The 72,089-nt window shown below is 41.8% G+C and overlaps 2 protein-coding genes across 4 annotated transcripts; both read right to left on the bottom strand.

Annotated features, from left to right (window-relative positions):
• Positions 1-23,794: 23,794 nt before the first annotated feature.
• LOC139013194 (adhesion G protein-coupled receptor F4-like) lies at positions 23,795-44,357 on the bottom strand. 3 transcript variants are annotated; one of them, XM_070419362.1, is made up of 9 exons: positions 44,277-44,357; positions 36,406-36,514; positions 35,234-35,288; positions 31,766-31,917; positions 30,169-30,420; positions 27,974-29,353; positions 25,595-25,636; positions 25,110-25,169; positions 23,795-24,119 (listed from the first exon to the last, which is right to left on the bottom strand). In XM_070419362.1, exons 2-9 carry the CDS (start codon positions 36,490-36,492, stop codon positions 24,072-24,074), a joined length of 2,076 nt encoding a protein of 691 aa, XP_070275463.1. In that variant the 5' UTR covers positions 36,493-36,514; positions 44,277-44,357; the 3' UTR covers positions 23,795-24,071. The 3 variants fall into 3 exon arrangements, with proteins under 3 accessions (XP_070275463.1, XP_070275464.1, XP_070275465.1); XM_070419363.1 differs by lacking the exon at positions 25,595-25,636; XM_070419364.1 differs by lacking the exons at positions 31,766-31,917; positions 44,277-44,357 and having other exon boundaries at positions 36,406-36,493.
• Positions 44,358-45,239: 882 nt separating this feature from the next.
• Positions 45,240-70,904, bottom strand: LOC139013193 (putative adhesion G protein-coupled receptor F2P). Its single transcript, XM_070419361.1, has 9 exons — positions 70,833-70,904; positions 66,459-66,501; positions 65,274-65,425; positions 62,922-63,155; positions 60,007-61,368; positions 55,999-56,040; positions 52,062-52,121; positions 49,020-49,096; positions 45,240-47,890 (listed from the first exon to the last, which is right to left on the bottom strand). Exons 1-8 carry the CDS (start codon positions 70,902-70,904, stop codon positions 49,049-49,051), a joined length of 2,013 nt encoding a protein of 670 aa, XP_070275462.1. The 3' UTR covers positions 45,240-47,890; positions 49,020-49,048.
• Positions 70,905-72,089: the final 1,185 nt, after the last annotated feature.

Raw genomic sequence — 72,089 nt, 5'->3', positions numbered from 1 at the left:
ATCCAAGGCTGTTATTGTAAATATAAATGTTTGTTGGATGCTGGAATAAATGGTGTCTTGTAAATTGTCTAATTGCTCAGTGTCACCTGATCTTCACTTCATATGCCATGCTTTTATGAGTTCTGGAGTCTTCTTCTTTTTTTTTAAATATATATTTTATTGATTTTTTACAGAGAGGAAGGGAGAGGGATAGAGAGCCAGAAACATCGATGAGAGAGAAACATCGATCAGCTGCCTCTTGCACACCACCCACTGAGGATGTGCCTGCAACCAAGGTACATGCCCTTGACCGGAATGGAACCTGGGACCCTTCAGTCCACAGGCCAACGCTCTATCCACTGAGCCAAACCAGCTAGGGCTGGAGTCTTCTTTTTAGAATCTAGGCTGTGGTAATTTAATAAATAATAATGGAACAAAGGGAATCTTAGCCATAAACAGTAGATTAGTCTTACTCGTTTCATCAAGAATTACTAAAGCCATTGGACACTGGGGAATGGTTGAGACCCAGAGAGTAGGGGATGGGTGGCATATAGGAGCTGAAAATAGAGGATTAAAGTGTGTGTGTGTGTGTGTGTGTATGTGTGTGTGTGTATATACATACCTCATTTTATTGTGCTTTTCTTTATTGAACTTCAGGTGTTTTTTTTAATAGTTTGATGACTTATATAGAGAGAGGAAGGTAGAGGGAGAGAGAGAAATATAGATGTGAGAGTGTAACAACGATTGCCTACCTCCTGCAAGCCCCCTACCAGGGATTGAGCCCAAAACCCAGGTGTGAGCCCTGGCCTGGAACTGAATGGGAAACCTTTCCATGCACAGGAAAACGCCCAACCAACTGAGCCACACTGGTCAGGACTATTGAACTTCAGCTTTTATAAACTGAAGCTGTGTAGCAACCCTGTGCTGAGCAAGTCTATCATCATTTGCTGAAAGCTTTAATGACAGCATTTTTTAGTAATAAAGTACTTTTTAATTAAGGTATGTACAGGTTTTTTTTTAGACAGAATGCCATTGCACACTTAACAGACTACAGTATAAGGTAAACATAACCTTTACGTGCTTTGGGAAACCAAAACAATGCATGTGACTCATTTTATTGTGATATTTGTTTTATTGCAGTGGTCTCAAACCTAACCCACAATATCACCGAGGCATGCCTATACACATATCTACACCCTCTATTTCTGTTTACTATCAATATTTTAATTACACTAAAAGGGCACCAATTCTCTCTTCTTTTAAAAGAATCGATAGTCTATTTTTTGTATAATTAAAACTTTGACCATCCATTTTAAAGCAGCCAACGCTGTATCCTCAAGTCAGAGAAATATGTGAGATCTGATTTCTTGTCCTGCGGGACTTTCTTCTTCCCCTTGCCACCCAAATTCAGTGCTTGAGTCCTGGTGTCTCTTCTGCACATGTGGGCTCAGTTCTGAGAAGAGGCGCTATAAGAAAACTGAAACAGACACTGCCTTCTCGAGAATATTGTGTTTGCACTTTCTGAGTCATTTTGATCCACACAGGTGAGAGTCGGGGTTTAAATTAGGCAGTTTCTGGCTGGGCCAGTTATCCTGTTCCTAAAATGGAACAAGGAGAAAGAAGGTGTGCCAATAGTGTAAAATGACTCATCATCAGCCACAATTAGACGTTCTCCGTCGCCTGCCAAGGGCTTGACAGGCCTGGCTCAGAGCTGCACGGCCCCTGGTCCAGCTCCCCTGACTTCTGGTAATCTTCCTCAGTGACTGAAAACTATCGATCCTGCTTCCACACATCTCAGTGCTAATCAGCTTGTCCTCAAGCATCCCCGCGGACATCACAGACCAACTCAACCTGTTAAATAGGCAGGGTTGAGTCCTATTAATATTTTCTTTCTTCTAAGTTAAAGAGTTAGACACCATCAACTGAGGCAAGTTTTAATTTGTTCTTAAAATAGGACAAAGGTTTCTAGATGACCCACTCATATGAGTCCCTATAGTTGACAGTGATTCAGCAATATAATTGATAACAAGAGAGATGGTGGTACAGGGCAAGATCTAGATGGAAGAGAAAAAAAAAATCACAGGAGAGACAAACTAGGCAATATGAACTTAGAAATCAGTTAATTGAACTTCCTGATCTACCACTTTTTAGCTATTTGTGATGATCAGATAGAAATATAAAATAAAGATACTCAGTTCTTAATATTTTAATCTTAAGAATACAGAAAAAAAACTTGGTTTGTGGTACATCAGCATTTCTGGCTGCAGTTTATATGTAATTTGCGTAATAATAAATTTAAAATTCCAAAATGCTTACAGGAAAACAATACAAGGAAACAGAAATCAATCTCTGGTGTTTTTGCTTTTGCTTTGCTGATACTTCATGAAAGTCAAACTCTAGATAAAGAATGAAGATAAATGCCAACAATTTTCATTGTATGGCTTGTGTCCCTCAGAACGTCAATGGCTGTATATATAATGCTTTCCATTGTTTTCTAACTCAGTCACCTCAAGGGCAGGCTGTGTTTCACTCCTTTGTTGCATGCCCTGCAGCACCCCGCACAATGCTAGGTGAGGAGCGGACACCCACTATCAATTGATGAGAAAGAGCTCTGGATTCTATTGTTCTCAGTGCCTCTGCCTGCTTCCTGTGACAGTGATGTAAACTTTCATCACTTTTGCAGGGACTCTCAGTTAGGTTTTCCCTCTCTTTAAGGGAACTTAACTCTGTTTCCTGGCCCATTTCTCTTGGAAATTCATACTCTATTGTAGAAACAAGAGGAAATTTTCAACCTTTATTATTATGGGTGAAGAGAGGTGTGATTGGCATTGCACTTGCATCTACAGAAATCTTCCAGGATATTTGGAAGGGGGTCAGATAGATAGACACTCTTGGGGTAATGCCACCCCTTCAGTGGAGAAAAGGAGAGCTGACATACTTTGTCTAAGAACAAGTCTACCCCCACCATGGAGGATAGAGATGGGGCTCCAGGAACCCACCCTGTCCAACCCTCTACTCAAAGCCTTCCCTGCACTCCCTCCCTTGGTTACATTCACTTTATCCCCGATTATTAGAATTTCCTCAAAAGCCCCAAACCTCAGGTCATCCCTCAGCTCTCATACTGTAGTTTCAGAGTCTGTCCATAGCCCCAGTTCTGTTCATGCCTTCCACCTCCTCCCAGATCCTGAGATTGTTGCCCTGTGCTGTCCATATAGGACAACCCTTCCATTATCATCCTTTTTTCCAAATGTTTCCTCACTGTTTGTTCCAACAGAAACCTGGCCCTCAGGGGGACATTGTGTATCCTGCATCTGTCTCTAGCTGTGGTCATTTCCCCTGGACCTGGAAGGGAGTTAGTGTTCTCCTTGCCCGCCCCCCCCCCCCCCCCCCCCCGCACCCTCCGTTGATTTCAGGCCATTTTCTCCTCCCCTTAATTCTGAACCACATTTTAACTGCCATCTATTGACCCCAAGCCATTCCTCCTCATTTTCCAAGGGGACTCTGGTTCACTGCTGCTCATTCACTTTGGTCCTAATCCTCAGTAATTTCAGCACACTTGTAGTTGAGCATTCCATCCCCTGAGCTACTCCTTTGGTCAGAGCCTTAGACCTCAACCATTACCATCGTTTACAGAGCTGTACCCCTCATGACCTCAGGTATGTGCATCCCACGCTTTACTCTCTAGTGCCTTGAACCAAAGATCTTCCTACCCAGCTGACATCTACAATCATTGATTCTTCATTCTCAGCCTCTTTACTGTTCCTCACCTTCTTGATGGTTTCACTGCCCTCCTTATCAGGCTGAAATCTGATCGTAATCCTTGTCATTCACTCTTTGCTCTCTCATCCTTCTCTCACTTGTTCCTACATGTCTGGCAACTCATAATTAGGTTAAAGCCAATTCACAGACTTCTCTGCTTACATCCTCTTTACTTTATGACCATCAATCGAGTGGCCCCTTTATGTTGTCCAGAGTCAAAGGATACCCCACTCTCTAAAATGACACATTCCTTCCTCCACAATTCCCACACCTGCTCCCTCATTCTCACTCCCCCACTCTGGTCTTCCTATTTCTCTGAGAAAACTGAAGCAGCCAGTAAGGAACCTTCACAGACTCTCACCATTGATGCTGCCCACCCATCAGCTCTATTATCATTGACTCTTGCTTTCCACCTGCTACCAGAGCTGCTATTATCTAAAACCAGATCGGTCCCTAGTTAGCAGATCACAGCTATGAGAGCTTTACATGTGCAACTCATACTAACACTTCTAAAAGAATATCGAAAGGACACTTCCTAATTTGTCAGTGATGGAGATTTTACTATTCTCTTAATATAAACAAGAGATTGAAGAGAAGAAAGACTTGTGTGCTGACCATGGGCAGCAATGAAAACAGAAAGATCATTAGTTTGAGTTTTAAATGCTAGTTGAATTAAAAAACCTTGAGAAATATTCTAGAGTCATGAAAACTTGAGTTTGAATCACAGTTCTGCCATCAACTGGCTTTATAATTTTAGTAAATTAATAAATAGCAAAGGTATTCAGTTACCTATACATGATAACACCACCTCCTATATTTTATGGAAGATTAGATACAAGGGCAGATTGTATCATGAAAAAATGTACCTGGTACATATTCTTTTCATGTTTACTCTTTACATTTTGTGGGGTTTTTTTTAATTTGTGTTTTTTTAGTATGAAAAAATTTACATATTTGCAAAGTTAAAACATTATAATATCATTTGTATACTCTGAGAGGCAGAAAAGTGCTCATCCCCACCTCCCACATACACACCAAAAGGTGTCATATCAGAGCCCCCAGAACCTGTGAATATGTTGCTTACATGCAAAAAAGGACATTGCCGATGAAGTTAAGGATTTTGATATGGACGGATTATCTTGTATTATCTGGATGGGCCCAATACAATCACACGTTTCCTTAAAAGTAGAAAAGGGAGTTAGAAGAGTGAAGCACAGGGAGTGTTGACTATAGAAGACAATGTCAAAGTGAACCGATGGGTGAAGGACGCAACCCATCATGCTGGCTTTGAAAATGGAAGAAGAGTGTCTAGGAATGTGGACAGCCTTAGGAAAAGGCCAGGAGTTCTATTCTGCCCTAGAGCCTCCAGAAAAATACCAGCCCTGCTGACATTTTGATTTTAACTCAGTGAGACCCATTTGAGAACTCTGACCCCAGAACTATCTTGAAATAGACTTGTGTTGTTTTAAACCACTGAATTTGTGACCATTTGTTACAGCAGCCATAACTAACACACATGCCTACCAAGCCCAAGCATTTCCCATCTCATCCTGGCCTGCTGCTATCGGTAGCCATATTTTCCACTTTCTGCTTTATCCTTCCTGTGGATGTATAATTTTAAATAAACAAATACATGAGTTTACTCTAGCTTTTTTTTTTCTTACACAAAAGATTCAGTATTATATATGTATGAACACTGCTCCTTGCTCTTTTTTTTTTTTTTTACTTAACAATATTCATTCTTGTTCTTTTCACTCCCTAGCCTGGTCTCACTAGCTGCTTATTTTCTATCACCTGTCATTGCAATAAGATGCTGTATTTCTGAATGTTTACAAGTTGAGTTTCTTTTTACAATGTATTATTTTTAACTTAAATGAATCATTTCAACGTTTTAAAAATCATTTGATCACAGACAGTCAACATAGTGTCATGCTTGGAGTATAGTACTTCTTCTTACTGTATAGCTATAAACTGATGTCATTGCAAATTAATCACTATAGGATTTCAGCCACCAGATGACACTTAAGTGGTTAATTTATTCAAATAAAGTGCCTGCATTATTGGTTTGCTAAATTTTAAATTAATTTGCCAGTAAATTACTTATGACTTTATAGTTACAGCTACTATATTTGTTTCTATCACTGCTGTAACAAATTACTACAAATTTATGGTCTTAAAACAACACAATGTATTATCATATAAATCTGCAGGTCAGAAGTGCAAAATGGGTCTCACTGCATTAAAATCAAGTTATCAGCAGGGCTGCATTTCCCCTAGGATGTAAGGGAGAATACGTTTCCTTGAGTTTTCCTGCTTTTAAAGGTTGCCTATATTCCTTTGCTTGTAGCCCCTTCCTCCATCTTCAAAGTCAGCAGCATAGCATCTTCAAATCTCTGCTTCTGACTTTTCTCTTCCATTTATAGGAACTCTTGTGATTGCATTGCCCTTCCTGGATTATCCAAGATAATCTTCCTATCTCAGCTCAGCTGGTTAGCAAATTTAGATCTGCCTACAACCTTAATTCCCTAACATAACTCAGGTTTCAGGGACAGGACATATATATCCTCTGGGCCATTATACAATGCTACCTACCATATGTTCTGGAACTTCTAACATGCTTCAATTTTTAATACTTTTTCCTGTCATTTCCAAGTCAAGAGAATTCAGATGATCAGTGGATAAGGTGATGGATGGATGGATGGAAGGATGGATATTTAGATAGGTGTGAATCATTAATCAATGTTTTTCACACATAAAAACTCCTTTTAATTTCATGACTTTTTTCTTCATTCCATTTGGGCTTACAGACATGAAGTGGACATCAGTTAGAGCTAGAATCATTGCCAGGGAATCAAATATCACATCCCTAGCACTTTAGTTTTGAAAAAAACTTCTTTTGTGGATAAAATAGAAAGACTTAAAATAGTACTTGAAGAATCTTTTTTTAAAATACTTTATTACATATAGTACTACATATGTCTTGTTTTACCCCCATTGACCTCTCCCTGGCCACCCCCACCCCCAGCACATGCCTTAACCCCCTAGTGTCTGTGTTAATTGGTTGTGCTTATATGCATGCATACTAGTCCTTTGGTTGATCCCTTAACCCCCACCCCTACCGTCCCCTGCCTTCCCTCTGAAGTTTGTCGGTCTGTTCATGCTTCTCTGTCTCTGGATTTATTTTTGTTCATCAGTTTATGTTGTTCATTATATTCCACAAATGAGTGAGATCATGTGATATTTATCTTTCTCTGACTGGCTTTTTTCGCTTAGTATAATGCTCTCCATGTCCATATATGCTGTTGCAAATGGTAAGAATTCTTTCTTTTTTAGAGTAGTATTCCATTGCATAGATGTACCACAGCTTTTTAATCCACTCATTTGAAGAGTCTTTTTTTCCCAATTTCAGAATGGGTTTTTCCATCCACAGAATAGATTGGGATCCTGGTTGTGGGAGAGAGAGGAGGAAGCAGGAAGATCATTTCATATGTTGAAGGTGTCTCAGACAGGTCCGTTGTCCTCAGGTTAGACAGACTGGCAGAGAGTGTAAGGAAAAAGAAGATGATGAGTTTGGGTCCAAGAAAAGGAAGATTTTGTTCACACCCTTGCCTGGAATTTTGGAAAGTAGAAAATTATAAACATTCTTCATTCAATATTGACAAGGAGTATAGAGTGGAAATAGCTATGTTTTGCATGATTTCAAAGAGTCATGGAATGACAGCTGAATCCTCTCTACACATACGAGAAAAGGGCCTGGAAGTTAGGAGAAAGAAAGTGGGACAAACCATATTGGCCAAGGACCAAATATATTCACAGAAATCTCAGCACATGCCAGCATGGAGGGATAATTGTGCCCAAGGACTTGATGGAACACAGTAGATGTCAATATGTGATAGGCATGCCCAAGTTTCAGCATCTCCTTTCTGTTGATGTATGACTCCTGTGGAAGTTCTTAGAACATAAATGCAATCTCAGCAAGATTGGAGTGGGAATGGGATAAGGGGGATAGATTCTGAACTGATTGAAATTGACCTAAAGGATATAAGTTTACTTTGAATGAAAAAAATATATATGTACCACACACACATACATATAATATGTAGAATATGTGATATATAATATGTATGAAATACATACATATATAATGGATAATAAATTTATTATATATTATTTATATAATACATAAAGCACTATAATTGTATATTATTTATATAAGATATAAATTATATATAGTACATAATTTCTTTTGCTTAAGATAGAACAAAGGCTAAAAATGAAGACTGAGTTTCAATATTTTAAAGAAATTATTTCTCATATATTTGAGTATGTAACTTCAAGCAATACATCTATTAGCTATAGATATAAAATAGACAGACATCCATATAAATAGAAAGAACTATCAAACCGTACACTGTCACAATTTGTTATTCAAAGCTATGCAGTAACATTAGCATACTAGGTGAAAATGATACACAGGAGAAAGCTTTCTACTATTTAAAAAATCTGATTTTTTGAACTTTGGTCACTAACTAGCCCTGATTTTCTTCTATAGAGTTTACGCTCTTCTTCATGGGAAGAAATGTTTATGTCTACGTGCATTTTTTCCATGTTCCTACTGGTCAATAAATATCAGCCACACAGTCAAAAGGTTTTTTGGAGAGTATCTGATAATGCCCATAAACTCAAAAATCTGAAGTATACAGCCTTATACAACATGAGAGTCTTAATCCTATGTATTCCATTATTACTCCACTAATACTAATTAAGAAGTAAAGACTGAAATGTGAATATCAGAATTATCATTTGGGGTGAGGTATCAGCATTTGATGCCAAAGATAAGCTCAAGAAAAGTACAGTAGTGCCTCCTTATCTGCAGAGGATACTTTCTATACTTCCAGTGGATCCCTGAAACCTCAGATGATACCAAAACCTATATACACTATGTTTTCTTCTTATGCACACACTAGAGGCCTGGTGCACGAAATCCGTGCAGTGGGGGGGGGGGGGGGGGTGTCCCTCAGCCCAGCCTGAACCCTCTCCAATCTGGGACCCCTCGAGGGATGTCCGACTGCCTGTTTAGGCCTCTCACAATCCAAAACTGCTGGCTCCCAACTGCTCACCTGCCTGCCTGCCTGCCTGCCTGATTGCCCCTAACCACTTCTGCCTGCCAGCCTTATCACCCCCTAACCACTCCCCTGCCAGCCTGATCGATGCCTAACTGCTCTCATGCCAGCCCGATTGCCCCAAACTGCCCTCCCCTGCTGGCCTGGTCACCCCTAACTACCCTCCCCTGCTGACCTGGTTCCCCCCCCAACTGCCATCTCCTGCAGGCTTGCCCCCTGCCCCAACTGCCCTACCTTGCAGGCCTGGTCCCTCCCAACTGCCCTCCTCTGCTGGCCTGGTCACCCTTAACTTCCCTCTCTTTCCAGCCCGGTCACTCCTAACTGCTTTCCCCTGCAGGCCTGGTCACCCCCAACTGCTGTCCTCTGCCAGCCCAGTCACCCCTAACTGCCCTCCCCTTCAGGCCTTCCCCCCTGCCCCAACTGCCCTCCCCTGTAGGCCTGGTCCCTCCCAACTGCCCTCCCCTGCCAGCCATCTTGTGTCCACATGGGGGCAGCCATCTTTGACCACATGGGGATGGCCATCTTGTGTGTTGGAGTGATGGTAAATTTGCATATTACTCTTTTATTAGATAGGATATCTTTTCACTTAAAGGAAGCACTTCCTGGCTTTTCTTTGGCATATCCAAATCACCAGCATCACTGCTCTTGCACCTTGGGGGAATTAGTAAGTACAATAAGGGCTACTTGAACACAAATACTTAGCTGCCATGACAATCAATCTAATAACAGACAAGGCTACTAAGAAACTAATTTCCAAGCATCATATATAGTGTGGGTATGCTGGACAAAAGGATGATTCACACCCATGTAAGACAGCATGATCTTTCATCACTACAACAGCACTTTAAAACTTATGAATTGATTATTTCTGGAATTTTTTGTTTAATATTTTCAGACCATAGTTAATCATGGTTAACTGAAACTATAGAAAGCAAAGTCATGGATAAGGGGGAATACTGTATATCCTGAGATTAATGATGGTGTGCTCTCTGAGTTGGGGGCTAGGTGCTACATTGTGAGCCCCCTGTAACACTGGCCTCTTCAATATAGGAATAAAGTAAGCATTAGATTTAACCAAAGTTAACCATGACTTGATTCTCCAGCCCCTACAGGGAATTTATAGATCACATAGCAGTATAAGAGGATGTTAAAGAGGTTCTGAACGTTTATGGCTACAACACAGGACAAAGTTTGGGACAGCTTTTTAACAAATGCAGTCTCTCTCCCTCCCTCTCTCTTTCTCTCTCACTTCTGAGGTGTTGTCTGTGTGCAAAAAGTAAATACAAACAGTTCTAACAAGTCTTCTGTGCATTATGTAGAATAGGATGAAACCCTTACTAATAGATGAGTCATAGAGAGGAGCTCTCACACAGCTACACAGATTCAACTCATAGCAACCCTGGGTGACAGCCACTCCTAACTCTGGCTACTTAAGGGCCACTGCTAAACAAGCCTCAGTATGGTAAAGACAACAGAAACTTGTGAAATTACTCAAAGAAAAATGTATCCTATAACACCTTAATTATTCAGATAATGAAATGATATAAGAACAGTAAAGCAAGCCCAGCCAACATGGCTTAGTGGTTGAACATCAACCTATGAACCAGGACGTCATAGTTCAATTTCCCGTCAGGGCACATGCCTGAGTTGCGGGCTCACTCCCAGTGTGAGGTGCGCAGGAAGCTGTCAATCAATGATTCTCTTTCATCATTGATGTTTCTATCTCTCTCTCCCACTTACTTCCTCTCTGAAATCAATTACAATATATTTAAAAAAAGAATAGTTGTACAAGAAAGAAATAAAAAATGCAAGAATTAGAAAAGAAGGAGCCGTCTTCATTTGCATATAACTAGTATGTATACACAGAAAAAAATCTACAAATTAGCTATTAGAAATACTAGAGGCCCGGTGCACAAAAATTTGTGCACTCAGGGGAGGACGGGGGTCCCACAGCCCGGCCAGTGCCCTCTCGCAGTCTGGGACCCCTCGGGAGATAATGACCTGCTGGCTTAGGCCTGCTCCCGGGTGGCAGAGGGCACACCCAATCCCTAGGTGCAGCCTCTGGTCGGGCTCAGAGCAGGGCCAATTGGGGAGTTGGGGCGCTGCCCCGTCATGCACAGAGCAGGGCGGATTGGGAGGTTGCGATGCCACCCTTAGTCACGCTCAGGGTAGGGCCGATTGGGGGGTTGGGGCACAGCCCCCTGTCACACTCAAGGCAGGGTCGATAGGGAGGTTGAGGTGCCACCCCCTGTCACGCACAGAGCAGGGCCCATCAGGGGGGTTGGGGCTCCGTACCCTGTCATACACAGAGCCGCAGGGCGATCAGGGGGTTGGGGAGCTCCCCCCTGTCACTCACACAACAGGGCCGATAAGGGAGTTGGAGCACCGCCCTCTATCACCCACAGAGCAGGGTGGATCAGGGGGTTGGGGCGCCACCACTGTCACACTCAGGGCAGGGCCGATGGGGGTTGGGCGGTTGGGATGCCGCACCCTGTCTCACACAGAGCTGCAGGGCGATCAGGGGGTTGGGGAGGTCCCCCCTGTCATGCACAGAGCAGGACCAATCAGGGGGTTGAGGAGCTCCCCCCTGTCACTCATAGAGCAGGGCCAATAGGGGGTTGGGGTGCCGCACCCTGTCACACACAGAGCCGCAGGGCGATCAGGGGGTTGGGGAGCTCCCCCCTGTCACTCAAAGAGTAGGGCCGATAGGGGAGTTGGGGCACCGCCCCCTGTCACACACAGAGCAGAGCAGATCAGGGGGTTGGGGCGCCGCCCTCTATCACCCACAGAGCAGGGCCAATCAGGGGGTTGGGGCACTGCCACTGTCACACTCAGGGCAGGGCCGATGGGGAGGTTATGGCTCTACCCCATCACACACAGAGCAGGGGGGGGGGGGGCGGGTTGGGGCGCCGCACCCTGTCACACTCACAGCCACAGGTCGATCAGTGGGTTGGGGAGCTCCTCCTTATCAGGCACAGAGCAGGGCTGATCAGGGGGTTGGTGTGCCTTCTCCTGTCACAAACAGAGCAGGGCGGATAGGGAGGTTGTGGCCCCACCCTCTGTCACAAACAGAGCCGCAGTGTGATCAGGGGGTTTTGTCGCTGCCCTCTGTCACGCTGATACCAGTGCCCGCAGGCCTCGAGGCTCCACTGATCCCGGTGCTGGGAGGCATATTACCCTTTTACTATATAGGATAGAGGCCTGGTGCACTGGTGGGGGCTGGCTGGTTTGCCCTGAAGGGTGTCCTGGATCAGGGTGGGAGTCCCCACTGGGGTGCCTGGTCAGTCTGGGTGAGGGGCTGAGGGCCGTTTTCAGGGTGGCAGGTGACTGAAGCTCCCAACCTGTCCTTTTTTCCTTTTTTTTTTATTCTGGGCCAGCTTTAGCTCTGAGGCTCAGCTCCAGCTATGAGACCTCCGCTGCTGAAAGCAGGTTTCTGGCCTTTGTTTACCTTCTGTATTTGAAACAATGTTGCGGTCCGGCTGTCTGAAGCCTGGCTGACTAAAGCAGGTTTCTGGGGGTTTGGTTAGCTTCTATATTTGTTACAATGTTTCTTAGAGTTGCAGCTCAGAGGCCGGCAAGGCAGGCGGGGAAGCTTGGCTTCCTCCGTCACTGAAGCAAGCAAGCCTCCCTGTTCGCGTCAGCTGCCTGGCTGCCGGCCGCCATCTTGGCTGGCAGTTAATTTGCATATCTTCCTGATTAGCCAATGGGAAGGGTAGCTGCCATACGGCTAATTACCATGATTCTCTTTTATTAGATAGGATTATATAGGATATTTTGAACTGATATTTTGATGCAAATGCTTCAGTATAAATTTTATGCAAATGTTTCTGAATAGCTCTGGGCAGTATGGGTTAGTTGGTTGGAGCATCATCCCACACACCAAAAGGTGGCAGGTTCAATTCCTGGTCAGGGCACATACCCAGGTTGTGGGTTCCATCTCTGGTCTCTGTGGGTGTGCACAGGAGGTAACTGATCGATGTTTCTCTCTTGCATCAATGTTTCTCATGTTTCTCTCTCTGTCTTTATCCCTTTCTCTCTCTAATATCAATGGAAAATATATCCTTGGGTGAGGACTAAAAAAAAAAAAAAAGTTACCTGAGCAAAGACAATAGTATTCTGAGATGAAACAAATGCTAAATACATAATTGAATCTTCTTCCTTTGTCATTCCCTATCAGATGTCTATGACATTGGTGCTTTAGTGTACAACTCTCCTCTTATACCAAACTCCACTGGAGTGAAGGTAAACTTTGAGCAAAGTATGTATTTCCTCTTAACATAGCAATTAAAAATTTTTACTTTGGTCTAAACACATGACATATTCCATCCATCTTGGGTCTTTTTTAAGTCCGAGCTTGAATCTAGCATGTAAACAAATATTTTTAATGATTGGGCCACTTTTAATGATGATTATAATTTTCCTAAGTAATTTTTTTCTTTCCTTGCAATTTTATGTAGCATACCAAATTCATTTTCCTCAAAAAGAGCCTTTATTATCTTAACTGGAGGCCCAGTGCACGAAACTTGGGCACTCGGCAGGGAGGATGGTCCCTCAGCCTGGCCTGCATCCTCTCGTAGTCTGGGAGCCCTTGGGGGATGTCCAATTGATGGCTTAGGCTGGCTCACTGACCACCAGGAAGCAGCTCCTTCATTGAGCGTCTGCCCCCTGGTGGTCAGTGCATATCACAGCAACCAGGCGTTTCACCGTTTGGATGATTTACATATTAGCCTTTTATTATATAGGATACATAAATACAGCAATGTTGCTGGATGTAGGTGTAATACACAAAGATTATTTTTTTACTTCTAGATAACATCAATAAACAATTAGAAATTATTTTTTTAAAAATAATCCCCAAAATATTTTTTTAAAGTTCCATAAGAATAAATCTAATGAAAAAGATGCAAGACTCCTACACAGAAAACTAAAAAAACATGTTAGGAATTTAAAGAATCATGGATCAAAAGACTAACATGGGAGGATCAACTATGTTAATGAATTAGAAGACACAATCTGGCAAAGCTATTAATTCTCTGTAAAGTTAAGATAATTCCAACCAAAATTCACAGGGTTTTTTTTTGGTGTGTGTCAATGGACGAAATGTATTTCGACCCATCATTACACAAGGAGAGGATTAATAGTACAGCAAAGTCAGGCTAACCTGTGTTCTAAACCCAAACTTCCTGTCTATGTGATCTGGCCCAAGCTACTTAATGTCTTAGCCTCACTTTTATGTCTGTAAAATGGAGATAATAGGCTTCCTATAAGGATAAAATGGGCTTACTTAGATAATATTGTTTACAGTTATCAGCTACTAATATTTCCCATTTAATCATTTTTCTCTTTGGGCAAACTGTAAGCTCCTTGAAGACAGGGACTAGTTGTGTGTGTGTGTGTGTGTGTGTATTTTGACAATTATAAGCTCAGGGTAGGTGCTCAACAAATATTAAATCAATAAATGTATTTGTAAATATTGAAATAGAAAAACAGATGGCATCTCAAGCAAGTATTAGGCAAGAGGAAGTCCCAGAAGATAAGAAGGTTTTCTAAGTACGTTGGCAGAATGTGGTACAAGGCATCTGGGAGCAGATACTGGCTAAGATCAGGGAGGGTCTGGGAATCAGTCCCAGAGAAAATAGAGGGATTGGAGCAAGGTGCAGACCCAGGCTTGTGTGGACCTAAAATCAGAGAAGGCTGGTGCAATATGGAGGGAAGGTGGAGCCTCCAGGGGAGAAGTGGAAGCCAGCTACTACAGCTGAAGCACATGATAAAAAAAAAATAAAAAAAGATGAATTAGCTATTGAATTATCTAGCTCACACCAAATAAGGTTTTTTATATTTCCTCTTGACTAAGTTCAAAATCAGTCCTAAAGCCCAAGGCAGGGCTGATCCTGAAGTTTAAGATCAAGTTTAAGGTCCATTACGTATTGAAGACCTTTGCTATATACACTGATTAAGAGATAAGATAATATATTTTTTTCTGTTTAACAAAACTCTTTGGAAAGAACTTGTTATTTTTTATATATATACTAGAGGCCCAGTGCATGAAATTCATGTGGGGGTGGAGGGGGTACTTTAGCCCGGCCTGCACCCTCTCCAATCCAGGGCCCCTCATGGGATGTCCGATTGCCAGTCAAGTGGCAGTCAGACATGCCTCTTGCAATCTGGGACCACTGGCTCCTAACTGTTCACTTGCCTGCCTGCCTGATTGTCCCTATCCCCTCTGCCTGCCTGCCTGATCACCCCTAACTGCTCCCCTGCTGACCTGATTGCCCCTAAGCACCTCTGCCTCGGCCCCGCATCCAGGACCCAGAATTCCCTCCCTCTAGCCAGCCACAGGCACCCAGGTCCCGGGCCAGCTTCGCCTGGGCCGGTTGCAGCCGCAGGGGACTGTGGGAGGGTAGCTTCATCTGGGCCGCAGCTGCAGGTGCTTTGGATCGCGGGGTGGGTGGCTTTTCTCCCTCTCCCAGGCCGTAGCTGCAGGCGCAGGGACCCGGGACCTTGGGCAGGTGGCTTCTCCCAGGCCCGCCTTTGTCAGGAAGGCCATTCAGAAGGTCGTCTAAAAGACATCTGATCTAATTAGCATATTACCCTTTTATTAGTATAGATATATTTTTATTGATTTCAGAGAGGAAGGAAGAGGGAGAAATAAAAATATGAATGATGAGAAAGAACCATTGATTGGCCAATCCTTCCACACCCCTCACTGGGGATTGAACCTGCAACCCAGGCATGTGCCCTGACTGAGAATCAAACAGTGACCTAGTTCATAGAATGGTGCTCAACCACTGAGCAACACTGGCCAGGTATAGAACTTGTTATTTTTGAGACCTTCTCTACTGCACTCCCATCAGTGGTAGGGCTGGATAGCAACAGTAGGATGTGGGATGGTAAAGATGCCGGTTCAAAGTAAGAATCTCTTCCTGAAGTATTCTGAGACCTCAGCAGAAGAAGTCAATGGGGCAGGAGAAGAAGCAAGGCTGGGCTGGGCACCTGGTGCCTGACCTGGGCCAGGAGCACTGTCTAAGGGGTTTAGTATATGGCACAGGGTCAGCAGCCTAAATATGAATGAGCAGTGACAATCCATCCCAAGGGGCTGACCAATGGAACAGGGCTCTAGCCAGGACACGGGATGGCTTCTGAGGATGAAACTGTCCAGAGGGGGAGTCAGGAATCTAGTCCTGTAAGGTGGACCTGAGAACAGAGTACTAGTTGCAGCACAACAGGCGTTCAGTAAGCCTGACCCTACCAATATAGGCAATAGCAACCAGCTAAAGACACCCAGGACTCAGGTCTCACCCTCAGCACACCTAAACTAGATTGATGGCCGCAAATCCCATGCCCTAATCCTGGGTGCATATGAAGTTCTTAGTGTGCTTTTCAAAATGATTGCAATTAGCTCGGAAGTAGGAAGAGCTGAGCTGATAAGTATCATAGCGACAAAGACTGGGATGTGAGGGCTAAAGTGGAGCATGGGTCAAAGGTGACTGCACTGCCAAAACCGGTTTGGCTCAGTGGATAGAGCGTCGGCCTGCGGACTGAAGGGTCCCAGGTTCGATTCCGCTCAAGGGCATGTACCTGGGTTGCGGGCACATCCCCGGTGGGAGATGTGCAGGAGGCAGCTGATCGATGTTTCTCTCTCATCAATGTTTCTAACTCTCTATCTCTCTCCCTTCCTCTCTGTAAAAAAATCAATAAAATATATTTAAAAAAAAAAAAAAAGGTGACTGCACTGACCACAGTAATAGCTTAGGTAGGAAACCTGGAGCCTGTACTTTGGGCCATTGCTCCAAGATCTAAAAAGACGTATTTGCTTATATCTGAAGCATGTTTCTTTTATTTCATTTTGGACTTTAAAAGGCAAGACTAGAGAGGAAAGAAACCAAACGGGACATGTGGCCTTAAGCCAGAAGGACAAAAGGTGTCTGTCCTTGTAGATCCCAGGCATACCGTCCAGCCCAGCTCACACTCTGTGAGTGTGTTTGCACATAAAGATGTCGTGAGAAAGAGGAATGGCTGAAGCAGCCCTCTGAGTTCTGCTTTGTAAGCTTCTGCCAACAGTAGGTCAAACAGTTAGAGATACGGGATTGCAGCCAACTTCTTTCCTCTTGATCCACAGGGACAAGGAAGGAAGAGGATGGACAGAATGGTTATTACTTTCCTTAGGTCACATGACTAGTAGTACTCAGGTGCTCTCAGAGTTCATAGAAGTTTCTAGAGCCTGAGCTTTTCCTTGTTTTCCTTTACTATATAACAATTTGTTTTTCTTTACTATATAAACCACTCTAAAACAAGAGCACTGGACTGCTTTCCCACGGGTCTATGTGCTCCTTCAGAAACTGGTTGCTCATCCCTCAAGTAAAAATCACGTCTCAAAAGGTAATCAGCTTGTGTGGCAACACTTAAGTTCAAGGGCTGTGCTTTCTCTTCACAAAGTCTTAGCAGCCTGCAAGGTAATTGATTGGCAGGTCTCTAATAATGGTTGAGTAACTTGAAATATTTAGATACCAGATTACTTTGGCATATATATATATATCTTACTTTTATAGTGCACAACACATCATTAAGTGTTAGAAAATTTTCACCAACATTCCCTCAGTCCACCATGCAGAACATTCAGACTGTCAATCACTTAACTTATTCTGAACAAGAACAACATTGGTTTATCAATAACAATAGCCGCATCATTGGTCACATGCCCTAGAAAACAGACTGAGATGGAGGTTTGCCTGTAAGAAGTTCATTGGGTAGTACTCCTGAGGACACCTGTGAGGGACAGAGAGAAACAGGAGAGGGTAGAGGAGGATTGAACTGCGATGCATTTGCAACATAGGCCTCCGTCAATCCCACAGGAAGCTCAGGAGCTTAGATGGTCCTTCAAAAATGTTCCAAATGTAGACAAGGGAGCTGGGCCTACATAGAGCACCACACAATCTTTAGATGCATGCGGACTCTGGCATGACCTGGGGAGAGGCAGCTTCCTTCAGGCCTTGGAGAGCAACTCTTTGGGAGGAATTCGACTGTGAGCCATCAGCCAGCACATTCTTGGCAGCTGGAGGAGTGCGTGCCTTGGTCCTGAAAAGAGAGTCACAGCCGTGTATCCCAACAGCCACTACAAATGGCTTCTTTAAGAAGGCTGACTTGAGAATAGAAATGGGTGACCCATGTTCACAGCAACCTCTTTGTAGAGTGACATCACATCTTATTTGCCTATATCTACTCTACAAGCTGCTCTGATACTCTGCAAAGAGTCAGCTTCCATGGATATTTGGTTTAGGTTTACCCTATTATTGGTATAATGTTATATTATTATTTCAGACTGTGGACAATACTATGATGATACATGCCATTGTACATTTGTCCAAACCTGTTGAATGTACAACACCTAGTGAACCCTAATGTAAACTATGGACTTTGGGTGATCGTGATGTGTCAATGTAGGTTCAACAATTGCAACAAATGTCCCACTCTGGTGGGGATGTTGATAATGGGGGAGGCTGTGCATGTGTGGAGGCAGGGCGTTTATGAGACATCTCTGTATCTTCTCATATTTGCTGTGAATTTTAGAATGTCCTTTAAAAAATGTCATGGGGGGAGGGGTTAGAGAGCAACCAAAGAACTTATATGCGTGCATATTAGCATAACCAATGGACACAGACACTGGGGCAGTGGGGGCTTGCCCAGTGTGGGAATGGCTTGGGGGAGGAGGCGGGGCTCAAGCAGGCAAAAAGGAGACATATGTAGAAATTTAGGCAATAAGTACATTTTTTAAAAAATGTCATCTTTTTAAAAAAAAAAAAAAATCTGTGGGCATAGGTATTAGTTTGTAATGGCTGCCATAACAAAACATCTCAGACTTGGTGGCTTAAACAACAGAAGTTTATTCTCACTACTCTGGAGGCTGGAAGTCTGAGATCAAGGTGTCACAGGGGATGGTCTCTTCTGAATCCCCTCTCCTGGGTTGACAGAGGACTGTTTCTCCCTCTGACTTCACTGAAGGATCTTAAATCTTACCAGACAGCCTCTCAGAGGAAGTTGTGGGAAAGGGGTAGGACATGAGTTTTTTCTCTGTTGCCTCATTTAGTGGTGCCACTCCTTGACTGACTGTTTCCCAAGGATCCCATATCTCTTTGGAAACCAATTTTCCACTCCCTGAGCAGATTGTTACTTCTTGGAGAGCTGGTTTTGGAAACCAAACACTAAATAAAAGCCACCCCTTCTGTTTGTAATGCAAACTTTCATCCACACCTCTTAATGGAATGAATTGGATGTGGGAGGGTGGAAAGAGATGATAAATATCACCTGGCCATATAATGCAGGTGAAAAATGGATTCCTCAGTGGGAGTACAACCATTGAGTCACTGAGTTGTATCCAAGATGAGAATTACCAAGAGGAAAGATTCCTAGAAGAAAATTTATCTTTAAGCTGAGTTCCTAAGGGCTAACATATTTTTGCTTAAGGTTCATGCCTGGCATGTTATATCTCTAATCCGATCGATCCCATAAATTCTATGTTGTTGTTGTTGTTTGCCAATTTTGTATCACATGATAATTTTTGGAAATGTATATGTCCTAATATTGCAGAAGTGATTAAAGGTAGCAGCATATTCTTGTTAATATGCACAGAAAAGATGAGGAGCTTAGAAAAATGTGAAAAAGAATGGGGACTAAATGTAATCAATTTAAGGGAATTATTCATTTAACCTTATTGTAGTACCAAATAGATCTACTGAACTAAAGGCAATAATTTGGCTTGGAATTGCATGATGCGTTGGAATTGCTAGATCTTTGGATTGAAAGAAATAAAAATTGTTTTATAGTCAGGAAGAAAATGTGGGTCAATAAATTAATGCTTGAGAAATTTTATAAATCTGGAAATTAGATTGATTTCTCTCACTATGAACAATTTATTTTAATTTTATGAAAGGAGCATAATTTTTAATTGACTGGAAAATTTTATCACTTGAATAATTACTATTTGAAACCAATCCCTGTCTTGTTTCTCAACTATCAGTACTAACAGTTTTGAAAGTAGCCCTGCAAAGAGGAACATACTTGTTTTATGTGTGTTTTGTGAAAAGGGGTGACTAAATGGCTTTTGTGACTTCTGTTTGATCAAAGTGCTCTACCCACACCCACATGGCCATTTTCAGCCCCCCTGAGTGGCGAGCTGTTTTATATCAAACTGCTGATAGAAATTTCACTGAGCATCTTTGAAAAACAGTAGTGCTGTTTGCCAAGTATTTCCAGGTTCTCACTTTAGCAGTACACAGTAGGACTGCATTCCTGGACCTCCTGTGGTCTGGTCAATGAATTCAGGTAGATTGATAACAGGGTTGATACCCAAGAATGTCATGGTACCAAAGGGGATGTCCACCTTGAATGAACTCACACATGAGCATCTTGTGAAAGGTAAATCTTTCCATTTTTATTTCTAAAATAATAACCAGACTCTTTTATGTACAGTGGTTTAAACAGACACACACACAAACATAATAATAATACCTAAAATAATATTTTTCTTGTTTCACAAATGATAAAACTAATGTTCTAAGAACTGAATTAATTTTACTCAAGGTCTAAAATAGACTACAATAATAAACAAGTTAAAAAGTCCTCTTATTTTTCTTCTGTTCCCTATCTTTAAGAAAGCTGCATGATTTAATTTTCTCCAAAGTAGATTCAATGTTTCTCTTGCCACCTCACCTTCCACTCCCCCCTCAACCCTAACAATGAAACCAGATCTAACACAGTCCCTCAACATGTGCAGAATCTATTCAGAGTGGTGGATGGCTGAGCCCAGGGAGGCAGAGAGTAGGCCTCAGGAACAAAAGTTGATCAAGTCCTGCGGGGCCTCGATAGCCCCAGGCTTTTACAGAGTTTATAAAACAGCTTGCATATTGAGTCTTAATCTTGCCAAGGTTGACCAAGAAGCCAGACTCTTTCAGGTCAATGGTAGGTCAAAAGGTTGGTCAGTAGATAGCTTCCTTAAAGCCCAGTCACCAAATGTTAGCCGAAATGTTTCCTCAGCAAACATTAACACGCTGAGATTTTAGGTGTTGCTCCAGGCAAGAAGAGAAGTCTCCCAAGGAAGCCGACCTATCTCATCTCATGCCATCCCTTCTCCTGAAACTCAACTCTCAGTCCAGGGCAGGGAGCATCCGTGAGAAATGGGGAAGCCTAGGCAAAACGGTGGAAGCTCTAGTTAACAGAAAGAATATGGCTGTTGTTTATTGATCACTTAATTTGAACCAGGCACGACTCTACTAGTTTTTAACGTATTAACTCACGGACTCCACAAACCATCCTGGGCTATGCGTGCACTATCACTAGACTTATTTTACAGAGGAGTGGATGGAGGCACAGGGGTATTCTGCAATTCTTCTGAGCTCACATAGTAGACAGGCTAGCCTCCCAGCTTTACTGGTCTGTGCCTTAGGCATTCTCCATGCTTCTCCCTCAGCCTTAAACTCAGCGCTCAGTGCCTACTCACCCTTCTCTGTTACCTAAGCTTGGTCTCTGAAATAACTCTGCAGCTCTGAACTTACAACTTTACATAGAAAACAGCATTGCTTCTCTCCAGGTTATTTGTCCAATGTCTCCTTTCTCACAGTGGAATGAAGAGTTCTGTAATCTTTTAGGTGAATTTCAGGCATAAGCAAATATGTGGGAGAGATTTTAGAGGAACAGAACCTCAACCCTGAAATCACACTGGGTGAAACCAGCTGTGTTCAGGTCACATTAAAGAACTACCCTTTATATAGATGGCAGAGGGTTCCAAGTGGCTGTCGCCTCATCATAAAAATGCCATCCAGTCACCTCCCAGGATGGGGCCCCCCACTTAGAATCTACACCTGAAGCAAACCCTGGTTTTCACACCTCTGCAGTCCATCCCTGACCCTGGGACCTCCTGTCCCAACCATGCTTCTAAGAGCAATCTAACCTGAGGTCACTGGGATCTGAAGAGCTTCCACTCATGTTCAGGGGCCTCAGTTCTCTGCAAGTTCACTTCTGACCTCCCTCCCCATTTCCTATCACTGGAATTCTGCTCGCCTTCTGAGAACCCCATCCATCAATCTTTGATTTTTTATTCTGAATTAAGGACTGAAATACGACCTTTTCCCTGTGGTTTAGCCTTGTCCTGGACTGCGATTCTGCCTTGAGCTTACCATACACCCCATGTCACTGAGCTGTAACTCCACTCTAAACACCGTGGATGAGCCCTAATCTCTCATTTCTGCTGAAAGACCTCCCTCATGCTGCCAGCTCTCCATTCTGGACTTGCAAGGATCACTTAGTATGAATTTGCTATCCCTGGCCTCTAATGCTTGTTGGGCCCCAGCATGGTCTGCCACGGTGCCAGCGTTGTTCCTGAACCCTACTGATATCACATGCATCCAGATGTGAAAGCATAGTCCCAATTACAATTCATTAGGCCCTGGGCCATGAGAGGAGGATATGCCGAAAGAATGGAATCTTTAATTCATCCCCCACCTCATAGGTTCAAAAATAGACGTTGAAAAATTATGTGGATTTCTTTGGGAGAATTGTTAGTGCATTTCTACTTCTTTCCTACACTTCCTCCTAATATGGGTCTAAGCCTTGTGTACATTCCCAGTTCTACTAAGCAGTGTAGTTCCTGATTTTAGCTTTTACTGTTTTTTTTTCCCAACTTTACTACCACCATTAGCTGGGTGTAAGACCGCAACCATGCTCCTCTTCTCTAGAATGGCTGGATATTATACGCTGCCCAGAAGGAAGGGCCTCCAGCTGAGACAGTCTAATGAACTCCCTAACAGCTCAAACTGGGACCTTAATGGAAAGGTCAACTTTAAAAGATCGTCTGAACTAACTCTCAGTGAATGGCTAATCAATAAATGTGATAATAATATTCCACCATGGAGGAACCCTAGAGGCTAGAAAATGGGCAGAGGTGGGGAGAGTTAAACTTTGTGAAGTTCTACTAAATCCTCCCTCCTCCCTTTTAAAGTGCTCAGATAAAAACCCAAATGTAAAGATGCTTAATTAAGAATAATATGCCAGTGTTTCCCTCTGGTTTCCCAGCACCCACATATGCCAGTCAATGTGTGTATCAAAACCCTTCTTACTCTCCCTCCCTTTCTCTGAACACCAGCACATCAGCTTTTTAGAAGCTGTAACAGAGGAAGTCCCTTTAGGGTTCTTTAGTTCCCTAAGATTTGCCTTTGCCTTGCCCCATTGCTGAATATATGGGCCATGACTCAGAACGGAAAGGAATGTAAAAGAGGATGTGCCCTGACCGGTTTGGCTCAGTGGATGGGCGTCGGTCTGCGGACTGAAGGTCCCGGGTTCGATTCTGGTCAGGGGCATGTGCCTTGGTTGTGGGCACATCCCCAGTGGGGGTTGTGCAGGAGGCAGCTGATTGATGTTTCTCTCTCATTGATGTTTCTAACTCTCTATCCCTCTCCCTTCCTCTCTGTAAAAAATCAATAAAATATATTTTTTTAAAAAGAGGGTGTGCTTGTTGCCAGGTGGTTCTTAAAAACAAAACCTGAGACCCATCAACATCCATGAAGAAAGGCCATAAACTCTCCAAGACGAAACCTTACCAAGACTGATCATTCCTGCCCACATTCCCCTATTACTGCTCAGGCTTTAGCCTGCCATTTTGTGACTTGTTCTTCCTTCATGGATGCCTAATATTTGTTTTCCCTTGGGCAGAAATGTCTCATAGGTTGGCTGTGAGTAGACAGCTAGTTTGCTGCAACTCCACCCACGCCCCCTTAGGAATGATTCTGGGCCTAACTTCATTATGGAGAGACAGGCTTGCTGCTTTGTGATTTTAATCAGTGAAGTCTTCCTTCTGGACAATCGGTCTATTGTAAGGGTCACCACTCACTGCCAAGATGGAATTAGGTGTGTGAGCGCTGTGGACAGCAAGGGTGTATCCTGTATCAGTGCAGGTGTGATGGCAGCATCTGCTCATTGAGGACAGAAACAAGTGTGCTTTGACTTGGTTCTGTAGGTTTTAAAGAAGATGTGCATATTTTTATTTATGTGCTGGTCGATCAAGACGTTTCTGTTCTCTGAAGGGTACGTCCATCTATTCCCTTCCCACCTCACTCCAGCATCACTGAGTAGGGAAGAGCGTGCTCACAAGAGGCACTGAGTGGTCTGTCACAACTTGCAGGTGAAGGTTCTCCTTGAGTTTTTAATACTCACATCTCATCTTCAATGATTCATTAATTTAGATCCATTGGTTGGGCTTAATGATGCATTCTAAATAGGAACAATAATAACAGTGATATCAATGAGTAATTGCATTGACACAAATACACATATATTTATATGTCTATGTGTGCATGCCTAGACATAAACATGTAAAAATGAAGACACGCAGAGAAGGGCCTACATGACACAGTATTAAGTTACCATTTTTCACTGAATATAACTTTGGAAGCTACATCATTATTTTTATGTTCCACCAAGAAAGAAAAAGAAATTGCCAATTAAACTATAACAGGCCACTAATTATAATACACATTCCAATTTCAGAAATGTTAAAAGGTGAAGAGAATGTCTATCATAGAATTGGTGAACTATGTTAAAAGTTATACTCAATACTAGCTAACCATTAATGCTGGTTCCTAATGTGTCCAGAAACTTGTTTATTTGTTTGTTTTTAAGGAAGCAGTTCTTGTTGAGAAACTGTTAGTTGAATGAATGACTTCTTTCTAATTAATATAGCAATGGTAGCAATTGTAGTTGGTATCTTAAAAGACAGGTAGCTTGGACAAAAGTCATCTTCAAGATCTATAAGAACACAGACACATCAATCCAAGGGAGTATGGTTTACTAAGAGTCCTGAGCAAGCAGAATGTTAATTTCCATGGTTTGCTGGGTGGCTTTGGGCAAGTCTCAAGTACTCTGAGCCTTGGTTTCCTTACCTATAAAATGAGTAAGCTGACTTATTTCTCATTTCCACCCACTAGCTTTTTATGAATCTATGATACTGGGTCCATGTTGTCCCAACTTAGTGGTCCAAATGTCAGGTTGAAATACATCCAATGTGGACAATTGTCTTGAGTATATTCTGCTTCACTTAAGCTTTAGCAGGATACTGCAATATTTGTTGAATGAAGAAATGAATGAATGAAGGTAGGCCTAATGATTTTCTTTGCTGAAAAATCATGAATACTAACCTATAATATTTGTCTCTGCAGGAGGACACTGACCCTCCAGTATTGAGACCAAAAGGGAGAGGCTTACCTCTGCTACTCTTGTTGGTCCCTTCAGTGAAGACATCTTCATCTTCAAAGCATCTCTTATCTGAAGAAGCAACGACAGTGAAGAAATGACAATATCCCCAATGCCTAGTTCATGTCCTGCAACTGGGAGACCAGCCACACTGGCAGAAGCAGCATCAGATGGCTTAGCACAGTGGTTGGCAAATAATAATGCTTAGACAATTGTTAAGGTGTGGTGTAATGAGATTTACTATTAAGATTTAAATTGTAGGTATGGTTTTAATTGTTTTCATCAACTGTACTCACATAGAGCCTCCTGTTGACTTGATGATGTGCTGGGAATGAGAGAATAGAGTTCTTTCCTTTCCCGCTCACTGCTGATGCCCTGAACCCCACCCCTTAACTCAACTCCCCTGAACCATGCTCTCTAATCAAACCTGCTTCTTCCTCCTGCTTCCCTCAGCCACATGAAAATCATTTACAATGAGTGAAACAAATTCAAATTACCTTGTGATCCATAATGGTTCCAAACAGCAAGATGAAGAACCCCTGTGGCAAAATTCAACAGAAGTATGAGGGAAAGATTTGCAGGCAACATATCAGCTGTTATGTTACTACCACTCTTTTAGATACCTTCTAGGACTGTTATCAGACATTCAAAACTTCACTTACCACTGATTCAGAGAAAAAATGCATTGATGTGTATTTTCTTGAGTGCACCTCAAAGAAAGAGGATCACTTTCATGTCTGTGCATGATGATGATTGACATTTATTAAATGGCTATAGATGTAGGATAGAGTTTTCAACCTTATTAAATCTGTTTACTTTTTTTCCAAATATTAAGTGAGCTATTCTTATTCATGATGACAGTGAGACATGACATGGGATCTTGCAACTCAGAGTCACAATAACAGAAGGTATCTTGAGGAGATGAAACTTGTATTCTAGACTATTTTCACACCAAATTCTCTGGGCTTGTGGAAGAAGTTTCTGGATAAAAGAAAAACTACAGAAACCGATAAGGGCAGAGTCTCCTCAAGTTTAAACATTTGGTCACCTATAAAGTCACAATCATTGGAAGCCAATCTTTTTAAATGTTGGGAGTTGATGGCCAACAAAAATCTGGATCTCGCCATAAGAGTGGAGGGGATCTGGGTTTTTCATGGTAAAGAAACACTGATCAGAAGAGTGAAATTGTAAAATGTGAGTCACAAGTGTGTGTCTTAGTATTTTTCTTTCTGTCAAGAAAGGAGACAAATAAATGACCTGAACCAAACCACAGAACATTCTGAGGTTTAATTAAGTTGCAAAGTAAAAATAGGATGAGGTCATTAGTCACCAGAGTAACTGGTGGAAATCCTCTCTCCTCCAGACTTGGGGAGATAAAATGTGAGTGTAAGAAATTTTGATTTCAAAAAACAAGCAAACAAACAACACAACACAACAACGAAACAACACTTAAGTCAAAGGCTTCTCTTTAAAGTAATGCAAGGGAACGAGTGAAATAAATAGTCTCTATAGTTACTAAAGACTTATGAGTAAGATATATAATTCATCTGAGTTGGCATGTCTTTAAAGCTTGCTTTATATTTTAAATACCAAATTTCTAAGTATAGTAGTGATGACATGTTAATAGGAACACTTTGCTGCTTTATTATGCAGTTATTATTTAAATACCAGTCAAAATTTTTTTCTTTTTGCTTAAAACAAGCAGATAATAAATACGTTAGGCCTTGAGGGTATACAGTCTCTGTTACCACTACCTCAGCTTTGCCATTGTAGCTCCAAAACAGCCATGGGCAAAATGTAAATGATTGAGTATGGCTGTGTTCCAATAATACTATTTACAACAGGAAACAGGCCATAGTTTGCCAACCCCTGATTAAAAACATAATTAAGAATATAAACTTGCCAGATTTTCTGTTACCCATAGGTATGGAAAGCAGCCTGGCTAATGACAGTTTCCCACATGTGTAAGCTTAGCAGCCAAGATGAAGTAAAGCAGCTCTTAGAGGGATCATCGTGCCAATCAAGTATGTTAAGGAATAAAAGACAGTAGAGATCATATTAGATCCATCTTTTTTATCTTACAGGTGGAACGTTGAGAGAAGTGACTTTCCTAGGATCAGGTCACACGTGGCAGGATTTCGTTCTGTGAATGGCAACCTACAATTACATCACAGGGGATAGAGGCATGGGAGCCCCTGACTGGTTAACACTCAAAGAGAATGGCACGATCATGGAAAATGATTCATTTCACTGAGTTCTCAAAATACTTGAGAAAGGATAAAAATTGTGCTTGTTTGGAGGCATGACACGTGAGTGTAGCCTCACACACATCCTTGACCTACTAGGCCTCCATAAGTGCAGGTCAACTTCTTCTGCCACGGAAACTTTAGGAGGGATCCAGGTAGATCAGTGAGGAGAGAAGGAAGTAAATTTTCACCCAACCAGCTTGATCAGTTCAATGCAACATGGTAATCAATAGGGTGAGAGATGCCACAACTAAATGTCTCACAGTGGTTCTCAACCTTCTGGCCCTTTAAATATAGCTCCTCATGTTGTGACCCAACCATAAAATTATTTTCGTTGCTACTTCATAACTGTCATGTTGCTACTGTTATGAATCATAATTTAAATATCTGATATGCAGGATGGTCTTAGGCGACCCCTGTGAAAGGGTCGTTCGACCGCCAAAGGGGTCGCGACGCACAGGTTGAGAACCGCTGCTCTAAGATATGGAGGGAAATGGAGGAAATATTTTGTGTTCTATATTTTTAAATCATAGCCTTTTTTTGGATAACAAATTATAAAATAATATTTTATAAGTGAACTATTAATTGATAACATTAATTAATAAAGTAAGTCTCCCTCTTGGAACTTACCTGGAAAGCGTTGAGCAGGGCAAAGATGATGTGGAATATCAAGGAATTGCCTTTGATGAGAGTGGCTACTCCAAAACCCCAGGTCAGTCCCAGCAGTGGGGTGAGGATGGCAACGTTTTTACTGATCCTCCTAATTATGGCCACATCCTGAGACTTGGAACTGCCGATAAAGGGCCTCTGAGTGTTGACCGCAACAACCAGAACCACAAGAAGATTCACAGCCACGATGACCAAGGCTGGGATGGCGAATGCTAAAAGGGCTTTGGTATTGTCCCAGTTAAGCCAACAGGCATCATGTCTCATGTAGCCTTTCTCTGGCATTGTGATAGCAACTGTGGTGCCAGCGATGATCAATGGGAACCCATAGCCAATGACAAAGCCAATGGCCATCATGCGGGACTTCATCATCCTATGAAAAACGACCAATATCCCATAGATGATGAGCAGGGCTTTGAAGAGCATCCAGAAAAACAGAGAGAGGTAGAAAAAGTGGCTAAAAAATGTCATTGCAATACACCAGTTGTGGTCCTGGGCCTTTTTGCTAAAGTTGGAGGATATGATGAACCACACATTAGCAGTCAGGAGCGACACGGCTATGTTCACGATGCACACGTGGCGCATGTATGATATCTCTGTCACAACAACCCGGGACCACACCGTAGCTTCAATGAGCAGGCAAAGAACCAAGCTAAGGATGGAGACACTGAGCCCAATGCAGGTGATGTAGTCCAGGATTTTGTCATCTATAGATATGGGGGACATTAGAATGGAAAAAGACATCACTGCATTGGTGTAGTTACACCGGCATTTCACTCTGTTCTTGACATCCAACGTTTTCTCACACGCCTTCTCATCCCATCTCCTTTTCCTGGAATGCCAGCCAACACACTGAGCCCTGGCACTCCGGGATTTATTGATCTTCTCAAACGTGAGGAAGATTTGCTGTAATCGGTCTGGTAAAATCACCGAAAGAACCAGACCGTTTACCGGCCTGGGAAGACTCGCATTTGGCAAGTGGTCTTCTTTCAGCACAGCCCCCAAGGTGGGAAACGCTATGGTGATGGCTTGGGAGGCATTTGCTGTCAGCTTCCACAGCTCGTGCTGGGGAATTTCTATCATTCCTAAGATCCCCTCTCCTGTATTGTTCGTGTTCCCGGAGAATCTGAAACTTTCCTCCGAGGTGTTGTGGCTGATGTGAAACCCTTTCGTCTGAATGAAGGGCTCATCCACAATGTTCTCAGATGCATTGCAGAGGTGGAGTTGCCGGGCGAAGGAATTCACCGACTGCAGCAAATCTGAGCTGGCGTTCCTGTCAGGAATGAAAGCCCAGTTTGAAATGGCTGCTGTGTCCAGGATGTGGTTGGCCACTTCGCTGTAGCTCTGCAATGGAGAAAAGTGGATATGATAAAAAAGGATTCACACAGTATTTTACAAAGTCGGTTTCTAAAATCTGAAATTTTGGAGGCAAATGATCTGATCTTATTTGGCATATTTCTCTTGTAATTTCCTGTTTATTGAATCTCATGCTGATAAGCCTGCAGGGAAGACAAGTAAACGAATGCTAAAAATAAAAATGTATCACAGATAAAGTTTATCTGCTTTTTTATGTGCCTAGGGCAGCATTTCCCAAATGGCAGTCTGTATAACCCGTTTCCCATATGATAGTAATGATTGTTTAATGCAGGAGATTGGGGATAGATTCTATAATAATTTAAGTTTGGGAAATACCATATTCCTATCTCTCTCACTCTTATTAAGGGTGCCAAAGTTCATTCACACATTAAAAGGTCTAAAGAAGGAAACCTGCTTAACTTGAATTCAGAGTCCCTACACCTGCTGCATCTCCCTGTTAGAAATGGAAGCCCCGTTAACATTTCTCAGAACAATTATGTTCTCCAGAATAAAACGTTGGAAATGCTGGAGTAGACACAATCTTGCTCACTGCCATCACTATGTAATATTTTTTCTGCAAATATTAATCCTATATCACAAACATATGTAAAAAATGTTCTAACGTTTTGACAACTTCCATAAACCCGAATGAATCCATGTGAGACACGGAAGTGAAATTGCTGTTATTGTTATATTTGCTGTGGTGGTTATAGTTTTTCCCCTGCAAAATATATTTTGAAACTGTTATGAAAGGGCAAGCTTTGCAGGGAGATACTGGTCGGTTTCTAACAAAGAATACCCACCTTCATTTTCTCTCGGGTCACATTATCAGACAAGTCTGTAGAGATGTTTTTTAGCAACTCCACAATAAAAGCGATATTTCCAGATGTGGCTTCTGCGGATTTCACCACTTCGATGATGCAGGCGTAGTCCCGCGGGCAGTTCCTGCGGATTCCCTGCTCCACGCTCTCCATGGGCTCCGGAGAGCGAAAGTCAAGAATGCGCAGAGGAAAGGAGGGTGCTGCCACCGAAAGGCGTGATGCACTGTTTACGTCCTGTGTTGTTTTTTTAAAAAAAATGATGTTTTAGTAAAAATGAATAAACACCTAACACGCATCAGACTAAATGAGATAAAGGCACAAAGGGTCAACATGAAGAAAATAGATGAGATGCTGAGAGTTACAGAGAGGTTAAGGTGGGGTCTCACACGGGCAGGGGATTGTATCAAAGTCCCCGTACAGATCTCTTTTCCTATTGGAATTTGCTTTTGAGGACCAAGACTTTAACTCAGGACTGAAACAGTTTTCTCCAGAGATGTGGAGAAATTCTAGAAAACATTGGTCCAGTAATTATTATGTTTTTAAGAGGTGGCACATTAAGAGGAATTTTGAGGATAGTGTTGGAGATTGGCCAGTCAAACACGGAACACAGTGGAATTGCAGTTTCAAAAAGCTGAGTTCACTCATTAGAATAAATTATTTGCTTATTTTCTCATATGTTTCTCCAGAGTCTCCCTGAATGTGACTTTGGATAAGCCAAAGCAATAATATACTTCATTTAATTCCCTTTGGAATGCCACTAGGGTTGCAGGACCTCTACCTATGCTAAGTGACAGAGGCTCCATGGCCCTTACAGAGTCACTGTTGAAGTTTTACGAAAAGCAGAGATCCATGTGCTTCTATGGGATTAGAGAGAAGGTAGGTGTACATGGTGCTTAAGTGAAAGAATGTAAAACAGGATATTTTCATTCTAACTCAGATTTTTTTGTTTTCACTGCATTGTTATTCCCTTTGGGTCACTCATTTCTCCTTTCTTTTGGTCAAGTGATTGAAAGTATTAGAAAAAATTGAAAATGAATTTGTTTCTAGACACATTTAGTTGATTAATTAGGTAGCCCAGAGACAAGCAAATCCACCTTTAGAGCTAAAACTTTACCCGGACTAGCATGGCTCAGTGGTTGAGTATCGACCTATAAACTAGGAGGTCAGGTTTTGATTCCAGGTCAGGTCACAACCTGAGGGGGAGGGTCATGCAGGAGGCAGCCAATCAATGATTCTCTTTCCTCATTGATGTTTCTATCTCTCTCCCCCTTTCCTTTCCTCTCTGAAATCAATAAAAAATATTTAAAAAATAGAGCTAAAACTTTATCCTCCAAGCATTTACTATTACATAAATGAGTTTCAGATCTGTTTTTAAGAAAGGATTCTGAAAGGGAGAGACAGTGGGGAGTGAGGAGAGAACCTGAGTTTGGGTAAGGAAGAAGAAGAGACAAATTTAACCTGTTCTATAGATTTTCCTAAGTCCAAACCTGAGAATTATGCTCAATAAAACATGTTAAAAATGCTTCTACCACCTCCTGAGGGATTGGCTCCTGTTGCCAATAGTATGCAAATGCATCACCTGGAAGAGCTTTCTCACAGAAAGGCTTGTACATGTTTCAGTTGATTTTTGCCACATGTTTTGATTACATGTAAATCCTATTTCTCCACGAAAGGGGTGAGCACAGGGCTGGCTGCAGTTGGATGAAGGGATGCAAGGACCATGACATTTCTCTGCAAAGGAAAAGAGAGAGAGAGGGGTCTGATTAGCAGTCCCACACTTCGATGGGGGCATCAAACTCATACTGGGGCTTTTAAGTTCCTTCCAAAGGAGGTGATATTGACCTGGGTCCTCAGCAACAAGACAGACCTTCCAGGCAGTCTGTGAAGCTGATGTCTAGGCAGTGGGTGGAGGGGAGGAATCACGGGTCTTTCAGAAAAGCTAGCTCAGAGCATCTGAGGGGAGAGTGGCCAGAGATGAGGAGGGGGAGGGAAGCCGTGGTTAAGTCCTGAAGGACCTTGAATGCTGTGCTAACATGGGCATTACCAGAAAACAAGATTAAATTTGTCTTTGAAAAAAAAAAAATTAACAGTAGCATAGAGCAGGAATCTGCACACTTTTATGTAAAGGGTCCTATAAATGTCAAATAAAACACAGGATGCTCACATAAATGTTAATTTTATTTTCAGACACAGTCGATTCTCATTATTTGCAGTAGTTATTTTCTATGAAGTCACTGCCATAAACACTGAATCAGCAAATACTGAGCCATTGCTCCTAGAGGAATACAAGGTGTCTAGGAGCTGCTGCTCACAAAATGTCCAACAGATCAGTATCAATCTATGTTTGTTTTATGTGTGTTTTAATTTAATGTCACCTTATATAATCAATAGTTGATTTATTGACATTGAACTCATGGACAATAGTGCTATAACTCATGATTGCATATAAACAAAGCTTATCGAACACAGGTGTTTTCTCCAGAAGGTACATCACAGCTCGGTTAGGAACACTAGACAGCACTCCGCCCTATACTTGGGGGCCATATTAAACAGCAAGATCGCCAACAAAAAAGAAAAATAGCTGGCACTACATAGGCCACCCAAAGAACACTGTGTGTGGTAAGAGAGCTGGAACAAGAGGGCAGAGCACCACTTGTGCAACCTCAGCTGGGAACATGCCCCCAGCCGACTCATTTTTTTTTGCTGTTCTGTGAATGATGGAGAAAGGACTGTGAGTGTTGATTTTGAGATTGCAAATACCTTTCAAAAGAGTAGGGGAATTTGCAAATACACAATCCACAAATAATGAGGACTGACTGAAGATGTTCAGATAAACAATGAATAATGTTTTAGGGTATATATGGTCCATGCATTCTTATTCATTGTTTTCCTGAAATGTAAATTTAACCAGAAATCCTATGTTTTTATTTGCTAAATATGATTATACTCACCACAGAGTAAACAGTTTCAACACTGTGGGCTATACAGTCTCTGTGACAACTACTCAACTCTGCCTTTGTAGCATGAAAGCAGTCAAAGGTAATATATAAATAAATGGGCATGGCTGGGTTCCAATAAAACTTTATTTACAAAACCTGGTGGCAGGCTTATTTTGGCCCATGGATAGAGTGAATTGACTTGAGGCAGAGAGCCCAGAAATGAAGTTGTTGAAGTATTCCTAGGAGAGTGGCAGGGAAATGGAAAGAAGTAAATGAGGCTGAGAGCTATTAAGGTGTTGACATCAATATGACGTGGTGATTTGGCTGTGAGATAAGAATACACCCACATTTATGTCTTGGATAGCTCTATGGATGACTCCATTCACAGAGAAAGGAAACAAGTGGGTTTACCCAGTGTATCAATTTGGCAGTTATTTAAACTAAGTGCCTCTCAGTTTATATAATTTGGAGATGATACCATGGTGTTGTTACAAACATTAAATGAGAGACAGCATCTTGTGCAGCACTTCGACTATAAATGCTCAATAAAGTATCTCCAATTTTCTCCTCTTTCCTTTTACAATTCCATATCTAAGTAGAGATTTATCTGCCACCAAAAATATACTTGGTCATGAATGTGCAGAATCCAGTTTATTCCTGTTATTTGGGTGAGAACCATATGATTTTTCACTATTTTGTGACTAATAATTACTTACATAGTTTGTCTTTCACTTCTCAAGAGTGACCAGTCTAACCAATACAATATCTACCTGACATCGCTTCAACATACCTCTCAGCACCAAAGCATTACATACATTGAAGCAATACAAAAATATCTTTGGATGAAGACATGAATGAATAATGTCCTTTTCCCTCTTCTGCCTCTTGTTAGCTTGTTAGTTCAAACGAAGTTTCCTTGTGGGTTTTTAAATGAACACTTATCTACTATTTTAGAATCTGAATATTTGCCAACTTTCTTCATTGACTATGCCATGGATAATGGTATAATTGTAAGAAAATCTATCACTATTGGTAAACATTGAGAACTTATTAGATGTTTTTTCTATATTTTTTTCTGTTTGTATAGATGAGATCATTTGTTTACTTATTTGTCCATCATGTTTATAAGCATCTATTATTTATGTAGTCACTTTGGAAAATCTAGAAAAGTAAACATCAACCACATTTCCTAGGCTCTAGGGTACTACTACTGGGTCACATTAATGGTGAAGGCCATATTTTCCAGGCTCTTGTCTCTATTGTTCAGGCAGCACTCCCAGCACCACCACCACCCCGTGATCATTCTCACTCAATTTGCATCTAGTTTTCAGGGGATGGTGAACATGTCCTTATAAACTAGGCTGTAAGCTACAGTTACATTGAAGCATGTTCCATATTCTTCCACCCCAGCTTTGCACCCTTTCCTCCCTCACCACTGTTGTCCATTCCTGAGACGTTTCTTGAAAATTTCATCAAGTATGTGTGGCTAGTGCTCACTGCTTCCAGGACTCCAATGACACTTTTACCATTTGCAACAGCATTATGTTAAGCGAAATAAGCCAGTTGGAGAAAGATAAGTATCACATGATCTCACTCATATGTGAGATATAATGATCAACATAATTTGATGAACAAGAATAGATCCAGAGACACATGGTGTGGGGGGGGGGGAGGTTAGAGAGCAACCAAAGGACTTGTATGCATGCATATTAGCATAACCAATGGACACAGACACTGCGGGGGGCGGGGGTGACTTGCCTGGGGTGGGAATGGCTGGGGAGGGGTCAATTGGGGAAAAAGAAGACATATGTAAAATTTTAGACAATAAAAAAAATATAAAAAAGAACAGGGGGGAAGAGGACAGAGGAAAGAACCCATGAATTCAAAAGTAGATATTACCTAATCTGAACAATATAGAGAAAATAGACTTTAAAAAAAGAAGAATGAACAAAACCTCTGGGAATTGTGGGACTATAACAAAAGATCTGATAGTCATCATTCGTGTCATTGGAGTCCTGGAGATTTTTATATTTTATTGGAAGACTTGTGGTCTGGGGACATGCTTGTCATGTCTTCAAATGGAAGAAGACTCTCCTGTAGCCACATACCTTGTATCCTTCCAGTCTTGGGTTTCTCTTCAGGATGTTGACGTTTATCTCCATCCTGTAAAACACAAATTCCCAAAGGTCCTCTTTACTGTGGAATTCTCCTCTCTCATCTCAACTTAGAGGCTCCATGTAGATGTGAAGAGAAAATGTGTTCAGGACTAGGAAGAAAAATGGAGCGGGTTCATGTGCTGATACCGCAAGAACTTGCTGAAGGAAACATGGATGTGAGCATGGACAGAGAACACACTGCCCTCCAAGAAGGACTAGAACCTTGTCGCTGGTCACCTGGGCTCTGAAGGTCAGGTTAGTGGATTGCATCCATCTTTTGGAAAGTCTAAGTATTCAGAGAGACCACGCAGAGGACAAACAATTTCAGCACTAAGCTGTTCCCTGCCTATCTTAACTGTAACTGTGAAATGCAGCTTATGTACTCCAGCATATATTGAGAAAAACAGAAATGAACGGATACTAGAAGTAAGCATTTGGTTGTAATAATGGAATCACAAATTCTTTTATAGCTATAAAGAACTATCAAGTTTACCTAAAAGAAAAAAACATACCCTTCATGTTATAGATAAGTAAATTAAAACTCAGAAAAGTGAAGCAACTTGTGTAACTAACAAGAATCAAGCAAAGTTAAGGTCTGAATCTAAGTCTGTCAACTGCCTAACTGCCAGGATAGTGAGTCATGTCCTACCTAATGATGCTTTGGTCAATGACAGACCATGTGTACGACTGTGATACATCATGTAGCCTAGGAGTGTAATACATTATTCCATGTAGGTGTGTAATTGCACTGTATGGTGTTCATACAATGACCTAAATCACGTAATGATGCATTTCTCAGAACATATCCCCATCATTAAGAAGCTCATGACTGTACTTCCTCCTTTCAATCGCTGCCTCTCTATAGTTTCTGTGGTTTCAAAGTGATTTTTCTACTATGTTGTTGTACCCTGTTGCACCTTGCAACTATACTGTTGCAAGTCCCAGACACCTCTCAAATTTTCTTTCTTCCTATATCTAGAAAACTACTATCAGCAAAAGTAAAATGGCAGTCATTTGAAAATATCTTTAACATGACATGTTATTTATCATAAAACTAGCCATCTAGACAAATTGCCAGTTTTCTCATGGGGATTTTGGATCTATAGCGAGAACATTCTACTTACTTTTATGTGGATCTTGGCTCTATACTGAGAACATTCTGTGGTCAGAAATAACATTAAACAGCAAATCACGGTTGACTGAGACTTCATTTTCACACATTGAGATCTTCACCTGCAATAGAGAAAGAAGGTGTAGCTGGCTGTAGGTGATAATGCCACACAACTAGCATAATACTTCACAGAAAAACTAACCACTGAGTGACTCTATTGGGTACTTTGAGATATTTATACCAAACAACCTACCTCAGGAAAAAACAGACTGTCTATTAACTATTGACTTGTCTACAAACAGTAGCAAGAATGATGGAAGTACCAGGAAAAATATATGTTCACCAAAGCAGCATTTCTTATTTAATCCACAACTTTCTTTAACAATAAAATGTTCAAGAACTTTTATTTGCTAATCACTGTTCTGTGCACGTTCACTGCAATAAACTCATGTAATCCTGTGGTACAAGATATTATTACTGGTTTCATGTTAGCAATGGAGAAACTACGGCACAGTGACTTGAACAACTATGAGCCAAAGTCACTCAGATGAAAGATGGTGGAGCCAAGAGTTCAAGCAGGTGGTTTGGGTGGAGAAGAATTGCTAATCTCTTTATTCTTAAAGGGTGTCCAGTGGGGAACAAAGAAAAGTCAAACCAATGGTGGGAAGAGAGATTATATATTATACCTAGTGAACAAGGTTTGGCAGACACCTAGCCTTCAGGAAAGAAAAGTCCATTTATGGTCAAACGGACATGAACTTACTTTGATCTCTCTAGGCTCCACAGGCAATCTGTGGCCAGGCAGCAGATGAAATCACTGATCTACAGTCAAACTTTTCCTGGGTGGAGTCAAAACTGAGATGGGTTTTCATGACTCTAGTGAGCCTTCAAGTGAGATGACGACACACGGTCACTTATAGGGAAGTTTCCAAATTGTCTTTGAGTTTAAAATCATCTTTGAGTTTCTAACCATTGAACAGGGGAAAGTATTTTGATTTATACCAATGTCTTGTAGAGCCAGTCTGGGCAGAGGAAGGTGAACATGGCAGAATGACTGGCAAAGTGTGGTCATAGATTTATATGGGTGTTGGGATATGTGTGCAGAATTCTTGATCTTATAGTATAGGTGGAAAAAAGTTCTCATTTATATAGTGCTCATTGGTGGATGAGCACACTAAGCAATTTGCAATGCAAATATTATTTAGATGAATTTTTAACTGATGATCTCAAAAAGAAGTACCTGAAGAACCAGTATAGGCTGGCTTAAATGTATCCATGTGTTTCACCCGTATACATGTAGGTTGCACAAATTGTTAATATGACACAATAAGAAACAGATCTTATATTGTGACTCGGCGTATACAGACAAATATATGTATATGTATATATGGATATCCATATATAACTGAAAAAATAGATTTATTTTATTATCCAGTTGAAAATTGTTCACTTTTCCCATTAAAGCGGTCATTTTGATCCTTTCTCTTTGCTATTCTTTACAATGATGTTGAAATTTCCTTGCCTGGGTACATGTATCAGGGAGAAAAGATACCTACATTCAGGACCACATACTAGGACTGATGCTGAAGATAAATGCAATTCTCTTCTATCTGGAGACAATGGTTTGAAATGCAGTTAAATGGAGGAAGGGGAGCCAACAGCAGGCATTTATAAGCAATAGTACCTTCTATCTAAGGCTGCAGAGGAGGGCCACTTTTACTCTAAGTTTTCAGTATAAGAACTTTGCATAAGCTAATCTTGCTAGAAAGAAGTCAGGCATTTGGTTTAAGATGTGATGGGATGTTGTGTGAATTAGGGAGTCCAAAAATGTTTCCTCAAGCAGTGCTAGGGCCTCCAGATATGCAAATCCTGAAAGGATTCAAGTAAAGGGGCCAATGGTCATGGTATTTTATGTAGATCATTATACTCTTTGCGGAACATTAGGAAATAATAATACATTTTATATATTCACATAAACTATAAATGTATTCGGGAAGCCACCGCTTTCTCAATACTATCATAAGAGTGCACCAAGGAATGCAGAAGGCCGATGGACCTTGGACTTAGCAGGGCGGTGTTGAGATAGCGGTGGCCGGAAGCAATTCCTGACCTAATAGCCTCAAAGTAAATGTTTACTGGACCTTACTGATCTTTATTGACCTTAGAGACGGTCTGTCTGCTACCTGTTTGTCGTGCTTTACTGAGGGCGAGATGTGTATCTAAAACTGAATAAAAAGCAGATAAGGCCAGGTTCCAGTGTGCCTCTCCAAGAGAGAGGTCTCCACCTGCCCCCCCCCCCCATGCCTTCTAATTCATATTTCTTGTATAGTATTTTCATTTGTGCATCGACCCCTTCTTCAGATCCTGAACCCCCACTGCAAAAGGTTGTGGCAACGTATACTAGCAGAAATATACCAGGTATATGCAAAATAAATCATAAGCATGACCATAAGAAACACAAACTTTGAACTGAGCACATTTGGCTATTTGGGGGTTTCAGTTAATGAACTTGCTACTTGCTCATTCATGTTATTATAGTCTACTATAGGTAACCCACATACCATTTGGTATGATAATTACATGGTAAATTTCCTTCAGTTATTATAAATGTGTGTGGGAGGGGTGGAAAATGTTCATGATGTTACCCAAGAGGCGTTATAACATTCTTATTTTTCCCCAGTTTAATTGGCAAGCATGGGCCGGATGGGTAGATGTTTTCAAGTTAGGCCCCATTGCGTTATTTCTTTTCCTACCAGATAGAGTAGATTGGGAGCCCTCCCATCAGAATCAAATAATGACTGAGGCCAAAAGCCAGAGTGTTCTACAGAGCAGACAGCAAGCAGAGCGTAGGACTCTGAGGATGGAAACATTTTAAAAATTAAAAAGAAGCCAGCATAATCCAAAATCAGAGGTTGATATTTTATAGGACCGAATGGAGGAAGCACACGTTCTTAGATTTATCACTGATAAAGAATTAGCAGTCCAAGTGAACTTTGAGTTTTGCCTAAGTCCCAACTGAAAACTATCTGCAGATACAAATAAGGTACCTCTCCAATACCTAGGACAGTGCCTGCATGTAGTACATTATCTCTTGAAATAATGAGGGAAAGAAAAGAACAAAGACACAGAATCTAAATATATTCAATTAACTGTGACAAGAGGAGTGTGGATTGGCCAGAAGAAAATCAGCAAAACATGGGCAATGCCATCAGAAGAAGCGTTCAGATGTGAATCTCACGGAGGCCAGCTCTCCTGCTTGTTTGTTTGTTCCTGCTGAAGAGTGGCTGGAGTCACGTGATGTCCTTTCCTACATGGAGTATCCAGAGTTGCTGCATGCACTTTATGCTCAGATGACCTTTATGTCATCTATTAACCTCTGGTTCTACAGTGTGTTCAATTTAGCAAAAACTCTGCGTCTCTGTGAAATCCCTATTTCCACAAATCCCGTGGGCTTAATATTGTTTGGTGAACTATCACCGGCTATTTAAATCAAGGTCCTAAGGTCTCACATTTTTATGGACCCCCATATGTACATTCATAAAATAAACTTTGGATATTAACAATCAATCAATTAATCAATTAATCCAGAACCTCGTACCCAATGGGGGAAAATAAAAACAGTAAATAGTAATCCTGACAGGATAGTGATATAATATGCATGTTTATGCCAGGGACCCACCAGTTGTTTGCCAACAGTTTGTAACACCCACCAAACTTAAATTTTAAAAAATGGAAGAAAAACTTAACGAGGACATTGGTACCCACTGACTTAAATATTCTATGAATTCAGTAAGTTTACCCGCTTTACTCTTAGTAGGAAAAAGATACAGAGTTTGTGTCTATTGCATTTGGCCAACAGATTGTGTCCTGAAGTGGGTTTCTCTGGAGCACTGGTCTCACAAAAGCCTGAGGGGTTCCAAGGTTAGGTCACTTTGGGAAACAGCATGTACCAGCATCACCACTGCCGCCCCTTCACCCACACCTATGCATAGCAAAGACTCTGAGAGCAATTCCAGTAAGGAGACTGACCCAGGTTTTGCCAAATTTACTTGACCATCAAAAGTACTTTGGGGAATTGAAGGCTGCTATTTGAGGACACAATGTTACCTTGGAGTATAACACATTAACCTATCCAGGCTCAGACTCCACTTGCATTTACGGGGCACCTACCACATGCCAGTTCCCTGTGAGCTCCTAAGCTACTCACACTGGACCCACAGTCGCCCACTAGTGAGTAAGAGTCTGGGCTTCAGTCAATCCTGAAAGAAGGAGGCTGTGGACAGACAGACAGATCATCTTTAATGTGTGAAACGACTCAGAATTATTCTGAAACGTGATGCTCAGAGTGGAGAGGTGAGGGAAGGCAGGCACGAAGTGGCTTGGCAATCAGAAGTTTAGAATGATCACCAGGGAAGGGAAGACAGACTCAGAAAAGAGAATGAAAATGAGGGAGAGAAAACAAGATGCCAAAGAACTCCTGCCTGAGACTCCCTGTGGTAGTTTCCTATATAATGAGGTATCTGACCTTCACAAAGAAGTTCCCTCCGGCTTCTAGGCTAGTCACCCGACAAAGGCAACTGCACATCCTGTTCCCAAAGTGTCTGAAAGATGACATTTCAGCCATAAAAGCAACAAGCCACCTGGGCTGACAGCTTCTCGGGACCTATGAAAAGAATGTCCCGAATTCCTCCTCCCTGCTTCCACCACCCGCCTCTCTCTGCGTCTCCTTATCCAGGCATGATTACCCACAACCACCGACTTCTGTCTCTTACTTGATAATAAACAGCATTCTAAGCTACTGAATGGAAGCCAGGCTGCCTGATCTAACAGAGAGAAAATAGCGTTTGCTGGCCTCAGAGACTTAAAGGAAAATATAACTACATACAATAGTCCCAGAAGACATGTGTCTCAGGATCTTCCTCCCAGGGAATTCCCAGCAACGGGCGCCTCCCACACCACTGCTGTGACCCTAAGCCGTAATGACAAGAGGTCCACAGAGCGCAAGACTTTACTACTTTAGCCCCAGAGCCTAAGAGGAATTGGGCTGCATCTAGTGGAATAGGCAAAAAATAAAACCCAAAAAATAAATCATGATACCATTTGTCAAGACGTGAATACAGTGGGCAGTTTTTCTGTCCCCAGCACCTGAAGAGCATAAGGTACATGAGAGACACATTTGTGGACAAGCGAAAGAATGAATGAATGTCTCTCACAGGGAGTGATGGCAGCTTCTAAAGTGTTGGTTTTATTTTTATTTTTTAAAATATATTTTTTGTTGATTTCAGAGAGGAAGAAAGAGGGAAAGGGAGATAGAAACATCAATGATGAGAGAGAATCATCAATTGGCTGCCTCCTGCACGCCCCCTACTGGGAATTGAGCCCACAACTTGGGCATGTGCCCTTGACTAGAATCAAACCCAGGACCCTTCAGTCCACAGTCCAGCGCTCTGCCCGCTGAGCCAAACCAGCTAAGGCTAAAGTGTTTGTTTTAAAATCACAGGGCAACTGTTCTATCTCAGAGGGGCAGGCAAACATATTTGCAACTCTAAATAATTTTGGAATGTGGTAATTTAAGTTGAAATGCTCCCAGCCTACTATGGATCTCCTTTTGTCTAGACCTTATATTAAAAAGGATTGTGAGGTCCCACATAGGGACAGCAAGCAACAATGTCAGGCCTGATGAGTGATGTCTGCCACAGCATGCAGTGCAAGCAGCTCTTATTGGCCCCATCATCCTTGTACTTAGAGCTGAGTTTCTGAATGGGTTGGAATTCAAAAATACACTTAGTCCGCGTGGGTCCTGGAGCTTCTTTGGAAGGAATTGTAGGAGATGACTCACGCAGCCGGAGGCACCCCGCCTGTCTGAACACGCTGAGTGAGAGCTGGCATCAGGACTCTCAAAAAATAAAAATGTAAAAAGGCACAGCCTGGGAACTATAACTGCAGTCAGGGAGGAAGCAGGACCACCCAAGGTCTGATCTCTCAAAACTCTTCATGCAAAACAACACCCGGAGGGGAGCTAGATGGGAATTCCTGTAAACAAAGTGGACACTTTCCCAAAGTGCTTCTCCCCATGGAACTTCACCCCAAGGTGACAGGGAGGGCATATTCCCCATTGTTTGCTAACCTTCCGGGCAGCAGCTCGCCTCATACTTCTTGGCCAGTCCCATGGATGGGAAGGACCAGCTCTGAAAGGGTTAACTGGAGAAAGAGTTAGGTGACCCACATCTCGGGGGGGGGGGGGGGGGATGTATGTGCCTTGTTCCCTGCAGCCTAATTTCATAACTGTATTTCCCATCCATGACAATAGTGTAATTAGAACTCTGATTCTATAGCCAGATGGCCAAGCAAGTTGTTGGCACATTTGTTGGCCTCAATAACAGAATGCAGGCAGTCACTGCTCCCTGGCCATGGAGGAGCTGGTTCATAAAGAGTCTTGGCGGAAAGGAAGATGTAAATGATCTATTACAGTGGTTCTCAACCTTCCTAATGCCGCAACCCTTTAATACAGTTCCTCATGTTGTGGTGACCCCCAACCATAAAATTATTTTCGTTGCTACCTCATAACTGTAATTTTGCTACTGTTATGAATCGTCATGTAAATATCTGATATGCAGGATGTATTTTCATTGTTACAAGTTGAACATAATTAAAGCATAGTGATTAATCACAAAAACACTATGTAATTATATATGTGTTTTCTGATGGTCTTAGGTGACCCCTGTGAAAGGGTTGTTCGACCTCCAAAGGGGTCGTGACCCACAGGTTGAGAACAATTGATCTATTAGAACCAGAAACTTCGCATCCTGGGCGATTTTAGATGGCTTCCAGCCAATCCCTTTATAGCTCAGTATCGTTCCTGAGAATTGCACTGCAGATTTAAATTCTGACAAGTTTGAAGAATCACATGATTTCAGAGTTCGAAGGCATTCAGCGTTTCAGCAACTATGTTGCTGCTGAGATGATTTTAAAGAAATTGATATACTGAGCAATTGCTCTGCTCATGAACAAAGCTCACTGGAGTGCTGACACTAAAAAAATCGCACCCTGTGATGCAACGTATTTGCATTCCCACAATTGACCTCAGAGTATAAGAGACATAAATCATCAAGTGCCACTCTAGTGGCCACTCAAAATGGGGAGGATGCCTTTTAGCAACTTTTAACTGTAGGAAATGTTTCCTTGTAAGTTGATATAAAGACAGCTTCGTCCGCCCCACTAAAAGAACAAGCTACTGGAGAATACTTTATTTTAAAAAATCTAGGATATAAGTAATACTTTCAACAATAAAGATTTATTAAAAAATAAAAATTTAAAAATTAAAAATCTAGCTTTACATTCAGCCTAAAGGAAGGGAATTGCAAGCTAGTTTGCGCATCCAATTCGTCAAGCAAGGGGACAATCGGAGAACAGACAGTTTAATTGCCTGACAAGGTGTTTTGCACTTTCACTTCTAGGACTGAGCAATTAGAGCCTAACAAATAACTTTTTATTTTTTAAATTTATTTAATTTTTGTATTCATTGATTTGAGAGAGAGAGAGAGAGAGAGAGAGAGATCTTCTTATTGTTCCATTGATTTATGCTTTTGTTGGCTGATTCTTGTATGTGCCCTGACTGGGGATCCAATCGGGATGATGCCCTAACACCAACTGAGCTGCCCGGACTGAGCTACAAATGGCTTTTTAAAGGAAAACAAATGTAAATGAGACAGGAAATATTCTAACCTTGAGCTAGTCAATTTCTATATATGTTAGGAAAGATCCCTACATAATCAAGCATTTCAGAAAATACCATCCCGAATCACACCTCCTCCCCATTCTGGAATACCAGCAAAGACAATCCCGTCTCCAGGGGAAAGGTGCTGGCATGGCAGGTGTACTCACGGCATCCAGGAGATCCAGCGGCCCAGCAGGAAGGTCGGTGCTGAGCTTCCCACCTCCGCGCCCCACCATCACGTGCACCTGCCTCGGCCCCTCCCCCGGTCCCCCTTCAGGGGCTGCGGTCCTTCTTCTCCATGTTTTGAAGGGGAAATCCAGGAGACCCCATGCAAACCTGCTGTCTGCTGCGAGAGGCCAACATGAGAACTGTAGAACTGGCCGTGGTTTCAAGTCTTGTGTAAGTCTGTGATTCACTCCACCTGGGTCCGTCAAGCACGCCTAAGAGAAATTACAGGTTTCTCTTGTCTGAAGCAGAGCCATTAGAATGAGTCACTTGTTTGTCCTTTAATTTCTCACCTTTATCTCAGATGATCAGACTCTGTTTGCATCCACCGCACGGGTGTAATTGGAACTCGGGGGATACAATGCAAGGTTCTGCCACTGTTGTTGATAATGTTTAAAGGCTATCATGTTTTTGCCTGTATTGATGTTAAATTGGGGAAAAAAGCCTAGGCAATTGATCAGTAATAATCCCTACCTTAGCATCAGATAGATTTTTGGTGTTTTTTTGTTTGTTTGTTTGTTTGTTTTTAGTGACTGGGCCAAGTAGTTCTTACTGAGCCTCTCCCTGGGGCCATGGCCATGGGGACTGCAGACCAGAAAGAAAAGTCAGGAACCATCACATAACCTGACTTCAGACAGGTAGCCAGTTTGTATTGTCCTTCATATCACCCAATAGTCCCATACATCTCTATTCTAGCGTCTTCTACTTACATATCTTCTTGACTCCAAAATTCAATGCAAATCTCCATTTAAATATTGCCAGGGGAAGTGAAAGGCATTGTGGTTCTATCTTTTATAGTAAGGAAGATCAGGGAGGTGACACTTGTGGAAATAGGTCAGTTTCATTGAGGTTGCCAGTCAAGTACCAGGCCATGTGGGAATTGGAAAAATCAGTATCATCAAACCTTTGGTTGTGTAATCAAAGGACTTTATTGAACATATTCTATGGGCATGGTGCCTTGGTCTGCATTTGGACATACAAAAGCGAGTAACATGGTAAATCACAAAGGTCAGTAATCCTGTCCCCAAAGGTCTACAGAGGTATCTAGAAATATGCACACAAAAAATACTGAAAGTAAACAATGTAGCACAATAAATACTAAACATGAAGTGAATGGCACAGATTATAAATATTACAGGAAACCAGGACGGGGGAGTCAGCACTCTGGTTGAACGAGTCAAGAGAGGCTTCACAGAGAAGGCACAGAGTGAAGCAGAACTTGACGCAGGGTGCCCTGAGTAGAACCATTATGTATACTCGTTCCTGGTAACATTGGATGAAAGGGTCAATCAATGGCAAGCTCAGCAGACTTTATTGGCTGAATCAAATACTTAACGCTTTTACTTAGAAGTCACTGGACTAACTGCCATGGCAGTGTCTCCAGTCAAACTCATGATTATAGCTGTGTGCTTGCTTGTGTGTGCTTGTGTGTGTGCATGAATTCACAGGTACTCTCATGAAAACTGCTAACACTTTAATGGCCAACTGTTATTTGCCAAGTGCTATTCTACTCTTTACCTCCAAATGTTCATCTAATCTTTGCAACAACCCTATGAGGTAGGCTCTAGTTTCCTCAATGTATAGGTAAGAACATTAAAGTCCAAGAAATTTAAATACCTGCCAATGCATTCTCATCATGCCTCTGTCTTAGACACTGTTAGCACCAATTTTTCCTTGAGCCATCTGACCAGTCACTTCATTGGTGAGGTGTGAACAGGACATTGAATGCGTTTCCACCCAGGGTCATCCACAGCCAAGCTGGTCCGTGCAAGTTTATTGACATCTTTCAGGATGGAGCAGACTGGGTGGTGGGCTGCAGGGGAGAGTGCACAGCTCAAGGGATTCCCAAATAATTCCAGAGTTTCTCTCTTGGCATCATGGGCCTTTCTTGGTTAATGATAATCCCTAGGTAGAATGTTTTCCCTGCCAACCTATTGCAGGGTGTGAGTAAAGTGGAGTAGAGTGTGCTTTCATGTTAGATGTGACTGCTCTTCGCACAATGCAGATGAATGTCCTCTCTTTCTCTTTCTCCCTTTCCCCACCCTCTCATGCTTAGAGTTCTCATCTGTAAAATGAGACAATTGGACCCAGTCCTTTCTAAAGTTCCAGATTCAGATTCGTATAGCTATTTGGCTTCATGAGAGTTCCCTCCTCACTTCCATGTATCCACTCTGGGTAAAGGACATTTCTTTGCACTGAAATCTGTGCACTGAGAACCCGCACTGTGCCTGTCCCATGCCCTTTCCTTGAGGAGACCCCACAGAAATACTGGGAATGTCATTTCTGCCTTCATTGGAGACAGGACAATTGTAGTCCCGACATGAGCAATGCCACTTGGAAGATGACTCCTTCTCCAGGTTGGTGTATTTTTTTCTACCTTCTGATGGACTTCTTTATTACAATTTCACTTTCTCAAACTTTCCTACTTAGAGGAAATTTTTTGTAAGAGAGAGAAAGAAAGAGATCTCACTCATTCACAAAGTGAGTCTTGTGTTTCCATTTGTAATGTAACATCATTAATGCAGGCTTCTGGTAAGATAATTAGGGGCTACCCATTGACCCCTTTTCTTTATCCACTATTTTTTCTTCTGATTCATCAACCTGTGTACTCATTTTATAAAGGAGCATTTTCTTTTCTTTCATTCTTTCTTTTTTTTTAAAAAAAGGGCTTCTATCTGTAATACTGATCTCCTATTAGGCGGGACCTGCTTTGAATGATGAATTTGTTTACATACAAAGATAAGAAAATGAGCAGCTCTCTACTTGAAACATGATATTTCCCCTTTCTCATCCCAGGTTTTAAAACAAAACAAAACAAAACAAAACAAAACAAACATGCTGTTGGTGAGGGTTAATTATATTGTCAGAGTAGACAGTGTCCTTCAGCAGTGCCTTGCCTTTGAAGAAAGCCCAGGACTAGAAGCCTGCAGACTTGGGTTTTTGTCTTTGGCTCAAGCCTTGATTAGCTGTGACCCATTGTTCTAGGCTTCAGTCTCCTTAACTTAAAATGAGCATCTTTCTGGTTCAAAAGCTCTACCTATTTCACTTGGTTCACAGCCAAAAAAAAAAAAAAAAAGTTGCATTGAAGCCCAAGCCAGGTTGACCATGCAACCATTTAAATTTGGAGGAGTGGAATATGCTGGCAATAGGATTCCTTTTGTACAGAGAGCCAGCAATGACCTACTTAGAGTCAGCCCAACTGTTGGTGAGGGCCCCTCCCTCAGCAACCCACAGAATCCAGCCAGGTGACATCCCAGGACACCTTCGTCAAGATGAGCCAGAGTGCTTTTCCAGAGGCCCCGACAAGACTAAGGCCCTGCTGTGGCCCACTTTGTCTTTCTGTTCCCTGTAGATGCCCAGAATGGCATATATATGTTGACAGTTGATGAGAGAGAAGCGATTAGCAGCACAGAAGTAGACAGAGGGGCCTTCCACCCTTTCCGTAGTCATGCTCTCCTCAATCAGCACCACAGGCTGTCTTCATACTCCCCAGAGGCCAGACGACAGGAATAAACACACTTCTCCTGGGGGTTCTGTCATTCCTGGAATGTATGACCTTGTCAAGAACAGAGAATCACAGCTTTAGTGTACAAGCAGCAAGACCCTAAAGCCCCACACCAACAGTACTGTGGGTTCACTCTTTCTGGAATGATAAGCCCCCTTTGGGTAAAGTCTCCTTGGTGGATGGAGAGGCTCTTCCCTTTAGGTCCCTCTGGAATCCAGGGAACAGGCTTGTTCTACTTCCTACAAGTGCTGAGTTAAAAACCTTGTCTTTCTTTAAGCTGGACCACTTCCTTTCCTCCTGGGAAATATCCCTTTCTTTGTAAAAGGCCCTGGGCTGTTGAAGAAGGTCTCAGCCACAGTGGCTGCTGGAACCTGGATGTGTTGGGGTGGGAGTGTTGGGCTCTCTCTAGATACATCTGAGTGCCTCTCTCTCCCTGATTGTGAATGTGGGTGTCCCGGTGTGGGTGTCTCTGTCTCCCTGTTTGGTCTTCTCACTCTAGATCTACAGGGCCATGGACACAGCGATTGGAAGACCCTTTGCACATTTCTGTGTATCTAGATGGCTCTCTTCGAACAGTGAGTTGTCATGCCGCTTGGGCTTGGTAAGTATCTCTATTCCCCACCCCTCCTCCCCCCCGGGGTTCCCTTTCTTACTGTGTTTCTCTCTGTGTCTCTGTATATCTCTCAGACACTATCCTCAAATGTAACTGAGCTTCTACATTATCCTTGAGGCTTCACATAGATGGCATGTATCATAATTCCTTGATTGTTTAGCACGAGGGAAAGATTTCCCTCAGTGAGAAACATGGGGATATTATTGATGTCACAGAGGATGTCCTGGGGCTAGAGAACTAGAAAAGGGGGGTGGGGGGAGAGCAGCTGTGAGGAGCCAGCACCTCTGCTCACTCTCCTCTTAAATATTCCCATGCTGATTCCAGAGCATTCTCTGACAGGCCCAGTGGTTTCACAGGAACAACCAAAATTTCGGTAGTGGGAGAACCAGAAGTGTGAATGTACCTCTGACATTAGCTAGATGAGGATAGATTGCATAAGGAGGATCCTTTCAATCAAGACAAAAATCATTTCTAATCAGAATTAATCAAATTGTGATTTTTTTCCCCCGCAAAGAAATGTCTTATGTGTAGCATGTATATATAGGACCCCACTTGCTTTGCACTCACCTCCCAAGTTAGGAGTGTGGCCTGGTTTGTTAGCTTGGCCCTTTGGTGTGGCGACAAGAGAAATCAGAAGAAAGGTTCTGTTGAAGACAGAAGTATAATTTCAGATATTATTGCTCTGTTTTCAATGATCACAATTACCCAAAGCACATGGAGAACTGTAACCTACAGCAATTTATTTTAACATTTCACTTTCTCCCTCTCTTTGTATTCAAACTGCTGACAACACAGGAACAGGCTGGCAGGAGAGATCCCCCTCCTTGGCCTGCCTGGCTCCTTCTCTAGAAGGAGCCTCTAGTTTGGGAGGGAAAGGAGAGAAGGCAATTGAGTGGACTAGAGGGAGAGATCAACACGAACATATTTCCTAGCCCTTAAATCTTTTCTTCTTAGCTGACCTGCTGAAATCCTCTAAGTTACAGTCATCCCCTTGTGATGGGCCTGAATCTAAAATACCCTGTGTTTTAGGCGTATGTTGCCTAGGATAGGCAATGCATTAATTGACTGGTAGAATTATTGCCACATGAGCATAGACTAATTCATCACATCAAATATTAAATGAACCCAGACAAGCACATTGATTAGCCTGGGTTGGGAACCTGGGCTGAGACTCCAGGCAGGTCTCACAAGTTCAACCTGGACTGTAGAGGACTGCCACCTAGGGGTCAGAGGCCTGCAAAGCAGGGGAGGAGAAAACAGATGGCAAGCCTACTTGCTCTTAGCAAGGCTGATGAAACTGACTTCCAATAACAGAAAATTCGTGGGCAGAGAGAGGGAAGGGCTGCGAGAGGTTAGGATAAATTTACTTAGTATGTAGACCGGTGGATCTTAACCCTGGGGGCACTTAGAATCACTAGAGAACTTAAAAAAAAAAAAAAAAAGAAGAAGACTAGGCCCTACCCCTGAGGCTTTCTGGTTAAATTCTCCATGGGTGGGGTCAGGATAGTGGTATTTTTAAAAAACTCTCTAGGTATTTCTCAGGTTCAACCAACATTGAAAACCACTGGCTCAGACAATAAAAAAAAACCTGATAATAAGGTTCTGATATGATCCTGACAATCCTGATATATATTTAGGGGGGAAAAACACAAAAAACAACACAACTATTTTGCTCAGCTGGCGTGGCTCAGTGGTTGAGCATTGACCTATGAACCAGGAGGTCATGGTTCCATTCCCGGTCAGGGAACATTCCTGGGTTGCCGGCTGGATCCCCGGTGTGGGGCGTGCAGGAGGCAGCTGATCAATGATTCTCTTTCCTTCTACCTTCCTCTCTGAAAGCAATATATACATATTTATATATTATTTAATACTATTTTTCCAAACCATTGAAGAACAGAATTTCCATGAATGGATCAATACTAAAAACACATAAGGATAGGAGCCGTGCTAAATGGGAAGGGATTGGAAGAGTCATGCCTCTCTCCTGAGAGCATGGTAGCAGACCAGAGTGAGGTAGTAGGGAATGCTTATAGGAGGTGTACTGGTGTGAAAATCTTTACGACGCTAAGACACTTCAGGAAGGCTTAGACGAGTGCCTCTCAACCTTGACTACATGAAAATCACCCAAAACCCAAGCCACACTGCAGACTAAGTTAATGGGAACCTCCAGAATTGGGACCCAGGCGACATTATTTGAAGCATCCTGATTGATTCTGATGTTTGGCTAAGGTTGAGTACCTTTGCTTTACTGTTGTTGTTGTTGTTATTATTATTATTATTTTAATCCTCACCAGAGGATATGTTTAGAGAAAGGAGGGGAGGAAGACAGAGAGAGAGAGAAACAGAGAAACAGTGATTTGAGAAACATCAATCAGTTGTCTCCCATGCCCTGACTGGGTATGTGCCCTGACTGGGAATTGAACCTGCAACCTTTAGATGCATGGGATGACACTCCAACAAAATTAGCCACCTGGCCTAGGTATGCATGTATGTATGTATGTATGTATTATTATAGAATGCTGTTGCTTTAGAACCACTGCTTTATTCTCAAAAAAACATGGTGAGGTGGGTGGGAGGTTGGAGGGGTAGGTGTCATTATTTTATTTTTTGTTGTTGTTGTTTATTTTTTAGAAGAGAGGAATGTAGAGGGGTCAGCAATCTCCAAGGTATAAAGACCAAGGGCTGGAAATAAGGTCAAAGCTTTGGTGAGAGTAAGGTAAAAAAAAGGACAGAAAAATAAAGGGAAGAAAAAAAAAGAGGGCTAAGGAAAGCAAAGGTGAGGGAATGGAAAGGCAAGGATTATAGGGAGTGGGCAATGCTGTTACCCAGGATCCCAGGGTGCCCAACCCCTCAAATGGCCCGTCACCCCTCTGCCTGAAACTCTCCTTCAACACCAGCCCATGCTGGCCCACGTGGATCCCACCAGATGTTGGCGTGGGAAACTCCAGATGGCCTCTTCTCTTGTTTCTGGGATGTTCCCTGTGCCAACCCTGAAGCCCCTCTTTTGCTGCCATTTAAATTTTTTTCAGTTTTTCCTAGGTTGCACCTTACATACCAATACTACATGGTTATTAAATTATAGGAAGTGATGATAAATGAAAGGGCATATATACTATCCAATGACTGAACAGGCCCCTAACCTTCCTTTTCAAGCCCAGTAACTATGGCTGGTGACCCCTCTTAATAACCAAGCTATTAGATAGTTCTTTGTGGAGGATCAGAATTTGTTTCCCTGAATTTTCGCACTTTGGATGTGGTTCAACCAGTTAGAGTCATAGAGAACAAGTGGGCTGTCATGGGAACCTGAGACTTTAATCTTCTCTCATTTGTCTGTTTCAGCCCTTGTTCTCCTGCTGTGTGGTGTAGAGCTCACCCCTCCTGGCCCTGATGCTTTGTCATGCTCCTCTGAATGCATTTAAGTCGAGTTTTATTTCTTTGGATGTAGCCCTAGGACTCCAGAAAGAATTTGAATAGCTTCACTGGGCACTTGTGAAAAGTCCATACCACAGAGCATTAAAGGATAGTTTTAGCAACACCCCATATGCCAGAAACTCCAGCATTGTTATCTTGTCAAACCTTTAGGTGAGAAAATGAACATGAAGGCTTTACCTCTGATATTCTGGAGATCCATTTTGCAGAGGTTACTCGATTCTTTAAGGCTTCTCTTATCTGGATAGTTGATTAAAAAATTAAGAATTAAAAGATGATAAGAAGTCAATGTTTTGGGGCCTGGCTAATATTGTAGCCGGGGAGTGTGTTACCAGGTCCTGCTGGAGGAATATGGAGGGATTAGTAACTTGGTGAAGTGGTCTGGGAGAAGGTGGGGAAGTAGGAGACATAAGCAAAGTGGAGCTAATATAGGGGGTTAATAATCAGGGCCTTGAACATGAACCCAATGGCTAAGAAATACCGTTGGCCACCAGTTTGAGGATTCTTAGCTTTGGGAGTATTTTGGGGGGAGTACTTGAAGAGTTGAACATTTCCCACATTTTTTCAACTATTTAAACTTCCTTTTTTAGAAGCCCAAACCATGGTTTAAAGGGGGAGAAAGGAAGAAATTCTATACAACACAGCAAAGACCTGTGGAACCAAGAAAATAAGAATAATAAATAATTATATTTTGCTTTATAACTTTATAGTGCTTTTCACACCTGCCATCTCATTTTATCCAAGAAATAATCCTGTAAGATAGGTACAACTGGGGAAATGAATACTCTGAGATCATGTAGCATGCAGTCAGTCAACTGTTAAGACACAGAGCCAGTGGGAGTTGAGTCCCCTGACTTCAGATCATCTTGTCCTTTTCCCTAACTCTCTCCTACTGCACAAGGCAATCTATTGTTATTTCTACTCCCTCTCTCCTTTTGCTATATAAAGTGTTACTCGCCTTCCAAGGCCTGGTAGAAGTTTTGTCTTCACAGTTTATATATACCAAAGCCCTCTAGCTCAGACTGACTTCATCCTGCCCTGAAAATGTAGCATTTTTGTCACATACAGGCTCCAAAGATGTAAGAGCATTGCCCGGGCTGGGAGTCCATGTATTCAAAGTCCATTGCAGATGTAAAGACATACCGGAGCCTCTAGTATTTCTTTTCTCTTGTCTGTTTTCAATTCTTTGTTTCATAATGTGTATAATACATACCTTGTAAATTAATAATAAGCACGTTTGGGGATATGTACTCACTGGTTTTTACAGATTCTAAAAGTGTAAAGACTACAGTATGTACAGTATGTACAGTAGTGTCCTCTTACTGTGGTTTTGCTTTCCGTAGTTTCAGTCACCCACAGTCAACATATGTCCAAAAATATTGAATGAAAAATTCCAGAAATAAAAAAAAAATATTCCTTTTAAATTGTGAGTTGTTCTGAGTAGTGTAATGAAGTCTCCTGCCACTCTGCTCCATCCGCCTGGGGTGTGAATCATCCTTTTGTCCAGTGTCTCTGTGCTGTATACACTATCTGCCCGTTAGTTACTTAATCATGTCGGTCATCAGATTGACTGTCACAGTATCACAGTGCTTGTGTTCAAGTAAGCAGTATTTTACTTAATCATAGCCCCAAGAGGCAAGAGCAGCGATGCTGGTGATTCAGATATGTCAAAGGGAGCCATAAAGTGTTTCCTTTAAGTGAAAAGGTAAGTATACTATAATAAGGTAGTTAAAATAAAATAAAAAGATTAAAAGAGTTCATAAGGGAAGGGACCTAATCCAGTAGGACAGTGTCCTTATAAGAAGAAGACACTCCAGGGATGTGTGCCAGAGGAAAGACCATGTGCAGACACAGCAAGAAGGCAGCTTCCTGTCTCCCTTTCATAGTTATACGAAAAAATAAAATAATTTGTGTTCAATAAGTAGAATATACTGAGATTAAAAGTATGCACTTTGGGGCCAAACAGACCCATATTTTAAAAAAGAAAGAGAGAGAGAGAGAGAGAGAGAGAGAGAGAGAGAGAGAGAAGGAAAGAAAGTACATAACTTTTATTATAGTATCCTATATAATAAAAGCCTGATATACTAAGTGCCCGACCTTTCAACCGTTCAACCAGTCACAATGATGCGCACTGACCACCAGGGGGCAGATGCTCTGATTGGTAGGTTGGCTTGATGCTGGGGTCTGGCCGATCTGGACTGGGTAAGATGGGCTGGACATGCCCTGGAGCCCTCCTGCAATCCCTCCCCAGCCCAGATCGTGCACCGGTGGGGTCCCTCGGCCTAGTCTGTGCCCTCTCACAATCCAGGGCTCCTTGGGGGATGCCAGAGAGCCAGTTTCAGCCCGATCCCTGCAGGCAAAGCTGAGGGACCCCACTGGTGCATGAATCCATGCACCAGGCCTCTAGTACTGTTATAATTGTTCTATTTTATTATTAGTTATTATTGTTAATCTCTTACTGTGCCTAATTTATAAATTAAACTTTATCGTAAATCAAAATAAATGTGTACATGTAGGAGAAAAACAGACTATAAATAGGAATACTAGTAGATATTATCCATGGTTTCACAAATCCACTGGGGATCTTGAAAAGTATTCCCCATTAATATGGGGGGACTACTGTATAACTTTTTGTCAATTAATTATAACACCTTTCAATATTTACCTTTTACATTATAATTTTAAAGATATGAGGTTTTGCTCTTGATGGACGCTTCCATGTCTTAGAGGTTTTTGCAACCTCATAACACTAATACAGTCCCACTAATAATAATGTTACTGATGCTCTGGCTACAAATACTAGTTGTGGCTTTAGACTAATTAAAAAACATAATAATATGATATACAGCTACATAACTTCAGTGCTTTCTATGTGTTTTCCCTTGCAAAATTGCTTTTGTTCTTTATCATAATTTAGCAGAAAAGGCAGGGAAAGCATCATTACTTCTGCATTCCCTTTCAGGATTCTGAGGTGCAGGAGAGTTAAAAAAAAAACTTCTCAATGACAAGCAACTAATACAAACAAATATCAAGATTAATAGACAAATAGTCAAACTTTCACCTCTGAATATCAGGTTATGGTACCCTCATGAGAAAATGAAAGGACCATTGTGAAATGCCTTTTTATTTTTTTACAAACCTTGCATATTAACTTTAGTAGAATAGCATTGATAATATAATTAATCAATTAATTAATTAAACAGTAAATAATAAACCCTGCAGTAAAGGTGTTTGCATCTACACCTGAAAGGTTTATTTGCTTTTCTCATTTCAAAAAATAGTATAGTACAATGGAAAAAGGGTGCTTTTAGAAGCCTAAGCAAATATTTGGTGTTTTGCTCATTTGTTTAGGTTTTATTTGTTTTCAACACCCACTACATATACATTCTCTGTACTAGGAGAATTCCCTTCCTTGAATCCATTGCTCTCCAAGGTAGAAGACATGAACTCACTTTCTCAGCCTCCCTTGCAGCTAAGATGCAGCCATGTGACCTGGCCTCAGCCAATCAGACCTGAAAACTCAAAAAGCAGGTGCCAGTGGCCCTCAGTATGCAGAATGGAGGTGATCCCTGAAACAGCAGTAGCATTAACTCTAGTTCAGCATCCAAATCTGACATTGGCTTGGTGAGCTGTGCTTCTGTGTCCATCACAGTATGGAAAGGGTTGCATGTGGAGCAGTTCTGTGCAATGAATTGGGGACTATTCCTGGTGTACAGCCCCCATGTCTCCAAGCCAAAGAGATATCTTCCCAAAGATGATATTGTGAGATTTAATACATTCCTTTCTGCTTCAATGAGTTAGAGTGAGTTTCTGAAGCAAGCTACTTAATCACTCTGAGTCTGTTTCCTCATCCATAACACTGAAAATAGGAATACTCAAGATTGTTTTAAAAATTAGAGCTAATGTACATAATATACTTAGCCCCATAAGAGCTTGAAAGATGGCTGATATTACTTGCATCATAAAGAGCAGTGATGTCCTATTCAAGTGTCTGTACAAATAATTGAGATGAAAGACCCTGAGTAGGTGGGCTTTACAAATGAGCATTTCAGGGCCAAGTATTGTTAATGCAGAAAACCAAACCAAAACAAAACAAAACAAGAAGAATTAATGGTACCTTTGGATCCAGGATTGTTCCAAACACCAAGATGAAGAAGCCCTGAAAAAGAGAGAAGAGTGAAGAAGAGCAATTTACAAAGTAATGTTGATAATAACAAGAAATACCAGCATTCATTATCAATTCCTATTCTAAAACTGACAAAACTAATTAAAAAACAAAATAAAACAAAAATGCAGACCATACGATTTAATGTGTGACTCATTTTAAGGTCACAATACCTAGATTCTTCCGCTCAACAAATATTAATAGTGTCTTCCACATGCCAGCCATGTTCTAGATCAGTGGTTCCCAAACTTATTTGGCCTACCGCCCCCTTTCCAGAAAAAATATTACTCAGCGCCCCCTGGAAATTAATTTTTTTTTAAAATTTTAATAGCAATTAAACAGAAAGATATATGCCCCCAAATGCACCTGTGGCCATCACCGCCCCCCTGGATCGCTGCAGCGCCCACCAGGGGGCGGTAGCGCCCACTTTAGGAATCACTGTTCTAGATACTTGGGGTACCTCAGAAAACCTAACAGACCAAGGTCCCTAATTCATATAAGCATATTATAAGAATTTATTTTTAATTTGGGCAAAATAAAGTGTTTTGCATTTATCAGGAGTTGTGCATCTCATCAAAATACAATGGTTCAAGCAATAGCCAGGAGATGTTAGGCAATGGATGGCAGCCTTCCAATCCCTGAGTAATTAGTAATGAAAGAAATTTCCACAGAAATAAATAAATAAAAAGCATCCATGCTCAGCTTTATTTAACATCCTCAACCTCCCTCCCCCATCCACAACCAAAAAACCGTTATAAAATTTGCAAAGAAAAATTAGGTACATGGATCATCAGAAAAACCAAGACCCCAAACAGATTGAGTTTCTAAGCACATAATGGGTGCTCATAAATAAGTGATCCAAATATAATATAGAGGGAATTAATTAGCTCTCATATCTCTCATCGTCCATAAAAAATATAATCATGGAGGCTTGTCCTCCATCATTATAGTCCATTTGAGGTTTCAATCTTTTTCATATATAGCGGTACAAAACCACCTGGGAAGAAGGAAAAGTATTCATCCTATTTTGCAGATAAGGAAAGGGAGCTCAGAGACTCAATTTTGAAAATGCGATAGACAGCAATATTGATTAGACAAAATTTCTCTTAAAAGTGTGAATGCTCAGCTCTTTGCTCATCTGAGAAGAGAAATAAGATAATGACCTTTGATTTAGGCTTCCTTATTAAGTTGCTCTGATTGCATAATCAAATGTGAACCCTTACCCAGGCAGAGGCCTGTCGAGGCACATGGGTGAAATACAAAATAATAAAGACGTTATAACCAGGTGGTCATCAGCAGGGACGATACCAAACCCACTGCTGCCATGATTTGCAAAAGCTTAGCTGAGAGGTGGGGACTTACTTCACAGGGACCGGTGCCTGGATGGCCATGCAGCTAATCCATTCTTCCAAACATACTGACTATACGTCTCCATTCAGCCAGTCCAGCAAGTGCTCCAAGCTTGGGGCGCTTCTCTTAGATTGCTCTTTTGTCTGACACTCTTAGCTGTCCATCTATAAACCAGGAAGTAGGTTCTCACAAGACACCGAATCTGTTTATGCCTTGATCTTGGACCCCCCAGCTTCCAGAACTTTGAGAAATAAATTTCTGTTGTTCATAAGCCACCCAGTGTTATATGGGTCTGCAAATCTTACCCAGCCCACAATTACTCTCAGTAAATACAAGAGAAGATACCAACTAGAAATGGTACCTTGACCAAATAGCATTCAATGCAGCAACTGTACAGGGTGGGGCAAAAGTGGGTTTACAGTTGTTCATATAGAACACAATACAATAGTTAATAAGTGATAATATAAGGACAAATTCTTTGTTTCAAGTACTCAGCTGTAAACCGACGTTTGCCCCCACCATGTATAATCATCCTTCCCTAGTAAAGGGGGTGGTTCAGCTTAAAAACTAATGGGTGTGCTCCCACAAGCTAGGGCCAGGAAGCTTTCAAAGAGCCTTTCTCCTACACCTCTGGATCTCCTGGGATATTTATGATCTTTCTTCTCCGCTTGCTCCATCAGCTTCAGTTGCCCCTCATCTCGGTTCATCCTAACACTCTGCTTGTCCCACTTCTTCCTCTCAGTAGTTTCTGTCTCCCACCTCTCTGAATCTGTGGCTCTCCTTCTCTCCTCCCAAGGTTACCTTGATCCACATGGCTCCCACCATGGTTGTTTTAAATCTAGCAACATGACATCGCTGACTATGCAGTCAGGAAGAGATGGGCCTATCCATTCTCTCAGTATTTCCACCAGACAGATACAGCAGATTCAAATAACCTCACAAGCATAGTAGAATGTAGAAAAAACAATTAGGAAGGGATGCATTTTGAGGACGTTTGACCTTCAATTTGAATCTAATTTATTTAATTGTAATTCTACAGAATTTAATGATGTCTGTGTTTACACCACCTTGAGAATTTGTTGAAAATACAGTAGTTAGCTCTCCTGAGCCAGTACAAGACAGCTCCAGAACACCACTGCCTCATGCCTGCCCTGGAGTCTGGCCTTGACCCAAACCCTGCTCTCAGCTTCTCACTGGCCCATCGGTATTGGTACTTACTTACATGGGCCCCCTCCCTCTTCCTTGCCAGGTATCAAGGCAGAAACTGAGTTTAAATTACAAACTGAGTTGATCCTTTTATGACAGAGAAAAAAGCTTATGATACCAAAATACAAGTGCTCACAGCCTAGTACAAAATGAAAATCACAGTCAAGATGGCCCAAGGGAGACAAGGAAAGGAAAATGTGAGGACTAAGACATGAACTCGTTAAGTCCATGACAAATAGCCACTGGATATGCTGAACAGAAATTTAGGAATGCTAGGTTTTTATCCCAGTTCTATCAGTGAGGAGCTGCATAAACATGGGTAAGGGATTGATAATTATTAAGAGCGATACAAAAAGTGTAAGAAGGTATAATTAATATATTCTATAGAAACGCACAAAAGCAACAATGTTAGCATTGTTCTCTAAGACATTAAAATGTCTATTGTAAATAAAATCATGTATATTTAAATTTTGAAAGAGAAATATGAAAAAATATTTGACATAAAACCTCTGTTATTTTTAAACAAAGAAACATTCAGGAAAATAAATATTTTAGAAGTCTATAAAAATAAAAGCTTTCTTTCTAATTAGTTGTTATTTATATATTTAGCATTCAATATAATAAACTTTGACTCATTAGTGCACTGTGACAGAAAAAAATGAAACAGAAATTTCATTCAAGAAGGGAATTATTGACTGTTGAATAATATCCAGCCATTAAAGAGACATAACCTGGAAAAATGCTAGGATGTATTTTTAAGTGGTAGAGTAAGTTTCAAAATACTATGCATTGTTTTTTAACTCATATTATGTGAAAATATGCTTATATGTGAGTATAGAAAGTTTGGCAAGGATGTACATGAAACTGTGAACATTTTTTAATTCACAGAGGTGAGCTAAGAGAGGAAAGGACAAGGGAAATTATCTTTAATACCATTAAGATGGTTTCCAGTGGTCACTAAACATTCTAAATGGAATAAAATATGAATGTGCATATGTAAATACTCCCAGTTACATACCTAGATTTTGGGGGAAGTGGTATTGTTTCATTTCTAAACTAGTTAAAACTCAGTCTACTGTTAGGTTACTTGGTCTTGTCCCATTCACTATTTTATTTCATTTTCCAAAAACTACTATAAAGTGAGCAGATTGTACTCATTTAATAAGTGGGAAAATATGGCTTGGGAAGTTAAGCAAATATCCCAGGAGAGTGTTACACATTAGCAAATGAGAGAGTCAAGATTTGAATTCAGGCCTTTCTGAAACCAAATTTTATTTTCTGACTCAATAGGCTATTCCAAATCCACTGTCTTTTACAAATAAATATGATGGCACACCCTCCAGATCACAAAACTTCTTTCCAAATTCTCTCACTTTGGACTTGGTCAGAAGTGTCTGGACTTACCTGGAAAGCATTAAGCAAGGAGAAGAGAATGTGGAAGAACAGGGAGCTATCGTCGACGACTGTGGCTATTCCGAATCCCCAGGTCAGGCCCAGCAGTGGTGTGAGGATGGCGATGTTCTTACTGATTCTCACGATGGCTCTCACCTCCTGGAACATGGAACTGCCAATGGTAGCTCGCCGGGTTTTGACAATCACCAGTGTCACCGTGATCAGGTTTACTACCACAATGGCCAGCGCTGGGACCACAAAGGCCAGGAGGGCCTTCGTCATGTCCCAGTTGAGCCAGCAGGCCTCAGGCCGCAGGTAGCCTTTGCCAGGCTCAGTGGCAGCAACTGTAACAACAGCAATGACCAAAGGGCAACCGTATCCCACGGAAAAGAGAGATGCCACCAGGACTGACTTGGGCAGTGTATGGAAAACAATCAGGATTCCATAGAGGATAAGAAGTGCCTTAGCAAGCATCCAGAAAAACACAGAAAGGTAAAAGAAATGAACAAAAAACGTCGCCGCCACACATCCATTGTGGTGTGTCCTTGGACCACTAAGAAAGGAAGCCACGATGAACCACACATCAGCCATCAGCAAGGTAGCCGCGACGTTGGCAATACACAGGTGGCGTAAATAGGAGATCTCTGTCTTCGTCACTCGGCTCCAGACCAAGGCCTCGATGGACAAGCAAAGGATCAAGCTGCAAATGGAAACGCCCAGGCCTATGTACGTGATGTAAGTCAGGATGGGACTCTGCAAGGTGTGTGGTGACATAAGAATGGAGAAGGAGGTAAACAACTTGCTTGGCCTACATTTGCAAACAGCTTGCTGGGAGGTTTCCTGAATCATTTGGCAGGCGTGCTGGTCCCATCTGCTCTCTAACGAGTGCCAGCCAACACACTGTGTCCTGCTGTCCTCTGAATTCCTGATCTTCTCAAAAACCAGTGAGATCCTTTTAAGTTCCTTGGGCAGAATGACAGACAGGACTAGTCCGTTCACGGTGACCTTTTCCAGAAGACTGGCCTCTAAGATGGCTCCAAGGGTTGGAAATGCAATGCTGACGACCTGAGAAGGAGAGCGCACGTTCTGGGCTTCATCTCTGCTGATCAACACCCTCCCAGTGACACTATTGCGGGTGTCGTTAACTCTCATGGAGAAAGTTAAATTCTTTCCATTGTTATCTCCAGATATGAAGGTGCATATAGTATGAATAAACACATCCGATATGTCAATGGGATATTTATTTATGAGTAGCTTTCTTGCAAAGCTATTGACTGAGTGCAGCAGCACACAGCTGCTGTTTTTCTCAGGGATGAAGGTCCAGTTGGAGATGCTTTTGCTATCAAGAATGTGGTTGGCCATGAGGCTGTAACTCTGTCAATGAAGAACGGGCATTAGTATTGAGCTACTGTCTGAATCTGCCAGGACATTCAAGCTTCACTTTAAAAAAAAAAACTTTACTGTTGAAAGTATTACATATGTCCCCCTCCTTTCCCCATTGACCCCTTTTAGCCCAAATCCACCCCCACCCTAGGCCTTCACCACACTATTGTCTGTGTCCATGGGTTACGCATATATGCATACAAGCTCTTTGGTTGATCTCTTCCCATCTGCCCACCCTCCCTCCCCTGCCTTTCCTCTGAGATTCTATAGTCTGTTCTACGCTTCTATGTCTCTGGACCTATTTTGTTCATCAGTTTATTAGATTCCACATACGAGTGAGATCATGTGGTATTTATCTTTCTCTGGCTGGTTTATTTCACTTAGCATAATGCTCTCCAGGTTCCTCCATGCTGTCTCAAAGGATAAGAGATCCTTCTTTTTACTGCTTCATAGTATTCTATGGTGTAAATGTACCACAGCTTTTTTATCCACTCATCTACTGATGGACACAGATAACATTAATGGTAAAATGTCTTAAGTATCTTCCTTGAGGCACTGGGCTGTTTCCGGATCTTAGCTATTGTAAATTGCATTGTTATGAACATAAGGGTGCATATATTCACTGGGTCAAATGCAGTCCCGTATTTAGTTTTCACTTTTATAAAGCGTGGTCCTTCAACCAGTAACATAGGCATGCCCTGGGAACCTCTTAAAGATACAGAATCTCAAGCCCTACTCCAAAACCTGTGAATCAGAATGTGCACCTTAATGAGATCCCCAGGTGACTCCCATGCCGCTCAGGTTTGTGTTGGAGGATAGAGCTACCAGGGAGCTGTCCTCCCCCTGCTCATGTGATGCCTTCCTATGAGGCAGGCAAATGGGCAGCCTTCACCGTGTTCATTTCCATCATCTGTTTCACTTCACACCTGGGTGACACTAGCAATTTGCCTGCCTTGCCCAGACCATCCACTATGTAATTAATATCTATTAAACCCCAACTGTGTGCAGGGCATTGTATAGGAACATGACACATTGGAAGCTGACCCCAGAGGCTGGACCTCCTTTTTCTTATCTTCTACTTTGAAGGTCAGACACAAAGGAAGCATGTCCAATTCCATTTCACATTTCTGCAGCAGACCTATTTGGATGTTTTTTGGACACCCAGTTGTGTGGTCTTGGTTTTTTTTTTTCCATTTTAGCAACCTGTTCTGATTCACAAATAAATGTCTTCCTCTCTGCAGAACCTAGAACGGTTCTTGGAGATTCACAGTAGCCAAAATATACATGGAAAAAGCTTGCTTCAATGTCCAATCCAGGACCTCATAAGTGCTCTCCTTAAATGCTTGTTGACTGAATGTATTCACTTTTTTCATTCATTTTTTTCTTCAATGAGGATTTATTTTAAACATTTACCAGGTAATGGAAATACTGAAGTGAAAGACATGGTCTCCTCAGACCCTCATAAGCTCCAACTAAACCTGCATTCCTTCCCCATTCCCCCCTTCTCCCCCCAAAAACCCCCACAAATGTTCAAGGCCACTCACCTTCATCTTTGCTTCATCCACATCTGTCGACAGCATTGTCGATATGTTGTGTAGTAGCTGCACGATGACAGCGATGTTTCCTGGTATCTGGGGAGAACGCTGAATGTTCTTAACAACACAGGACAAATCCTGCGGACACTTCCGCATCAACTTATCTGCAATGGTCTCGGACTTTCCAGAATATTCATTTATGTGTATACTACTTCCAAATGATGGACCTGTATTTAAATCCTCCTAAGAAAAGGCAAAAGGAGAGTTTGTTACTTTTGTTTTCAATGTAAAAGTACCTTTACTACAATGTAGGACAGCCTTATTACACAATTGTATATTGCACAATGCTTTTCTATTTTACACTGTCAAGGTCACTCTGCTGTGGAACCACCTGCCCTACACCAAGGTGTATGAACAGCTGCCTACTCCTGAACCCCCTATATCCAAACAGCAATTGTTATCCTCAGCACACCCCTCCACACCCCTTCTGTGTACATATACTGTGCACATGGGTACATTTCTCGTGCCATTAAACTTACTTTTCATTCTTCCCAAGGGCAAAGCATAAGACATAAACACATTTTTTAAAAAAAATACAACTTTCCAACTAGATTTGAATGAATCAACTGGAACACCAAGAGAGAAGAATGACTAAAAATAGTGATAGACAGCATTTCCCCACAGATCGGGCTCTGGGTCCCACACTTTAAAGCAGGGGTAGCAAACTATAGCCACAGGTTTGCTGTCTGTTTTTTGTCAATGAAGTTTTGTTGGGACTCAGCTTGCTCAGTCACTGGGCTGCTTTCTTGCTACCGTAGCAGAGTTGAGTAGTTGCAACAGAGACCATAATACCCACAATGCCAAAAATATTTACTATCTGGCTCTTTACAGAACAAAATTGCCAAATTGCCAAACCTTGCTTTAGCAGAACCCTTTCTCCAGCCTTCCCCTTCAGGAGGACAAGAAATCCATGGCTTAGAGCAGTGATGGCGAACCTTTTGAGCTCGGCGTGTCAGCATTTTGAAAAACCCTAACTTAACTCTGGTGCCGTGTCACATATAGAAATTTTTTGATATTTGCAACCATAGTAAAACAAAGACTTATATTTTTGATGTTTATTTTATATATTTAAGTGCCATTTAACAAAGAAAAATCAGTCAAAAAAATGAGTTCATGTGTTACCTCTGACACGCGTGTCTTAGGTTCGCCATCACTGGCCTAGAGGATGGGCCTACACAGAACCCATGTCCCTGCTTCCAGACACCTGATTATTCTACATGACAACAGCAAGCCCATTTGCAGGGCCTTCCTTAAGTCTGTGCTGCCACGGATGGACCAGGCCACCTGTAGGCCTGAGATGTGTCAAAGGGACACCTGTGTTCAGGCTTATATATGTATGGCCTTGGCCTTCCACCACCCACGAGGTGCAGGATGGAATCTAGAATGGGAGGCTAACAGAATCTGTTTTATTTAGTGGTTTGTAGACTTGATTGAAAGCATTTAAATATTAAGACATATGGAATGTGGGTCTCCATGTGTACTTTGCTCAGATCCTTCAAATCAGGGATGGGCAGCATTTTGAAGTCTGGTAGGGGAACTTCAAGTATAGCATCCACTGCCTCCCCCAGCCATGCCCCAAAACAGGGGTTGGGAATGTTGCCAGGACACAAGAGAGGTCAAAGCATTGACTCCCCTGAACGAATCAGGAGCTGACCTTCAGAAAGGTAAAGTTCCTGATAGAAGAGGAGAAAAGGAAACAAAGGAAGAAGAAATGCCATTTGACCTGATTTTATTTACTAGAATTTGACTTTTTAAAATATGTAACAACTTAAGTATATGTGGAAATATGTTCCTTTGTTTGACAACAAAGTCCTTTCCTCCAGGTTCAGCTCTCTTCTTGTGCTTTACTGAGCACTGGAGTCACATGGAGATCTTGGTAAAATGCAGGTTCAGATTCAACAGGTCTGGATGGGGCCCAATTACCCGGTGTCTGAAAGTTCTCAGAGATGCCCTGTGCTGCCGGTCAGTGAAGGACACATTGAGTAGCTGGGCTTTGGGGTATGAAAGAGCGGAGTAAAAGTGGAGAAGTAAACTGTGATGATTCTAGAAAGCTCTTCTAACTCTGGCCTTAGCGACCTGGTGCCTTTGTGTCATGGAAGGTGTGGGAGACATGAGAACAGACTTTTAGGTGCCCAAAGTTAGGAATGCCATTCCAGTATATATAGAGAGAGAACAGGTAGATGTTTACGTATTCAGCTACAAGCACCTCTACTTACCACCCTGTCCCTCTCTCTTACTGAGTGCAACATGCATTGCTAATTTGAGGCTCCACTTTGCATGTGAGAGAAAATATATTATTACCTCAAAGATGTTGATGGCGGTAAGAGTCTGGCAGGTATCAGTGATCTTGTGCCATTTATTTCGCCTACATAAAAACCCCATATTTCCCGGAGTATCTGGAGGGCAAGGTTGACTGCAGTGAGAATTGTCCACACAGACCCCATCACATGCGCCTGGGAAGATAAAAGGCATCAGCATCAGATGGAGAGATATGGACTCAGAGACAAGGTGTCGCCACATGAATGCACATAAATCCTGTGGACTTGGTAAAGTGGAGGAAGATTGAAGTATTATCAGTGACCATCATATACAGGGTATCCCCCAAAAATGTATACACACTGTAATAGCTGTTACCTCAATTTTGAAAATGAAATGTATTTTAGTAAACACACTGCCTTTATAATTATTCACAGTATGTGTCTACTTTCTTTGGGACACACTATATTTCAGTGACAAACTACTATTATTTCCAACAAAATCTTATCCTGAACTCAAATGCAGAAAATAGCCTGGCTGGTGTGGCTCGGTTGGTTGAGCATCATCCCATGTACCAGGAGGTTGCTGGTTCCATTCTCTATCAGAGCACATACCCAGGTTGCAGGCTCGGTCCGCTGTAGGGGGTGTGCAGAAGGCAGCTGATCAATATTTCTCTCTCATCAATGTTTCTCTCTCTCTCTCTCCCTCTCCTTTCCTCTCTCTGAAATCAATAAAAACATGTTTCAAAACAAATAGTTAAAAGCGTGACTGGCCCAGTGAGAGGGAAGAGCCCCTGGGTCAGTCGCAGGTCCCTCACACCTCCCAGGAACACCCTGAGCACCTCCTCAGGCTCCTCCAGGAGGAGACAGTTTGGAAGCCTCTGTAACTGATGTTCTCTAAGAAACCTCCCAACTCTGGAACTTTATAATCAGTTACATCATCAATGGGTTCTCCCAGATCTCTGCTAGCCACCGCCTCAGTCTGAGTTGGCTCAACCCAAAGGATTTATAGTAAATAACTCTAAGACCAGGATGGATCAGAGGGTACTGGCAAGAGAGGGAAGTAGAGGTCAAAGGTACATTTTCATGTGAGAAATATAAAAAGGAAGTCCCAGTGCAAACCATCAGGGAGTCCCATCTGGTAGGCCATAAGACAGGGCCAAGGATGGCCCTCTATTATAACAGATGGACAGTAAAACTTTCATTTCATTAGTAATTGCTACCAACATACCGTGTGGCTTGGCAGACACTTTCTCCTTGCTTTTGCTGGCAGCCTAGGGAGGGAAAATCAAAATTCACATCAAAATCAATTGGTGAGAAGCCAACCCAATGATTCACTTTAGTCACAGGCCAATGACCACATCTTCATCAGCTGTGACACCACGACGCCACCAAAAGCTGAGACCATGACATGTGGCCCATGACCCCATCTGCCCTTTAGCCTGGATCGCTATCTCTCCCACGGCTCTTCAGTAGGATCCTTTGTTCCGCTCCAGTAAGGATGAGCTACATTCTACCCAGGAGCATCATGAGCAGAGGTGGATTTACTGGGAAGTTAATGAAGGTTAAGCTTCAGAATTCATTGCCTGTATGGGCCCCTTTGAAGCACTGAGAGAGGATCTAGCAATGGGCTCACATGCTCCTATGTTTTATTACATTGTCAAAAGCAACACTGTTTAACTAGCATCTGCTCAGACCATTACTTTTTGCCACTCCAAATTCCCCATTTATATTTCCTCATTTTGGACAGCACTAGAGAGGTCATACCTATTGATGGAATCTGGACAAGTAGAAGTGAGTTGGGGATACATTTAGCCTGGACTTAATAGTACTTCTATAGTTTGCAGTCATTTCTGCATTACAATGAGAACATCAACACATAAGTGGCTTTAATTCTAGGTAGAAGTACTTACAATTAGTCACAGAATAAGCAAGTTCTAAGAGCCCTGAAACCCTGTAGGTCATATACAAAAGACACTTGCTAGAGGTTTCCCCAAAGTTCAAAATAGTTCTACATATTTACATGGCATTACTAATAATGAATCCAGAAACTAAAAGCTATTTTTCTAAACTAGAATAACAAAGTTAATCAGCAATGCTAGACTGAATAATCTATCCTCTCTATAGAAAAAAAATATAAAATTATTGATATGCATGTATGCAGCCAAAAATTTGGAACAAAAATATGGGTGGTACCTTAATAAAAAATATTGTTATTTTATTGAATTTATTCCTGAATAATGCTGAGTAATTATTCTAAATTTGAAGTTGTTATGATTCTTTTTCTCATTCTAATTAAATATTCACTTTTCCCTAAATTTTGTATTTGTCATTTTATGTTCTAGGGAGTGGTTCCCACAAAACCTGGCTTCCTCCTACTATGAGCATTCCCACCTCTCCTGATTAGAAGCCCTTCCGTTCTCATCCATTTGTAGATATTGTACCCTTCACTGAGCAGCAGTGTTATTTTGTGGTCAATGGGTGACTCTGGGAACAGAACATTGGGCTCACATCCCAACACTGCCACTTGAGGTCCTGAGCCTCACTTTCCTCATCCATAAAGCAGGGTAGGAATTATAGTATGACAATTTCATACTCTTGCCTCAGATGATTTTTATGAAGAATAAATGAGATCATGTAAGAAAGGCACTTAGAACTGGGCCTTCAATGTTGTAAGTAGTAATTAAGATATAGCTATCATTATTATTCTCAGAAAATGGACTTAGGGAATGGCTATTACATATGAAGCTCAAGTTTGCCTCCTCTAAGAAGTCTTTCTCGATCTAGTTCTAGATAGTACATCGCTTCCTCTCTTGGTCCTATAACATTTATTATCCATACTAGCATACCACTCATTTAATACTTGGCACCTACTCACCTGACCTGTTGTAATACTATCTAATCATTTTTATATATGCTTATTATCTTCTAAATTAAATTATAAGTTCCTTAAGAACATAGCATGGGTTGTGAATTGTGCTTCACATCCCCCTAAGTGGCTAGATCAGTACATATAAATATACATACATATTAGTATGTCTGAATATACTGGCATATATGTACATGTATGTCTGTGTGTTTGGAGAATAAGTCTAAATATTCCCATTTCTTGACCAGAAGTTTTCCCTCTAGGGCCTGGAAAGACCCCTGGTACAATTACTCCAACCTGCATTCCTAGATCTCAACCACTGGGAAGGAACTGGAAATAAAATGACTAACACTTGGAGTGCATATCCCTTTCTTCTTCACAACATTATTTCTCTCTATGATAGCAAAAAACAAAGCTGAATCTTAGGTTTTCTCTACGAGATGAGAATTTATGGAGACTCTGAATTGAGCATTTCAGGTCTGTCCAAAGTGAGGAAGGTATCTCTGATTCATGGAATACAGATCCTTCAAAATACTGATGTAAGATGAATTCTCATTTCACAATCAAGAGAAAGCTTTAGTATATACATGGAGAAGCTAAAGGCCTTCCACTAAACAAGAACACTAAAATAATATTTTTGGAGTTTCGAAAGATCTTATCTATCAACCAGTCCAACCCCCTTGTTGTAGAGATAAGGAAAGTGAGTCTTTGATAGATGAGGTTACTTGCACAAGGCTATCTAGGGCAGTCCTCCTAGAACAGGGACTAGAACTCGGTTCTCCTACTCCTACAATACTGTTCTTCCCATCAAGTCAACCCATGTCCAATGGAGAAGGCAGAGGAGGGCGTATGGAAGTACAAGCATCTCAAGATGCCATAAGCCCATCTTGAGATGGTCATGATCTCCAATACGCCATAATAAAGCACATAAAAGTGGACAACTCTGGATAATACTTGACCCATTGAACAGACTACAGTGAAGTCACATTATAGTAATCAGATGTGTGGGCACAAGGCTGTACTGTGCTATTTGCAAGGAATTCTAGAAACTCTGCCTTCTTAAGAGAAGGACCTGATTCACTTCCTTCTAGTTAATTTGCCAAAGCACAGCCATGCACAGCTCCTGGTCATTTCGTTTCTTGGGTGGCAACTGACTAGGAGCTATGTTAGCTTCAGATACCAATCATTGTCAACCTGATATTGGAAAAAAACAAACCACACTTCAAAACCTGCCACCTGCTCAACCTGTGGAGCTGCCTGAGTTAGTAGTCAGGTCAGGAGAGGAGTAGCATCCAGCAACTTGTTTAGTAAGAATAAAAGGACAGGATAAGTCCTGATAAGGTGATCCCCAATAATAAAGAAAACAAAGCAAACCTCTGAAACTCTGACTATTCTTTAAGTCTGTCTTGTAGGAAAACGTGGAAGAGAAAATGAAGGGAGGAAATAGTACCTCACTGTGGGGGTTGGGATGCCTCCTGGGAAAGGTCTTTCTGAAGGAGTCTCTAATCACTCCCAGAAACTAGGCACCAGCTCAGGGTTGGGGGAAGAGGAGTCATGGAGAAAATTCCCATCCAAGGACAAATTACTTAGAGAGTAAAGTGAATATCATTTGGAAACTCTTAGAAAGAATTTTTAGTTATTCTTTCCTAAGGAGGCTCTTCTCAAGAAAGTACATATGAAGGTCAACCCATTCTTGGGCCCCCTCCCCATGTGTGGAGTTTGTAACAACATATAATAAATTTCCACATTTTTGCTTTTTTTAAAAAAGAGAAAGTACATATTAAAATGGAAAGATAAAGAAACTAAGAATCTGAAGACAAGGGTCCTGGGCTTGGCTCTTTAGCTTAGTAGGTATGTACCCTCAAGCAAGTCACATTCCACACCATGGGCCTCAGTTTCCCCATTGATAAAATAAGGGAGTGGAGCTTCACCGGTTGATCTCAAAGCTCTCTTTCAGATCTTGTGGCCCAATAATAATATTCTCTTCTCAAGAAGCTCAAAATATTTTTATGTCTCTCTCTCTTCTCTCTCTCTCTCTCTCTCTCTCTCTCTCTCTCAATGATCCTCCATACCTTATTTTAAACAAATAACTAATAGGAAATTAAAATGACTTGTAGTATGAGGAAAAATATTCCAGAGAGAGCCATCAGGCTCACTGCCCCACAAAATGTAAAGATAGTGCATTGCTACAAACTCCATCCCAGTTAGATTTTGATTAGCCATTGACTACCTTAGTTGTTCTTTACTCCTTCCAGCCATCCATGGTGCTCATTATCAGGTTTCTCAAAGAAGATGCCATTTGGGGTGGGACAATGCTTCATTGTGCCAGACCATTCCTAGGTTCTGCCCACACTAAATGCCATTAAATATCTCTCTCAGTCAGTGTGACCCTCACCGCACCTACATTCTCAAGTGTCCCTGAGGAAGTGGCCCTTGTTACAAGCAACTGAAAACTTCATCATCAAAGGCTATAGAAAGAAGAGATTATCACCCTTAAATCATTTGAGACTCATTGTATCTCAGGAACTTATAGGAAAAGTTGATGGAAAAATAATAATTTGCAGCTCTTGACTAAAATGGGTGTTGCACACATATAGTTGCAACTGCGATTTCATCTGGCTGAACCATTCTACCACCATCTTCTCCCTACACTTCAGCTCAGATAACCTAGAGCCGGGTTTTAGATTCCTGTTTGCTTCTCCCCACCATTCCATCCCCCCACCTCCATTCTCTTACCTGGCATAACGTCCTGCAGGACTCTGTTGGCAAAAGAAACACTAAGCAGTACAGCAAAAACGTGTGAGTCATTGTCTTCAACGCAGCTGCCTTTCCCGCTTCTATAAACATAAATGCAAAGGCAAAAGGTTTCCAATCTGAAGCTTTCAAAATCCCTTGCCACTGCAGATCCAGTCAGCCTATCAGATGGGGATCTGTCCTTAGTGCTGTTTACTCAGAAGCCCCTGCCCCAGAGGTGGCCTCCCCGTGGTTTCCCATCCATTGACTTCACCAGGAGGCTGTGTGTTCGAGTGCCAGCTGGCACTGGGAGGTACAAGCAGTTGCTGAGATAACTTTCAGCCTCTGCTGCCGGCTTGCATGTGATGCCTCATGTGGGAATTTCTCCAAAGGAAGCTACCTGCCCAGGTGTAATGAACAACAGCCCAGGTTCGGGGAACGGGAGAGATGGCTCACTCTCTGGGTTAGGCAGGGCTGAGAAACATGTGGGTGGCTACGGTGGAACGTGATTTGGAATTCCTGTGTGTGGACTCAGCCTAGCAATATATTTTGAAGGAGAGTAAGCACCAGCCTTGGCCTATTATCCTCATTCCTACCTAACCCTGGAGCTGTGTTTCATAGGTGGGTCACAACTTCTTTCTGCTAAAACTAATGTCTAAATGATTCCTTGGCACCTAGAAGAGTAGTGTACACATGGTGGGCACACAATATATTCAATAAAGGAAGAGGAAAGGAGAGCAAGGGGGAAGGTGGTTGGGAAGAGCTGACAATTTGCATCAGGTCTACTCTCTATAGAGGACTCACATAAGCTGAAAATTTTAATTCTAAACTTTAATTATTTTAATATTTTTCATCCTGAGTGAGCTCCTCTTTGAAAGACATTTGCTGCTTCTTTGCTTTTATTATTATTATTTTTAACCTTCACCAGAGGAGTGAGGATTTTTTTTTTTCATTGATTTGTAGAGAGAGTGGAAGGGAGAGGGTGGGGAGAGAAACAGAGGAGAGAGAAACATCAATGCAAGAGAGACACATTGATTGTTTGTCTCACACACACCCAGGCTGGGGGCGGGGGCAGGGGGGCGGGGCAAACCTGCAACCCAGGTATCAAACCCAAGACCCTCCAGTGTGCAGGCCGAGGCTTCAATCACTGAGCAACGCTGGCCAGGGCTCTGTTTCTTTGCTTTTAAATGTAAGGATTCAGAAGACTTGGATGTCAATAAAGGTCAGGGGCTTAGCAATGGTTCATATTTGCTATTTGAC

The sequence above is a fragment of the Myotis yumanensis genome, unplaced genomic scaffold (assembly GCF_028538775.1).
Source record: "Myotis yumanensis isolate MYYU_CA2020_CCGP unplaced genomic scaffold, mMyoYum1.0.hap1 SCAF_6, whole genome shotgun sequence".
In the NCBI taxonomy this organism is placed as follows: Eukaryota; Metazoa; Chordata; class Mammalia; order Chiroptera; family Vespertilionidae; genus Myotis; species Myotis yumanensis.
This window is presented reverse-complemented; position numbering and strand designations above follow the sequence as displayed.

Bases quoted from the DNA above. Each gene is read 5' to 3' on its own strand.
- LOC139013194 (XM_070419362.1), bottom strand. From the start codon at position 36,492: ATGAAGTCTCAGTCAACCGTGATTTGCTGTTTAATGTTATTTCTGACC. The intron at 31,918-35,233 runs GTATGTGGCTAC...TTTCCTTTGCAG, and splicing joins CAAGACTGGAAGGATACAAG to AGAAATGTCATGGTCCTTGC. The intron at 30,421-31,765 runs GTGATGCATTTG...AAAACAACACAG, and splicing joins CTGTGAGAAAGCTCTTCCAG to GACGTAAACAGTGCATCACG.
- LOC139013193 (XM_070419361.1), bottom strand. From the start codon at position 70,904: ATGACTCACACGTTTTTGCTGTACTGCTTAGTGTTTCTTTTGCCAACA. The intron at 66,502-70,832 runs GTAAGAGAATGG...TTCCCTCCCTAG, and splicing joins CCTGCAGGACGTTATGCCAG to GCTGCCAGCAAAAGCAAGGA. The intron at 65,426-66,458 runs GTATGTTGGTAG...TTATCTTCCCAG, and splicing joins AGTGTCTGCCAAGCCACACG to GCGCATGTGATGGGGTCTGT.